Here is a 72,089-nt window from a genome sequence, read left to right on the forward strand (position 1 = left end):
GCTAGAATTGTAATTCTGCTAGGGGCCTCAAATATGTGTGTGTGTGTGTGCGGGAGGGGGGGGGGGTCACACTAAGGGTCAGGGTTCAGCCATCATCACATCGGTCCAATCAGGGCAGAGGTGAAGAGGGGCACAGTTCTACTGATCTGGAGGTCGTGCCCCTGCAGCTGGTCTCTGTCTCTCTGCCAGAGTCTTTCTCATCACTTGCTCTAGGACTTCATTAGTTTCAATACTAGTTTTTTCAGACTAAAAGTAAACTTAGAAAGTTGCTTTACAGACATCGATGTGGAGTTGCATATTTTCTCTTTCCCTTAATGACCCATCACACAAATAGCTTTTCTACCGCCACCCAACCCACCCCTCCACTCTTCCTCCCCCTTCACTTTCTGACAGAAGCTAAACACTCTCGGGTTAGACCGGGTTAGACTCAGCCTTTTCCACCCATTGTGGCTCCATCCACAATCATTATTCAGAAACTCAAAATGAGTTTTAGAGTGAGATTTATGAGTTGGAGTGGGACCACAGGCTAGGAAGGTTCTGTCAGGCAGTGGCACCACCTCTGGATCTCATAAATCATGTTCTGAGCAGACCAAGAGGTTCTGATGAACCCTGCTGACTTCATATTCACATCCACAGAAAACTGTCCTAACAGAAAATGTATGATGGAGTTTGAGACAAAAGTGTTGCATGAAAGATTTATAGGATATCAGAATTAATTTACAATGGAAACAACTACCTGTCAAAGTGTTACATTTTTAAGTGTACAATAAACTAGAAAAAGTGTACAATAAACTAGAAAAAGAAAAACATTAAAAGTTAGAGGAACATTGACAGTGAACTGCCGACTGGACAAAACGGCTTAAAGAGGTCTGTCAGTAATGGCTTCCATCATTGGAGAAATGGAGATTGTCAAAGCTACTGACAGATTAATGTCCATCTCAACATCTGCCAAATACGTTCTAAAGACATCCGTTTGACTGACTGACAGGTAGACAGACAGAATTCCCTGTGAAGCATATTTACCTAAATATTCATTCATCCTGGAGAGGAACAAAGGGACAAATGAGGCTTAAACTGCCTCTTCCTGTCCTAAAGGGAACGACGTGAAAGTGGAGGGAAAGTTAGGAGGGTCATGGTTAACCCTATTCAGCCAATCAGGGAGGGAGAGGGAGGGGCGAGCGAAAAAAAGAACAAAATAAATAAAGAGAAAAAAAGAAAAAGAGAAATCAAATGAGTTACAAAACCCACCCCCCCAAAAAACTAGGCTCTGTGTGGTAATCAGTTTTCTAACTGTCTACATACAAGCTGAGATACCCACAATCCACAGCTTCTACAATGATTTGCAGATGATATTCATACGGTTTGGCTGAATGTGTTTATATGGCTGTCAGGCAGACAAAACAGAGCCAGCATCGGTCAAACAGGGAGGCCAGTCCAGCTCCCACCATCCTTGCACCATCAGCCTTTGATTATTAATAATGTTTACATTAACCTGTTTTCTATCTGACAAAAAAGCAAATAGATTTAATGGCTCAATTAAGGCAATTTAGTCTTTCGAGCCGACAAATTAATTTCCCGTTTCCCTGATGAGAAAATAAACAGAGACGCCGAGGCTTCAGAAGAGAGAGACAGTTGAGGTTCGGCCACCACTCTAGGTCCTAGCCCTTCAGATCACAGCGGACATACATCACGGTGATTAGCTGTGCTTTCAGACAGGGCGGATTTAAACACAGGCGGAGAGAGAAGTCCAGTCCCCAGGGCTGAAACAAGGCAGGCTTTTGTATGTCCAGATGACGGTGAAGGAGGACAGGCGCAGTAAAGCAGACATATTACACCAAGTGTCCATTTCCTCCACAAGATAAACTAGTTCTAATGATGATGAGAGTGGATGGTGGAGAGTAAGATCATAATGATTATCGCTTTTTAAAAACTTCGATAGGCCATCTGTGAAATGTGACTGATGAGACACCACTAAAAATGTGTAATTATTTAAAAGTTAATTATAAGTTTTTACATCATTCGGTTACGTTACTGTAGTTTCCCTGTAGCATGAACACTGCAGTCAGGCTGACTGAGAACTTGGCAGGAATCAGTGTAATACTAAGCTAAGACACAGCTAAAGATCCAACACTAATAACTAGCTAAGGTCTCCTAGGCCAAGCAGCAGCATTAGATAATGTACATTCTCTCCTTGTTCTTGAAGGGAGTTTATAATCTTATATTCCCCAGATTAGAGCTCAATTAGAGATTAGTGACAGCTAGTCCTGTAGGAAGATTAGACCCTTGGACTGCCCTGTGGTCTCACAACACCATGTTTACGTTTGAGCTAAGACCTGTTGAGGATCAGACAGTACACAGGGGGGGGGGGGCTGGGAGCTGATGACAATGGAAACTGTATTGATAAATTCTGTTTTTCAGTCAAAAGAGGCTGACAGCATGTCCATTCTCTACTACTACAGTGTATATCAATTCACAATGTCAATGTGTTGTACAGTGTGTATTAGATAGCAGTGTCATTAGTAGCTAAGCTTTATACCCGTTTACCTCCGCTCTAATGTTGTTCTTATTTGTCTTTCCTTTTTCAAAAGATGTATTGGAAGGTGGTGCTGTCAGTCATGCTGGCTGGTGTTCTATTCGCTGTGGGGGAATCCAGGAAGACCCGCCCCCAGGGCTCCATCCCTTCTCCTTTTAAGGGAAACGGCAACACCTCTGACCGCCGCACGCGCAAACAGGAAGTGTTGGCCTCCAGCCAGGAAGCACTGGTCATCACGGAGAGGAAATACTTGAAGAGTGACTGGTGCAAGACGCAGCCCCTCCGGCAGACGGTGAGCGAGGAGAGCTGCGTGAGCCGGACCATCATCAACCGCTTCTGCTACGGACAGTGCAACTCCTTCTACATCCCCCGGCACGTCAAGAAGGAGGCCGAGTCCTTCCAGTCCTGCGCCTTCTGCCGGCCACACAAGTTCACCACGCTCACCGTGGAGCTGGACTGCCCCGACCTCCAGCCGCCCTTCCGCCACCGCAAGATCCAGCGGGTGAAGCAGTGCCGCTGCATATCCGTCAGCGTGGGCGACGTCGGCAAGCAGTGACCAGGTCTGAGGCCGAGGGCCACCTGGAGTGTGGACTGCAACGGTGGGAGTGTGGACTGCAACGGTGGGAGTGTGGACTGCAGACGTGGGGAACCTGCTGTGTATTAGGCAACCTTTATATACCCTCGACCAGCCTACACTGCCACCCTCGGGTTTCTGGGTCTCCGAACACTCTTCCTCCCCAAGAGATCGCCCGAGTCCTCTCACAAAGACACTTGTCCGTACACCCTGAGTGTATGAGGGTGAAAACACCAAGTTTGATGTTTATGACTTTCTTTGCAATTACACATACACAGTGCCAAAAAAACTATATCAGAACAGGACCGTTTTAAGGACAAGGAACATCAGACCTCTCCCAACAAAAAGAGACATTGAAGAGGCCAAGATTCGCATCAACTTCTGAGACAGACTCTATGAAAGACATTCCACAGCAGATTGAAGGCTGTATGATTGACCCCTGAATATGAACTCCTGTAGTTCACCTGGTTTTGGGTATCTGAGTATTTCGTGTGAGCATCACAGACTAACAAAGTATGATCCGCTATCCACCCTCTCCATGCCCCTCTGAACTGTGACTGGAGTGTGTGTGGGGGGGGGGTCTTGAGAGTTAGAGATCCAGATAGGAGAGACTGGGTCAGTACGCCACTCAGAGCTCCGTCTGAAGAAGGAGGAGTTGCTGACTGAGTGAAGTCTTGCCACACCAGAGTTGACCTTTCATAACTGTGTTGAATACCTTATTGCGGATCCAAATAGCACTATATTGCTCTGTATAAATAAATAAACATTATTACTAGACAGCACATTATAGAGATTATATCAAATGGTACAATAAAAGAATTTATATATCTAGAAATATGAATAAATTATACACTAAATCTATTAACTGTGTTCATTTTTTGCCTTTGAGTAACTGGTAGTACTCAAAGGTGAGTAAAGTTTGTCAGATGTTTTGCCACTACACTGTTCAGAAACTGCAAACTATTAAAATTAGATCAGAAAACATGAAACCAAATAAAATGCTGAATTTATTCATCCTTTTATTTTACATAAATTACACTGCTCCCGAACCAAAACAAAAGATCTGGTTGATACAAACACTTATTGCACATGGAGGATTCAAACCTCAAACAAATCCAGGATTGTTAAGTGATTGACATGCTGGGCACAGAACACAACATTAACAAAAGAATGTTACACAATTGAATACTACTTTACATTGATAAAATCATTGAATAGCATTTTTAAATATATATTTTTGCAACCAAGTCAAGTGTTGTAATTTAAATGCAAAATTAAACATTCCTCTGAATACTTTCTTACAATGTTAGTGTCCAAAGAAATGTAATAACCTTCCCCACCCCACTCTCACAAACAAACTTAAGATTCAAAATTAGCATTTCATCTTAAATAAGTGAGTCAGTTATACATTTACAGAGGTTAGGCATTTTCTTTCTCATACTTTGGATGACACAGATGTACATTGCCAAAGATTTTGTACTTTAGAGCAGATGTGCCCGTACAGTTACGGAAAGCTCCAGAAAGCAGTTGACTGCCGTAATTTAGCTGAGCTCAGAGATCGTATGTCCACATTCAGAGGTTTTGTTGACTCAAAACCAACTCAGACGAGCTGGATCCTTATTTACCTGGACACAGACTTTTTTATTTTAATTCATTTTTTAAAACACCTTTGTTTTAAAAATTGTAATCAAGTAGGATTTCAACAACATTGAGATTGAACTGATGTAACTTAAATTGTGTTTTGAATGCAAGATTATTAAAAAAATAATACTGTTGAAGGACCTGACACCGTTGTCATACACTCCACTGTTTGCTGGTCACTATCCTGTGTCTTATACATCCATATATCCGATAACAGGTTCCTGTTGTCTTGACATTATTTGGACAAATCACAGGACTCCTTGTTGGGTGTGGGTATGGAGAATGAGCACGTTAAGATAATGGAGCAGTACCTCAGAAGTCAAGCAGGCAGACAGTCAGACAGGTATTACTGTTCTTGTACAGTTCACCTGCTGGTCCATGCAGTCCGATTGGGCTTAATCTCTTCCTCATCCTCCTGTCTCCACTGTGCTCCACCAGCCAATCCATCAGATCTTCATACCCAGCTTGGCTTTCTGGAGAAACACAACATAAGTTTAGGCTACAAACTGTTTCCCTGCCGCTAGAGGAATATGAGACAAGGAGAGACAGAGAGACACATCACCTCGCACGTCTCATTGAGAGACGTGTGAGGTGATGTGTATGAGGGAAGAGAAGAAAGAAATGCTAAGGTGAACGTACGATTCCTGAGGCGTGCTTGGGTTTGACACTGTAGGTGGCCTTCTCCTTGGCCTGTCTGAAACACTCCTCTGCTGCCTTCAACCTGAAACACAGAGGACAGATACACTCACCAAATTAGATGCTACAGTTTGAGTTTCTCTCACATCTTTACTACAGTCAATGTCATCACAGTGACCCAGAGGCCAGGTTCAGAACATACTGTGGACACACACACAATCTACTCCATCACAACAGATGGGGCCTATACAGAACCATATCCTTCTTCGCAGGCCCAAACACAGGGTTGTCTAAATCACATTTGTGTCCCAACACCCCGTGAAGCCCCTCCCCCTGACACACAGACACCAACATACCCCACACTCTAGTGGCGATGTGATCGGTGCTGCCCTGGGTCCTGGTCAACCTTGTGGTGGGTCGACTGACCCCTGCCAGGTACGGCACCAACCCTGGTACCGAGGCTTACCGGCCAGCTGCTTACTGGGCTGTTCCCACAAGAGCCACGCCGCACACTCCGAAAAACAACTCTAATCCTCCCCTGGTGTAATACACTGGCCCTCGTACCAGCTCTCTCAGGGCCAGCATCCACAACAACACACGCACAAACATAGACATGACCTGACGTCACCTCTCCGCCCTCGCGTGCATCCACCTCCCTCAGTCTAACCCGGCGAGGGGCAAAGGAACGGAGCATCAAAACACGTGCAGGTCACAAGTGAGTATAATCGCCCTTAAATCCCAATGCATCATGCACACATGCGTACACACACAGGGTGGAAAAGTGTAATCCTCGTCCAGCCATAATTATGTACCATACACAGTACATACAGTCACAGAGAGAGAGAGAGAGAGAGAGAGAGAGAGAGAGAGAGAGAGCGAGAGACAGTCACAGAGAGAGAGAGAGGGAGGGAGAGAGAGAACAGAGGAAAGAAAGACTGAGAATGAGGCATCCTCTCGGCACCGTCTAATAGCTAGTGACAGTTCCTTGTGTAGAGACAGTCGTTTAATCTCCGTGGTCGGAAGCGCTCCAATCTGACATGCTCCTCGACCCCAGACACATTTACACAGACAAACAGAATGGACCGGCCTGTCCGTCTAGGGTGCCTTAGGAGCATCAGAAGAATATAAAGAGATGGAGGACGTGAGAAAGGGACGTTGTGAGGACGACGGGAGACCAGAAATGAGAAAGTGTGAGTAGGTAGGAGGGTGGCCTGAAAGGGAGGCTGTCTCTCATTTCCCTCAACTCCTAACCATCAAAAGCAGCAACAGGTTTTCTGCAGACCCATAATTGGCAATGTGTTAGTGTGTGAGTCAGCGACTAGCAGCACATTATTGACACATTGGTGTACACGCACATGCACGCACACACACACAACGCTAGAAGAACTGGGAGCATGTTCCTGACACATTGGCTGCTTTACAAGGAGTGGGCTTTGACGCCAGAGGAAAGTGCTGTGGTCGAGCTTAATCAAAAAAATGATAAGGGATTGTGTGTGTGTGTGTCTGATGTGTACGTGGTTGGTTTTGTGGGTGTTTGTCTGCGGATTTAAAGCCGTGTGCTGCACATGTGCGCATACGGTTTGTGTTTCAGTCTTCCTCATACGCCATTAGAGATAATCTAGTCAACATGATCTCTTCCAGAACTGTCAAGACAACCACAGACATGGCTCTCTCTTCATTCTACTGCATCTTCATGAACCCAGGGTGTCAATAGGATCTGGTTTGCAAGTGAGTCCTGCTTACAAACAGTCTGACTGTACATTAGTATCAATGGCAGACCAGTCAGACTAGTCCACTCTGACCCAGAAGTCTGGGGTTGGTTCTGGGTCTCTCTGCCTGACTTATGAGGTGGTATGACGGGCTGAGAGGATGATAGAAGTACACCCTTATGATCTGTGAAAGCCTGGCCTCACAAATTCTCCAGTTCCCCTTTCTTATGTTACAAGTAGAAGGCACCTTAAGAGACATTTGGATGCAGATCTTGCAGAGAAGTCAAGAGAAAAAAAATGCTTCATTCTGAAGAATGAGGGGAGAAGGGAGATGAATCTGGCCACCAAGTGCACTCTCTCCCCCCTCCGTCCTCCTCCCCTATTAAAGACCCCCCTCTCGTTCTCTCATTTTCGTCTACCTCTCACATCTCTCCCCTTTCCTTCTCACTACCACCCCCCCCCCCCCACCACCACCACAAACACCCCCCTCCCCTCTGCTCACCTCTTTATTCTCCATCTTCTCTTCTTTCACCCTCTCTCCCCACCACCAAACACACACGCACACACACGGCCACCCCCTCTCTCCTTTTCTACCTCTCCCTGTCTCTCTGGACGAGGCCAGAACTGGTGGTTGTGTGTTTATACAGAGCAGAGTTATGAGGCCTTGGTAAAGCCCAGGACAGAGGCACATACACATGGTTTGTCAAGTCAGTCAGTCAGACAGGTCAGTAGCTACCACTTCATGACTACTTTAAACCCCACACTGGAGCAACACACCACCACTCCAGATGAGAAGAGAGGAGCGAGAGAGGGAAAGTGACAGGACAATGAGAGTCCCCGCTTCCTGTCACTGGCAGAGCTGGAGGAGTGTGTGTGTGTCTAAGTGTGTCTGTAAGAGGAAATCAGAGAGAGGGAGGGACAGAGAGAGAGAGGTTAAGGCTATCCAGCGAGCGTGCGTGTGCATCTGTCTTTCTCTGGAACCAAGGATCTGCCAGGTCCAAATAAGGGCCGGCTCAGGCAGGGTCACGCTCTGTTCCAGAACCTTCTCTGTGTCTGTCTAATGACGGAGGCAGCAGGAGACACACATCCTGACAATTAGCAGTGCAGCAGACGGGGGTCCCTGGGCTGTGAAGGGTTAGCATGAGCAGTCACACATCGACCGTTTCAGGGCGTTTAAGGGTGTGTGTGTGTGTGTGTGTGTGTGAGAAAGAGAAAGCAAGAAGGACAAAGAGAGGGTTTGAGGGGTTGTGTGTGTGTGTGTGTGTGTGTGTGCCCTGGTGAGTCAGGTCAGAGGCAGACTCTGACAGCCTGTCTCCTCCCTCTAATACAGATGTCTGGATAGTTGCTATGATTTCTTTAATCCGCTACACTTCTCAGAAAGCAAACTGACATCCGTTCAGCTTGACAGAGAGAGACGAGACATTGCCTCGACTTCAAAGCAAAGAGGCAGACGATGGTTCATCTCAATAATTCAACATTAGTCTGAAACACTGATGAATTACAATGATCAATGACAAGAAAAATAATGTTTTTTTTGGGACCAGCCAGTGGGTTGTAACAAGGGCTTGTGGTTTCCCACTCCTGTAGTAGGCTGTTGGCTGGCCCTCAGAGAGATGAATCTGCTTTGTCACTCAGGATAGACACGGGAGGAACACAGGCTCCTCTCCATACTGGCTACACGCACATGTAAACATACACGCAAACACGCATACATACACAGGCTGGTGTCCAATCAAACACGATCCATGTGGGATTCCTGGCCATTCTTTAAACACAGTATCTGGTCAACGTCAATAGCATGACTCGTCCAACTCATCCATCGGTTATCAGGTCTTCCATCAATATCGATAGCACACCACATGAAGTGCAGAGCGGTAGAACATGGCTACGCCACAGTTTCAACTGGGCAGAAGGGAAGGCTCCGAATAGAACCCATCTGAAACGCGGGATCAGAATAGAACCCATCTGAAACGCAGGATCAGAATAGAACCCATCTGAAACGCAGGATCAGAATAGAACCCATCTGAAATGCGGGATCAGAATAGAACCCATCTGAAATGCGGGATCCGAATAGAACCCATCTGAAATGCGGGCCCGAATAGAACCCATCTGAAACGCGGGATCCGAATAGGACCCATCTGAAACGCGGGATCCGAATAGAACCCATCTGAAACGCGGGATCCGAATAGAACCCAGCCGTGTGCTCCGTGTCTCCAGCCTGGCCTCCTGGCTCCTCAGTGCAGAACTAATTGGCCGTGGTCAGAGCTGACTGTGGAGAGTACAGGTCAGAGCTCTGCCAGGAAGCAGAGACTCTGGAGCCCCCCTCGCTGACGAGGCAGCACACACTGGAGACCCATCTGAGGGGGACGCCATGTCCCACCTCTGTTTTCTTTACAAACCACTTCCATCCTCGCCAAGGTAATGCCCTCCAACAATGTAGTCAGACAGTGTCCGTCGGGTCTCTCGCTCTCAATAAGGCCCCCCACACACACCCCAGCACGCACACACACACACACACACACACACACTGAGGAAGGCCTATAGCAGAGGAGCCAAGGCATGTCCCATACATTCCATGGAGGATCAGAGGAACTTGATCTAAACTGGATGCTGATCTCTGTACAGATGCAGGCTGATAGACATGCCTCTCTGGTTGTGGTTTGAAATGAATAATGTAGAAAGCTCTCCTGTCTTATCGGCGGCTAGCTAGCCATGCAGGCTAATTTGTATTTGTTGACTCTAAGGGCGTTATCGCAAAACCTCATCGGACCACTGGCAGCTACTCGTTCAAGCCAGGTCCTCTTCTCATTACAGAGACTGGAGAGCGAGCTGTGGTTCAGAGACCAGCCTAACCCCCCCTGCCCTCCCCCCTCTCTCGGTGAATGGGAATGAGGCAGATAGAATCTAATAGTAAACATATGGGCCATGTTATGGGAAGGTGGTGTTCAAAGATGTGTTGGAGTACAGTGGTAGAATACTAATGGGACACCCAGACCTCCCAATGCTAGCCCATGCTAGGCCAGGCCGGGCCAGGCCTCCAGAAAGCATGGCAAGTCTAACTCAAAGCTCCTCTATTAAAAAGCCAAGCCAACCTGTATCTTAGTTGAACACTTAAGCTGAGTTGACTTACATTTACATAAAATAAAATAAAAAACTTGCTTTTTTGACTTGCTTCAGATGGTCAAGACATTGTGGCCACCAACTTTGATCTCTCAAAAGAGCTGTGGGTAACAGAGACCAGCGGCCAGGATAATGGCTGAGCATCTCGCCTGCAAGACTAGAGTTTACGGTATTCTGGTTCATAATGATCTAAAACACACTGCCATGATGTGTTGGAGACGACACACCTCAGTGAGACTAGATCAAACCTGCTGCTAAGGGGTGTGTGTGTGTTTTAGAGAGTGTGGGTGTGTGTGTGTGTGTGTGTGTGCGAAAGAGACAGAGAGAGTGTGTGGCTGAGTGTCTCTCCACTGCAAACGAGAAGATTCATTTCTGCCATCAGGAGTACCTAATGTGAGGAATTCTGCTGCATCCACCATCACCTGTCACAACAAAGGCCCTCTCCATCACTCACTCCAAGGTGTAACAAATTTGACCTTAGTCAAGCTGCAGTATTTTTCTGCCTCCTCTGACAGATAGCTTGCCAGGGAGGGGGAGAGAGATTCCAGAGAGGGGGGAGAGTGGGGAGGGAAAGAGAATGGAGGAAGGATAGAAGACGAGGAGGAGAAGGGAGGGAGGGAGGCGAGAGAATAGTGGAGAGGATAGAGGAGGCCGAGGCAGGAGGAGGGGGGATGGTGAGGGAGAAGGACAGAGGTGAGGAGAGGAGAGGAGAGAAGGTGAGGTATTTCTCAGAGCTGCCAGTTTTATAGCCAACAACTGTATGTAGGTAGAAAGAGGATGGCGTGCCTAGATATGAGAGATTCAGTATCAGGTCACATTAAATTAAACTTTGAGCAGTGATCTACAAGGACAGACAGACAGACAGACAGACAGACAAAGCTCTCCTAATCACTCTTCATCTGACGGAAAATAAATGTTGAGACAACTTGGCCCAACTAAAGATAGAGTGGAGAGTGGAGGATCACAACCCCGTGCACCGAGCTAGGAAAGCACTTTGGGGGCACCACATTCCTTTTATTAGATCCTGGAAGTGGAATATGCATGGCGGCTGAAATCCAATGTGCCGTGTGAGTATTCCTGATCGAAGACTGTGCTTGAAACATGTTGTGCTCATTCTTCAGCATTCACTGTGAAGCAATGGTGCTTTCACAACACCGATGGATAGTGAGAACCTAAGTCAAAATTCCTTGTTGAAAATCAAGCTGCAATATATTTTTTCTCATGAGTAACCATCACTGGCATGACTTGTGGGTAGAAACCCATGCTTAGCAAGACTTGTAAAGCAACTAAAGTGAGCTATGGTCGATCTCAAGGGAGCCGTACCTTTCCTGTAGGATCAGCTTGTTCTCCTTCTTCCACAGCTCTTTGAAGTCTGAGGAGAACTCATGCCACACAGAGAAGAAGGTGTGGGGAGAAACCTCCTTCTCTCCCATCTTGGCCTTTACTGAGAAGAACACGGTCAGCTCCAGGAAGCTGCAAGAAAAAAAAACGAGGCTCACAAGGAGGAATTTTAGTGCCCATTTTACAAGCAACATAATAAAAAATTGATTGTATTGTTACATATCAAAGACACGATAAACCACGTTCTTGGAGAAAAGAAAACTCCCCAAAGACTAAAAGACTATCGTTGAATGTCAAGATGCCTGTCTTAGGGCTGACATGATGCCACAATGCTGTTTAGTTCAACCCGAGTTGACCAAAATTAAAGCCATATTCTCTGAAAAACACTTATCCTGAAAAATCCTTATTTAACTTAATTAAAAGGCTTTCGAAAGTGTTTTGACTACACGTCACACCCCATTTTGTAATAGTCTGATCTGCAGAGCCAACCTGTCTGTGTCTGACACAGAACATTCTGGTTTACAAACTCCACATTAAGGGGAACAGGCTAGATTCCATACATAAACATGAGTCTATTCATACTGCATACACCATGTGGATAACTGGAGTGGTGTTGCTACAGTATCCCTCCAGAGTGGACTGAGGGACAGTCAGAAGGTAGAGGGGGTTCTCACATCTTGTGCGTCCCGTTGAGCTGGGTCTCCTGAGCCTCCAATTCACATTTGGCTGAAAGAAAAAAACAAAACAAAAACCAGAATAACGTGAATTCTAGATGTACTTTGTTAGGCTGTGCGTATCGAATCAGGGTTACCAGCGTTAGGGAGATGACTTCTGACAGCATGGCTCAGGAACAGGGGAGAGAAACAGTGTGTGTGTGTGTGATGTGGGGAGAGGCAGTCCAATTATATAATCTAAGAAATTGAACCAAAGCCCTTCAACCCCGATGCCCCCTCACCCCCCAAAACACACACAACCTCATCACATCCATAGACCCCTCTCTGCTCCCCAGCTCCAGCTTTCATCCAGGACTAGGCCCAGCCATAACAACCCTCCCCTGCTCCCCTCCGCCTCCTGCCCAGGGAGGCAGGGGATCTGTGGGGCCTGGACAGACATGAGGTCTCCCCTCCAGCCCTGATCTACGGTCCTCCCTACCTGGGGAATATCAAATCAGGCTTGGGTAATTGAAGCCAGAGCCACATCTGAGCTCTAAAGACATGGCCAAAGAGGAGATATGTGTCTTCCAACACTAAATCTCCCTATTGATCTTGTAGCATGAGGTATCTATTGTTACCGGACAGTTAATCAGAGAGTGAAAGTTAGCAGTGAAGGATCCTGGAGTATTGGGGCTAATTGTTGGTTGTTTGTGTTTTCACTGTGAATTAGCTACGTTTATGGTCGATTTTGTAAGTCACAATCTATTTAATAAAGCATGCTGGCTTGCTTGACCACTTTTTTTTCCCACAGTTCGTCTCTGAATTATTGAACCCTGTGATTTGCTGGAGTAAGATAGGCCTAGCCTGCCGCTTTTCACTGGAGCAGAAACAGCAGCTTGGTGCCGTGTGGGGAAACCTACACGAACACACTGGAGCCAAAGCAATCGGCACCAACAACACTGGAAGTATTACATTATTGTCCGTCTCTCAATGAAAAACAGACGTTGTGTGTCCCGGCAGCACAACACAAAGTGTTCTTTCTTCGGTGTTCTGAGGGATTCTGACCCGTGAGCGTGCTCTCTCCCTGGCAGGAATGTTCTGGAAACAGTAGAGGAAAAGAAGAGGCGGGGAACAACGTCCCTAGACAAAACATGGCCGCTTCGTCGGGGTCTGCTTTCACTTGGGGCCTACAGCTAGGTGGCACACCCCAGCGCCCGCCCGCTCAGTCAGCGGGCTTCACGCTCAGGTAGTAACCACTGTTGACACTGTGGAGCAGAGACAACCACCACAAACACCACTTAGATATGACAGGGTCTGTCAAACAGGGCAGGCTGGGAGGAAGGGGGCCGGCCGGGATGGGCCTGGAGTCAGCTGCTCCTGGTGGTGTCAGCTCAGCGGTCAGCTCAGACTGCTGGAGACCCTGGCGCTCCAACATCAAATAGCCTCCTCTGACCTCCTCTAGCCGGCTGTCTGTACGCGGGAAAGGACACTCCCACAAAGACAGAACTCCTGTGTCTGTGAATACATTGTGATGTAGAAGCCAGGGCTACGGTACATGTGCAACAGTTTAAAATCCATTTCATATCAAGTGCGTTTCTGGATAACAACGTCTTTAAGGCTAGTAAACTCCCACTGGGGATTACCCAGAGTGCACTTCTTCAATCAGCCGGACACACTCAGACAAACGGCCGCACACAAATGGGAGGGAAATGACACGCGAGCCAAAGAGATAACTGTGGCTGTTTGTTTGGCTGTTAGGCTTGGATCGTCAGGCGCTGAGCAGGGGGGGGTTCTGGAGAGGGCGCGGGAGCAGACGTCTCCTCGCCTCGTCCAGCAGAACCATCCACACCGTGTGTTCATTTCACTTCTCTGACACGCTTACAGTGAGTGAGAGAAAGAGAGAGAGACACAAAGAGACAGACAAGAGGAAGCTGGAGAAAGTGAGTATTAAAGACAGAGAATGAGTTATAAAGAGAGCATTTGATGCAGACCTGAAAAATAAGGAGTTAAGAGAAAGAGAGCGAGATAAGCTGACAGCAGGAGAGAGACAGTCTCTCTCTCTCTCTCTCTAGAGAGAGATAAAATGTACAGTACATGAGAAAGTATGCATCGTGAGGACCAGCAACCAATCAGCATTCTGGGAGCCGGGGACACTGGGGGGGAAACAGGGTTTCCTCAGGGGCTGAGCAGGGGCGTCAGGGGTCAGCTGCTGGGGTGCTCATTGACAAATTGAGCCCAGTTGTGGGGAAGAGACTCCACAGAGCAGGCCCTGCAGGCTCTCTGCCTCTTCTCTCTCCCTCTCTCTCTGGGCTTCTGGTGTCTAGGGGAACTCGTGGTACCGGAGTGTGTGTGTGTTGAATGTTGAGTGTGTGTGCAATGTGTGTTTGTGGAGTCAGAGATTGGGAGGGGTAACGTGTCAGAGTTTGCTATTGTGGGAGGGAAAGGGATTGAAGAATTAAGCCGAGGAGAGGTAGTGCTTATGGGGGAGGGTGGGTCGAGTAGACAGCCCAGGGGTTAAAGCCTGTCACCTTTCTCTCCTTCTCCCACCCTCACCCCAGGTCCTCATGGGTCACCCTCCCGGATTAGCATCCACACAGGGCGATCGAAATCCCCTGCTGGGCTGGCACCAGGTCACCGGGTCACGACACATTATCCAAACGCGTTAAGTGGCGTGGCAGCAGCAGCATCCTCAACAGACTAATCACAGCCAGACCCCTCACACACAGTCCCCCCTTCACAAACTCTCAGATCCTCCCTCTCTCACACACACACACAGAGACCCAACCGCTCACACAAATGTATGCACATATTATTCCCACACACACACACACACACACACACACACACACACACACACACACACACACACACACACACACACACACACACACACACACACACACACACACACACACACACACACACACACACACACACACACACACACACACACACACACACACACACACACACACACACACACACACACACACACACACACACACACACACACACACACACACACACACACACACACACACACACACACACACACACACACACACGCCAGAATGCTGGTGTCACTTTGATTTATACATGCTCTGGATTCATGTCAGTGATTCCCCGTTCCGGGGGTCACCGACAAAAAACTCCTGAGAGGAAACGAGAGGTGAGGAACGCCAGGAATGCTCTGCCATTCAAACAATCAAGAGATAATGATGGGAGATAATGATTAAAAGGTTAACTGTGTGACATTCGGGTGAGTGAACCCAACGTGACAGGATCTAGGTTGAAACATCTACGCCAGACGTCTTCAAACAGAAGGGTGTGAACGCAGATCTGCTCTTTGCCAGCGAGTGTTGGTGTTAATGGGCGACGGCAGTGTGTGCAGGCGACTGTATATGCATAACATATCTGGGCTATGCCTTTCATGTCCTACCACATGTACTGCAACATCAATGGATTGCAACATCAAAAAAGTCTGAGAGTCTGGCTAACCGAGACCAGCTCCAAACAGCCTCCCTTTCTTCCTCCTCCTCTGCCACAAATCCTAATACTCCACTGGTGGTGTCATGGAGACGGGCAGTCAGACCGACCAGAAGTGTGTGTGTCTGTCTGTAGTAGTCGACAAAAGCCACTATGTCATGTGCCGTTTCAGTTCAGTGAAGTGTCCCCCCTACAGAGACACACACACACACACACACACACACACACACACACACACACACACACACACACACACACACACACACACACACACACACACACACACACACACACACACACACACACACACACACACACACACACACACACACACACACACACACACACACACACACACACACACACACAGTCTATCGTTGTCCCTTAGTCGGACAGTCTAGTACACCTGCTCAGACCATTAAACAAAGTGGAGACTCATCTGTGGTCTCTAAACACTGGACATCACCTCACCAGCCACAGACCAAGACTTGGTGGCCAAGGAAAGAGCCTTCCAACTTCTGCTCCCTACTGCCATCCCTCCAAAGGAACAGACACACAGCTGTAGGCCACAGGACTAATGCTTCACATCCTTTCATAGGCAATGAGGCCCAAATGCGTGTGTGTGTGTTTCATGTTTGGGTGTACGTGTGTTCTCCTCTGCTCACCTTGACTGATGAATTCATCCATCTTGTCCTTGAAGGGCTGCAGATGTTCTTCCGACGACACCTTGCACACCTTCTCCACCTCTGAAGTGCATGCTGGAACGACAAGGGAACCGAGACCAACATCAAGAACACACTTCGAGTAACAAAGAAAACAGACTACAGAATACAGAACAAGACACAGCATCCTTAAGTAAATACAGAGCAGTACTTCCAGAATATGTGTTACAGTTCTGGGGTACAGTACTACTGGGCAAGTCACATTTCTACCACCTGTATCCCTTTTTCATTTAACAGTTATCTTCTTCTCCTCTTTTGTAATGTCAGTCTTCTTTTTGTTTGATTGACAGAATTGAGTTGAACAGAAAAGATGGAAAAGTGTGTGAATGTTTCTGCAAAGTCAATAAGTCAATTACATTCCACTCCATTCACCTGTAACCCCTTCAACACACCCAGGCAAGCACACACCGTCCACAGAGAGAAGACTGATGTCCTCTTCCTGCAGAAGCTTGGAATTCTGGAACTTCCATGACGTTCAGAGAGTCACGTAACAATCAGTGGCCATGATGGATTAGATCTCTCCCTGCTTGGCCTGGTCTGGCCACATGCCAATCTAAATGCCATCTGGACTATTACAGACCACTTAGTTGACCTGTGGTCAGGCAGTGCCGCATAGCTGGGGTTACCTAGTTAACATGGCCCCCAGCCTCTACTTTAGCTTTCACTCCAGCCTCCAGCCTCCAGCCTCCAGCCTCCAGCCTCCAGCCTCCAGCCTCTACTTTAGCTTTCACTCCAGCCTCCAGCCTCCAGCCTCTACTTTAGCTTTCACTCCAGCTTCCAGCCCCCAGCCTCTACTTTAGCTTTCACTCCAGCCTCAGCCCAAGTCTAAACTCCAGACCCAGCTACAGCTTCAAACTCTAGTCTAGCCCCAGCCTCTCTCCACATGTGCTGCTGTCTACTTTCACCACTGCCCCAGACCTCAGCGCTAACAGATGGAACCACTGATATGGAGGAGACTGTCAGAATGACAGCAGGCTAGATGCCATTCATCTAGATAATATTACACTGTGTTGAAATAAAAAAACTCAAATGGATATATTCACAGAAAGATGAGCTGTGAGAGAGAGAGAGAAAGAGAGAAAGAGAGAGACCGTGGGAGAACATGACAGAAACAGACAGACAAAGAAAAAGGCTAAAAAGTGATACAGACTCTTTGCAGGCATAAGGCATCAAAACCAATCGCTTTCTTTCAGAGATGTTGATTGACTAAGTGTAGTAGTCAATCAACCAAAAAAAACATTCAATAAAAACACGACGCACTTTCTCAGACACCCAAATGAGAATGACAGAGCCACACCAGGACGATCGTCGTATTTGAACTATATATGATAGAGAAGCAAAGAAACAGCTTGACCCCCCCACAGACTTTCCTCACCCCCTCTCTGCGTATATAGCCTCATATACAGGCTCACATTCTTACAAGAGTATTCATTTACTCTCACTAGGCTTAAGCATGACGTTTTCTGGTGCCAGCATTTACAGTAATCTCCCCGTTTTGCTCCCTCTCTCTCTCTCTCTCTCTCTCTCTCTCTCTCTGTCCGGACCACCAGAGCAACCCGGGCAGGAGGGAGCAAGGGCCCCCGTTTGTTTGTTTTGACAGCCTAACAAGTGAACATCCTCCAGGGCCTACAGGCTAACCCTGCAGTTTAACCCCCCAGAGAGGGAGCTCATCCTGGGGCTGGGAGCAGCGCCGACTGGGCGCTGGCTGTTGGGTCATACACTCTGGAGATGCCCTGTCTATCCTGTCTAAACAAACTCAAGTCCTTCTCTTTAATATCAGCACTTCTTTTAAAGTGAGCAAGTCTTGCAGTGTAGTACTGTAAGCAGTCTTTCAGTGAGTGAGTGAGTGAGAGTGTGTGTGTGTGTGTGTGTGTGTGCGTGCGTGCATGTGTAAGGTTGGGAGGTGTTTACCCAACTTCCTTCTACTTCCTCATGTCATCATTTAATGAGTCCTAGGAACAGAGGTATGAGAGCCTAATTGGTCGAGCCGATTACTGCCAAGGAGGGTATGCAGGAAATGACCTGCCCTCTCAGGGAAGCATGTGACCAGCTCCAGGAGATACTGTACCTCTGACTCACTTCGCTGGCTAGAGACGAGACATGAGGGCTCTTTGTGTTTGAGTGTGTGTGCACACACACACACACACACACACACACACACACACACGAAGCTGAGAATGAGTAACGAGAGGAAAGGTGGATTCAAAGAATGCTAAACAGACATGGAGAGATCGCCATTTTCAACACATCAACAACTTCCAGCATTGTAATGACTGACCTTGGGTAATCAACTGCTGATTGAACTGTGTTCAAAGCCCTGTTCCCAGCCAACTCTCCAGACTCTAATCACATCAATATTTATGGAAGTAGATTTATTGTCATTTGGCCCAAGGTCCTAGGTCAGACAACTGGATAATTTGAGAAATAGTCCAACCATGCATTCTTTATATCATGAATATGAGGGAAGCAGGCCAATGATTTCATTCTCAACTCGGATTCACACAACCACTGGATGCAGAGAGATACCATCACATAGTGTGTACATAATTATAAGCATTACATTTACATTTAGTCATTTAGCAGACGCTCTTATCCAGAGCGACTTACAGTAAGTACAGGGACATTCCCCCGAGGCAAGTAGGGTGAAGTGTCTTGCCCAAGGACACAGCGTCAGTTGGCTTGACCGGGAATCGAACTGGCAACCTTCGGATTACTAGCCCGATTCTCTCACCGCTCAGCCAGCTGACTCCCTACGCCCTTCGCATTACATTAAATGTATAATTTTCTAAACTAGGAGAGAAGATGGTAAAGCCATTAGAGAGGTGACCATAATGTAGTTAGGGCGGGGGACCAGGGGAGAGACTGGGAGAGAGATGGAGAGCAGGTGATCCAACAGGAACTCGGTTGCTGGCTCAGGAAGAAGTTCTGCTGAGCTTGTCACAGCAGGGTCTCCATCAGAACACTGATAACTCAGTATTGATTGGGTGGGAGGCCAGGAGAGCCAATCAAAAGTCCTCAACCACAAACACAGAGCCCCTACCCCACTCCATATACACTCGTCAGACCTAAATGTACTGTAGTGGAATAAGGCATGCACATAACTTAAAGCTTCCTCTAAACATGACTATATTAGCATATCATCTCAGAAATCTACCCCAGTAGAACATTACACATGTAAAAAGCTTTGCGGTGCAGGCTATGTTACTGTACAACACCTTGGGCTAACGTGTGCCTTGTCTGGAAAACAGTCAAAGACTTCTGACTTTTCCTTTGAAAAAGTAACACAAAAAAAAAGAAAGCAAAACCTCTAACATGCAGATGTTTTGGATCAAGCTTTACAGAGGACCTAAACACAACCAGGAGCGGGGGGCCTTAGGGGGGAGGAGCGGCGTGCAAAGCCCGTCCGATGTTACTGATACAGTGACAGTACCCTGGATCTGTCTGGCCTCTGACTTTTATGCTAACACAGACTGAACTTTGTCACTTCAGATGATCAAAGGCTCTCCACCCCCCCCCCCCCCCCCCCCCAGGTCCTCTCCTAACCCAACAGAGTCCTTAAGTCTACCCTCAGAGACACCAGAACCTCCATACCAAACACCTGGATTACTCAGGAGTACTGGATTGTTGCACAGTAGCCAGGGATGAGGCAGTGTCTCACTACCTCTCTGCCTCCCTTAGCCCTTAGTCTGTCTTAATAAATCACTGAGTTAGGCTACGGAGGCTATCTGTGCATCTGTAGTAGACAGCATGAGTGCCAGCTCAGACAGGTCCCAAAAAAAGACCAGTGTCCAGGGCTTAGACAGGTCCCAAAGAGAGATCCCTGTCCAGGGCTTAGACATGTCCCAAAGAGAGACCAGTGTCCAGAGGTCAGAGAGATATTACAACGTACCACGCAGGTCCTTCCTCAGACGGGATAGATCCTTCTGGAAGTCTTCAAACTTCATCTGGGAGGCCTGGAACAGGTCCTGAGGCTCAGGGAGAGGGTAGACACACGTCTCTCTGCCAGCGTCCTGCCAACACACACACACACACACACATTATTTTGTTCACCAATCACCTTTATACGCCCCCCCAAAAAAACTGGATCCAAAATCAAATTTCTTTCAGACACTGAAACATCTCTTGTACATGGTGTGTGTGTGTATGCATGTGTGTGCACATGTAGGTTGAGGTTGTGTTTGGCTCCGTTCGAATTGCTACAGTTTTGTATAGCTAAACACCTTATTTACAACAGGCAGTTTTTGGATGTGCTGCCAGCGGTAACTGCCTACAGGCCAGCAGAACAGAGCAGAGCAGAGCGGAGCAGAGAGCATTAGTTAGAGCAGAAAATAAGGAGGGAAAATAAATAACATTTAACAACATTCTTTCACTCTCTCACTCTCTCTCCTCACTTCCCAAGACATTAGAGAGCAGCATGTCTGAAACATGTATCCATAGTAGAAGGCTGGGAGTCTGGGACGTGAAAATGAACAGGTTGAGGACTTACCTCGTCAAAGTGCCTGAGATAGTAAGCCACAATGTAGGACAGAAGACTTCGCATGTTGTCCTGTGATTTGAAAAGAAACACAGCACAAAAGTAACTACTTACAGTAATATGCAAACAGGTGTAAATCGCTAGCTTTGCTAGCCTGGATTCTGTGGCACTGGGTTTCACCAACACTCAGTGACGAGGATGCAGGCTCAGTCCCACTCACACTGCTCTTCACGTCCTTGAGCTTGGGCAGGATGTCCAGGTTGAAGCCATCCGCCTGGCCTCTGGTCCGGTTCCCTCCATTCATGAAGTTCCCAAAGGCCAGAACCAGACCCAGCACCTTCATCACCCCGTTCCCACTCTGCAGGATCTGGTGGGGGGGGGGGGGGGGGGGGGGGGGGGGGGATGAGGGCACAGAGGGAAAATGTATGAATGTGGAAAAGAGAGGGAGGATGACAGAGATGAGAGAGGAAGTGCAGAATAAGGGCAAAAAGTACACACAATAATTAGCACACACAAACACACACTTACAGTGCAGGCTCTTTGCAGGATTTCTAGCTTGCGGTGGATGGAGGAGCTGCACTCAGAGAAGGTGGACTGGAAGAGGACACAGAAGACCCTGCCTGAAAAGTTAGGGATCTCTGAGAGCTGGAACAGAAACCTGGGATGGAGGAGAGAAGGAAAGAAGCGGGATCTTCCACTAAACTTCAGATTCTAGTCACTGGAACGTTTGTACAAGGAAGTATGGTGGTCTTACTGTTCAGGCTTATCCAGGGGCTTGGCGTTCTCTTTGTCTTTGGAGGATTTGATGTGCTTTTCAATCTTATCCATCTCATCTTGTTGTGCTCTCTGTGGAGAAGCAAAAACAAAACAATAACTTCTGTTTTAGCAGGAATGTTTTAAAGGACACATGATTGGTAATCCTGATGTCATTGTAAGATCTTTATTAGGGTTTTGGGGTCAACGATTATGCAATCTACATACGAGAAATAGTAAACACCACAAGATATCATAATTCACTCTCCTGGAGTGGCTAACTAGGACCACAACATAAGACTATGCTACACACACAACAACATTATTGAGGTTTAACATTTAAACACTTTTACCAGAAAGGCTTTTTGATCCTGCCGCCCAAACTATTGTGTACAAGCCAACAACTCCAGAACAAACATTTCCTTGCTGAGTGGGCTTAAGGGGAAAACCAAAGCAATAAAAGAGGAGAGAAGCCACAATGTCTCTAGCGTTTGCTTCTCTCAGCATTCTATAGCACAACTGACAATGTGGTTAACCCTTAATTATACAAAACGTTGAATCGTTCTTAGACGTCAGGAGGGCCGGTGTAGCACTGCCCCTAGAGAAAACTATGCTTGTAATACACAATATATGTGCATTTACACACTTGACAAATAAACTAATGAATGGTTCAAAACAGACTCAAAACAAGAGACCAAACCAAAACAGCTCGACAGCCTCCGAGTAATGATTTAATTCAGCAAGATTAGGCCAATATGCTCCATGGTCGAGAACACGTCTTCATGTACTGGACATGTCTTATATCAACCACACTATACTGCATACTGCACCGTTTCTTAACCCAACTCCCTCTTGGTCAAGTTGAAGCATCTAGCATGAAACCAAAAGGCAATCATTGTAATCCAAAGCACCTCAGCTCCAAACTCAATGGTGTGCCTTTGTGAAACTCTGACAGAGGGCCGCTAGGTGTGAGTGGCTGTCTGAATGGATTGGCTAGCCCTTGTAAACATACCAGCTGTAGAGTAAAGTAAACACCACGGTAAACACTTCACGTCTAGATCAAACACCCTGACGACCCAACACCGTTTTAACCACTTAGCAGCGGTGGGGGAAGGATGGAGCGTGTTCAAAAAGCACCAGAGAGAGAGAGAGAGAGAGAGAGAGAGAGAGAGAGAGAGAGAGAGAGAGAGAGAGAGAGAGAGAGAGGAAACAAGAAAGGAGACAAAAAACCACTAAGGAGGAATGAGCTCCATCATGTAGTATTATAGTTCCCTCTTTTATAGTGACATGGGTCAGGGGAAGAGAGGGGGGAGAGAGAGGGTGAGTAAGGGGAGGGGGCGGGGGAAGGAGAGCAGCCTTGGTGTGAATGTAAACTTTGGAAAAACCTTCAGATCCATTAAGCTCCATCACCAAAATCAATCAGGGGGGGGGGGGGGGCAGGGAGGGGGGGGGGGGGGCAGGGAGGGGGGGGGGGGGGGGGGCAAAGCTTCAAGGTCCCCGCTCGGCTTGCAGCATGCTTCCACAGCACTTCAAACGTGGGCATCAAACACAGTGATTAGGATTCTGTTCACTCTGCCATCTGTCCACAAGGGCAACGGCTTCTGCTTCTAATTCACCAGGTTTTTAAAGTGTAAATAGTTTTAATAAAAAGCAGCCTTTTTCCATTCAGTGGGATTGTGATTTCGGGATGGGAGGCATAGATGGGAAATCAAGAGAGTGCTCTATTGTCAAAAGACACGAGGGATAAATGTGTATCTTGGCTCTGGGTAATCAGTAATAGTATCTTGACGTGTGGGTAAGATCCCAACACATACGACCTAAACATCCGAACCAGAAACATGAACCAGAGAGTTGCAGCAATAATGGAAGAAAAAAAAACCCTGTATTGAACATTTGTAAAGCACTGTGTTTTTACAGTGTTTCTCTTTTTTCAATTCTTCTGAATACCATTTCTGCAGGCCTGGTTTCCATAATTACTGAATAAGCTGTCCAGACACAAACATCTTCATGTTTCCTTCTCCCATTCCTCTCTCTTTTCATACAGTACTGTAACTCCCTACATTTTTTCTCTTTTGTAGCTACAAGAGGAGGCTGACATTGGACGTCTCTGAAGAGTGAGGATGGAGGTGAAAAAGGGGGGAGGGGAGGAGAAAAGAGAGGGGTGGTGGTGGTGGATTGAGAGGAGTGGAGGATGGATGAGAGGAATGAACAAGGGATGAAAGAGTACAGAAGTGAAGGATGAAGAGGAGAGGAGAGGGGGAGAAGTGGAGTGGGGGATGAAGTATAGTCCTCCAAGACATTCCAGTCACAGGCCTTCTCAGGGGTGCCCTGGTGCCATAACGGGCAGACAAACTGCTGAACCATGGAACGCCTGAGGGCCCGGGGGCTGAGCGGGGCCTTACAAGAAACAGGGTCTCCCGGGAGGAGCAGGGGGCCAGAGGAGAGCTGTGCCAGTTAGAGCCTGGCGGGGCCTGCCATAAAGCTTTCTATGGTGGTGAATTAGGAAAGGGCGACAGGATGGAGTCTTGCATGTAAAGAGTCAAAACAAAAATATAGAAACACAAACTGGGGGTTTTGAAACTGCGCCTCAGGCAAGTAGAAAAGAGAGGGGGGGAGAGAGAAAGAGAGAGAATCTTGTGTCAAACACAAAAGGCATTTACCAAAGCTCGAACCAGACACGTATTTGGAACATTAAAAACACTGCAATCTGCTATCTGGCTCTGGACAGCAAATACCATCTTTTCTGATAGATACAAAGCAGAGACAGATCCTGATAAAGGAAATATTCAGGAGCTTCCAGTTGGCAATAGAAAAATAAAGAAGTTGTAACCAAAAAGAGAAGTGTGTACATAGTCATTGCATGTCTGGCGACAATGAGACAAATACGTCCTCCTCAATGAAAAAGCATCCCTCAATAAGAGACTAGCTTTACTAAAGATTAACTCATTTCTCAAAGTGAAAGAGAGAGAGAACGGGAAAGGCCAGTCTTTTGACCTTGATTTTAAGGATTTATTGTAACACGTCGGAGTCTATTGGACATTGTGGCCATCAGTCGGACCGGGGGTCTGTAGTGGGGGGGGGGGGGTGGGAGCTGTGAGTGGTCTCCAGCCAGACACAACCTTTTAAGGGTCCTCGCTGCCTCTACACAGAGCCAGCGACTGGCCTGCTAATACACCACGACATTCCAGTAATTGATATCAGGTATGTGAGAGCACAAAGAGCCAAGAGCGCTCCTTTCTTTCTTTTGCTCTTACGTGATTTATTTTAATGAAAGCAACATTAATAATGTCACTGGATACAGTATGCAACCAAAGTCAATTGCATGACATTATGAAGAAAAAAAAGAGGACCAAACTCTGGTGCCAGTTTTAATACATGAAACAAACGTGCGTTCTTCCGAGATGGCAAACGAGGGTAATTTGGGTTTTTACGAGGCTGATTCTGCAGTAAACACAGAGCGTTTCTATGCAGCCCTTGCAGTCCACAGATTCATTGTAATATTAATGCAGTTCGTTTCGATTTGGGCCTTTTGATGTTAACCAGACTACATTTGAAGTCCAGATATTGGAGAGGATTCCAAGCGTATACATCCTGTACAAAAACTCCTCTCTCTCTCTTTCTCTCTCTCTGTGTCCCTCCCTCTTTGCACATGTATCAAAGGCTCTAGATCAATCTGATTACTCAGGAGATTAAATAACAAGATGGACTCAATTATTCAGTATGTTCTGTACAGTAGGTTTCAAAGTTATAGAACAGAGCACTACCCATTTAGGAGTTTGATGAGAAACACTTGGTATTGTCCCTGCTGTGTGTTTGAACGGGCCATGTTCAGTGTCTGTTTCTTCAAGTCTCCTTCCTGGTAGATATTCTACACTGGTGCATTGTGGTACTCTGTCACAGAAAGCTCGCAATACCTTCTGTTCTGATGGGTTAAGGGATTGACGGATGATTGACCTTCAGTGACCTTTGACTACATTTGATGCAGGGGTCAGCTGGGGGTGAGATACTTACGTTTTCGTAGAGGGCCTGCAGCGTCTCCAGGTCCACCACAGTGTTGTCCAGGTTCATAATGGCTGGAGAGAGGGGGGAGAAAGATGGAGAAAAAAATGTTTAGAAAAAGAGAAATAGGGCGAGAAAAAGAGGGATGTTAATCAGAGGTTTCCAACAAGGAGTGACACGTCAGAGGTTAATAGAGTGTAACCACTGGTCATGAGGTGAAAGGCCAGCCCTCCTGAGCTCCTGGCCCCCCCGCACACCGCCATAAGGACACAACACGCCGTGGCGCCACTTGTCTTAAACCCCGCTCGCCGGCCAAGACGCCAGCGCCAACAAGGCGCCGACAAGACGCCAGCGAGCGTGATCAGGAGCCCTGAGAGCCGAGAGAAGGGGAGGAGGGAACCGTACCACCAACAGAAGGAGGGAGGGGGAGAGAGAGAGAGAAAGAAAGAAAGAGAGATGGTGGCCGGTACCAGCGACACCAAATAAGCTCATTGGTGTCCCACAGGCAGGTCTGCAGGGCTGGCTGGGCCTGCTTTAATCCCTCCCAGTATTAACCTCTCTGCTTGGCCCCTACTCCAGGTCAAACCCTCACCGTGTCAAGCCCACAGCTTTACAGCAGATTTGGACATATTTCTTTCCTATTCCCACAGGGTTCAGTGCCACCCACAGGATCCCCCCAATCCCATGTCACCCTCTCCCAAACTGCTTGTAGCAACCATCCCTTCCAGCCGACCAAGCTTGACACCACTAAGCAGCTTAATGGGGGTGTGATGAGTCTGGGGGCAATTAACTAGATTTGTCTCAGGTGGGGGTCCCTCCAGTCAAGACTGTCAGACTGGGACTACTCTTCTCCAGCACTTGAAAACTACAGATACCAAGCTACACACTCCCAGACCATTCATGTCATCATCATAGCCTATGCATGTCTATCTCTCTCAAAGCTTCATGTACAGGAACATGACAGTTGTCCAAACTGAGCAGCCCTGCAGAAACCTCTAGTCTGCCATGCTATTGTGTTGGAGCTTTCTCTTTGCTGTGGGCTGACACAGTCTCTGGAAACACTACACCTGGTTAGAGAGAAACACAAAACGCACACATGCGCACTCCAATACACACAGCTATGTCTGCATTCCAAAACAAAAACCTACATACACACACACGGCAACAAACTCACTTTTATACACACACACACAGGCGCTCACCTCCACGGAGGGTGGAAATATTTGCCTACCAACATTTAATCAGTCAGCAGCACATGGCCGCGCTGACGAGGGCGCTGATGAAAGCGCCCGCTACCTCGGGCCTGTCAGAGAACAAAGAGGCGGCGCCTGAATTCCCGCTGTCGCCTCTTTGTCTCGGCGGCCAGGGATCTGGCGCCTCCAACTGTAATCCTTTAAAAGTAAATGTTTGAACACAAACAGAGCTGAAGATGTGGATTGTTTAATCTAAGATATAGTGTTACATCGCAGGGCTTTCGGGTGCTGAGGACCACGGAGGGAGGAGGTAAGAGAGGTGGAGCTCGGCCGCCCATCGGTCTATCTGCATGTGTGTGCGGTGTGTGTGTGTGTGTGCGGTGTGTGGTGTGTGTGAGAGAGAGAGAGTCAACACTCCTCCAGTGAGGGTCAGGAGTGTTGATATGGGACAGGTTTGTCTGAGCGAGTGAGAAACTGCACCCAACGGACAAGAGCGTGTTACTGTGCTGCTACCGCCACGACACTGGTGAGGAAGGGAGAGCTGAGAGGTGTGCATGGCTCTGGGTGTGTAGACCTTCAGTATGGAGGTTTCCTTTACCCTAGGAACCAGCCAAGCAGGGCTAAAGGAGTGGTATTGTTTTCATTTGTGATCTGAGGCAGAGTAGCACGCACAAAACAATAAACAATTCTGGGTGAAATCCAGCCTTTTGTTTGAGCTCAGTGCTGATGAGCTACAGTTTTTTTTTTTGCATTGATGGTAGCAACGAAAAACATCTCAGCGCGAGGTGTGAAGTTGACAAGAGCCAGACACACACAGGCACATCAAACCAGCCTCGTTAACACTGCATCCAGCCGTGGTCCCAGCTCAAAGGATATCCATGTTTATCATTCCTCACTGTTTGAAACGAGACCTGTAGGAAACGGCATTAAGATATTACAGTATGTATACAGTCCATTCTACATAAGGAGTGTGTTGGTAAAATGACACTATCAACAATCACACAGAAATTAGTTATTTGGCTTTCTTTGGATTTATTCCCTGCATAACATGGAGGTATAGGAACAGCTCTACCACAGCGCCCTGCACACACACACACACACACACACACACACACTGAGACAGGCATACACCCCAGTAGTAACAGCCTCATTGGATTCCACAGAAAACTTCATTGGTCCAAGATGCTGAGACCAGCTGGAGTCCAAGTATTTGACAATCCAAGGTAAAATTGATACATTAAATAGTATATTATTTTGGGACTGAAATCTTAAATCAGTTGAAAAGTAGACGTGGACATTATTCCCATGTCAAATCAAGCAGGATTTCTGTATCTGGCAAGGTATTCCTGGTCTGATCACCAAAGACCAGAACATTGAGACAAAGCTGTGCTCAACACATATAACTAACCCTGTCTTTTGTACGCTCCTGCTTTACTTACTTTTTTTTTACAATACAGTGTGTGTGTGTGAGAGTGAGTAAGTGAGAGAGAGATAGACAGCAAGAAGGTGTGTGTTCAGCGCTTATGCGCTCGCACTTCAGCATGCGTGTGTCCTCATCCAACTCCTCTATGGAGTTGACCTCCTGGCAGGGCCAACAGATACCGCCAACGTTTTGAATGTACACACCGGCTGTAAATCAGCCCAGACGGGGGAGGATAGCTCTCCATCTCACTACATGTCCAGTCACAGATGCTGTATGGGACATGGGATATATGAGACACATGTAATCCTTTTACAGGTCAAACTCAATACATGACTAAAGGCAGGGAGCAGAACTCCCTTAGAACAGGGAGTAGTACAGAAGTACAGAACCACCACAGGGAGGGAAGCAGCCTGGGTTCTCATGTATGGGTTCTCACACCTGCATACAATCCTTTCTACAGGATGAATTTGACCTATTGTGGAGGCAATCTGGACAGCAAGGGTTCATCAGAGGCTGACTCTGACATGTAACCAAACCCTCTACCTAACGCTCAGGAAGGCAGCTGTAAGAGTTGATTCCCAACATCTAAAACCTCCTACAACTCAACATAACCTTTATTATTTTGAGGGGGGGGGGGGGGGGGTGGAGCAGGGAAACTTCAGAAAATCATATTTTATGATCTAGCCGCAGCTATGTGATAATGACTAAAAGTAGCTTATTTTCAAAAGGAAATTAATAGTGATATTTGCGAAGAGAACTCTTGCCTGTGTTCACAACTATGCTATTAGACGCCAGGCTAGCAATTCATATCCATGCAAATGTGCCAAGTCAGATTAACTGTTTAGAAAAGGAGATCTATGGAAGATGTGAACACTTACAGATTCCTGTAAATAACCACAGGCAATCTATCTGATCCCCTCTGTAGATGCGATAATCACAGAGTGCATCCATACCTCAGCCTAGGCCTCTGATTTAGGAGCCATACACAGACACACATCTAGAGGGCAAGAGTGCAGGGTTGATTTAGGGTATGCACCTTTCCTGACACCATTACAAATTCCCAAGATCATTTTACAGACTCACAAGGATGGGAGGTGGAGAGGGTCGGGGAGCTCAAACCTGGCAACCGCAGGCTAACACCAATCCAATGAGAACCAGGGAAAGCTGGATGTAGAATCTCCCTCCAATCCTGAGACTAGATGAGTCAGGTGGCTGAGCGGTTAGGGAAGCGGGCTAGTAATCTGAAGGTTGCCAGTTCGATTCCCGGCCGTGCCAAATGACGTTGTGTCCACTTCACCCTACTTGCCTCGGGGGGAATGTCCCTGTACTTACTGTAAGTCGCTCTGGATAAGAGCGTCTGCTAAATGACTAAATGTAAATGTAATGTAATGTAGATGTTTAACAAAGGAAAGGCCTGATCTTCGTGACAGAGCCCTTGCATATGCCTGGCCCGCTGGCATATAAACACATTGATTAGACGGAAATTAACGACAAATTCTTCTGGCACCGGTATAAAATATACAGCAACATTCCACCCCCATAGAGGCCTGATGGATTTGCAGAGCTAAAATAAACGGACGGAATATCTCTCTCTCCTTCACTTTCCCCCAGCAGTGTGAGAGGTCTCTCTCTCCTTCCCTTTCCCCCAGCAGTGTTTGAGGTGAACTAATGTCATCTACAGGGACGTCTCACAGCTAGTTCATCTGCAGAATCCAGTTTAGCAACTAGCTTAAACTGGCTTACAATAGCAGATCTCCGTTCTTAAATTATCATGTTGCGCCACACTGAACTAGATCTTCATATATGGGGATTATTTTATCCCCCCCACCGATCCAACCCACACCCCCCCTCTCATTCTATTCCCTGTCGTTGATAAGCGGGCATTTCTCTCTACCACACGATATATGGTTACCCCCGGTTACCACCACCACAAACAGATGGGAGACGATACATCCGTGTTGCAGTTGGTTCCCATTATGCTCCGAGCGGCCCGAGCTGAGGCTCTGAGCTGAGGCTCTGAGCTGAGGCTCTGAGCTGAGGCTCTGAGCTGAGGCTCTGAGCTGAGGCTCTGAGCTGAGGCTCTGAGCTGAGGCTCTGAGCTGAGGCAGGGCCGCATCATTGTTCACGTTTCCCTCTCTGACTGAGATCCATTTGCAGTTCTCCACAATACCACAAACGCCTGGCGCCAGCCTCGGCTCCTCACTACGCCGCTACCGCTCTGTGTGTGTGTGGGGGGGGGGGTGTAAGTCTGACAGGATGGAGTCCTGAACACTGACACCTTAATATGCTGACTGCCTTGCTAAAGATTTAGCAGGAACAAATGTGTCTCTCGCTTGATGAAAACATGTTGTGCCTGTGCATGTGTGTGTGTTTGTGTGGAGAATGGGGATAGTGGATAAGGAATTCCTGAGATTCTTGCTGGTTGAATTACATCAACCATCCAGACATATGTCCTGTATTGGGAGTTGTAGAAACCCAAAGAACACAAACCAAACAGTAATGTCTGTGACTCCGACACACAGCCAAACCTCAACACGTTGCTGTTGAGTGCTGTGGCGTTTTAGAGAAAAGCAGAAACCAACATTACTCATGCAAATGGCTGTCACTTTTGTCTTCACTGTTTATAATTCAAATGTGGCGACAAATAAATCCACGATTTGCCTTTCATGGCAGAGGAGATTTAACACTGAATGTAATGGATGCAAATCAGCAACTGTACTGCATCTTACAGTAAACTGCACTGGAGAGTAAGGGTGGAAAAGGTGGGGAGAGGGGGGGGGGGTTGAAAGTGAGACGGAGGAGGGCGAGATACGAAAGGGGGGGGGAGAGAGAGAGATACCAGCCAGGGACCTTTCCCAACCACAGAATGTCTGAAACCAAACAATCGTATCAACGACACAAACAACAACAACAACGACAATGGAACAGCGAGACTGGGTCAGTCAACGAGGACAAGGAAATACAAGGGAGGCTCTGACGCACACACAGACTATCTGAAGGAAACCCATTCAATACCGGCTCCTACTGGAAGCTGAGGAGAGCTCGGAGCTGGACTGAACGCATCAAGTCAGGACATCTATTTGAGGCACGCCAGCCTCGCCCTCACAGCCTCCCAGACTTCATAAACGGGGTCCCATGGTCCTCCTATGGAGGGTCTCTGGAGCGGTTTGAGGCCTGGCCCCTGGACTCACCGTGCTGGATGTCCTTCATATCCAGGTGCAGACTGGACATCAGGATGCCTACTGCCTGGGAACGCTTGTTGTTCAGCAGCTTCACCACCTGAAACACACAGGGAGAGATGGCTGATGAAGGCGCACACAACACACTGCATCTGTGATCAAACATGTTAGTATCATGCACTTCTGATCCTTGAATTTCTGCTGTTCTGTCTTTGTGCACTACTTGTACGCCACTTTGGGTAGAAGCGTCTGCTAGAAATCATTTATGCAAATATTAATAAAGCTGGTTACAAGAGCACATGCATCATTACATACTACATATCCTTACAGGGACAGTTCACCAAACATTCTAAAATTCATATTTTTCCTCTTACCTATAGTACTATGAATCCATCTAGATTGTTTAGGTGCCGAGTTTTAGAGATATTGGCCTTCTAAGATATGCTGGAGATAGATGGAACTCGGCTTGTGGTAATTAAAGCGTCCAAAAACGCATTGGATAAACTCACCAGCAATGTCTCCTTCCAAAAATCATGACCTGGTTACTCAAGATAAACCACAGAACTTCTTGAGAGCAGTTTCATGTAGGACGTTTGGTAGAAAGAAAATAGCTCCTACATGAAACTACTCACAACATATCTGTGGACTTTCTTGAGTAACCTGGTCATGATTTCTGGATAGAGACAGAGACACTTTTTTGGGCGCTTGGAGCACCACAAATATGTATTTTGGATTGTTGGCTGAAGCATCCCTTTAAACTATCACTTTATTTACATTATTGAGGCAATTTGGTCATAAGGGAGTAAAGGACTCACGTCAAGGTGAAGGAAGAGATGAAGGAGGGAGATAGTGGAATAGAGAGAAGGAAAGCAAAGACCAAAAAGAAAGAAAGAGAAAGAAACAAACTGACTGTCTAGTTCACATCCTCTGACTCCTGTCCCAGAAGTCAAGGGCAGTGATGGTCAATTGACTTTAAAAGCCTGCCATCCCAGTTAAGCAGTTACTCGCTCCTCTGACGTTTATAATCTCCTTGCGTTAAGTGTTCATTGGAAGCAGATGTGCTCATTGTGTACCTGGAGATGTAGTCTGTTAGCGAGCTCACTGCAGCAGCACTGGATAGACAAGAATTCCTTAAACTGACAATAAATGTGAAAGGCCGAGGAAAACGGCTCCAAGAATACTGCCTGGACTTGACTTGCAGCACACACACACACACATAAATCTGTCTGTGAACGTTTCCAATAGCTTGTCCCCTACAGCACCCTGGCACACAATTTCTTAATGAGGAAAACAAAAACAAAAGCAAAGTTGAAGAAAACAAGACGCGGCATTGGAAACATTGGAAAGACGCCTGTGCGTGATCATCCGAAAGGAGCAGGGTCCCATTCCTGACCAGCCTCAGCTGGTCCACACTCCTCTCCTGCACTGATTAGATAATTACTGAGGGGGAGGGGGGGGTTATGGTCCAAGCCCAGACCAGAGTCTGCTCTAGAGGGGAATATCAGGTCACTCAACCACAATACTGGAGAACCAAGGGTCTCCAGCCAGTCATGACTTTCTCTGTGCCTGCAGACACACACATGCACACGCAAACACACATGCTCACGCAGAGCTGCAGCAAAAACAAAACCCCATTCTCCGAACTTCGTGTCAAGATCTGTATCAACATGCTAGACAATGGTGCGTCATCAAGAGTGAGCCTTGACAAAGCTGGGTGGGCACCCATGTCTAGACAAACAGCGTGGAAGCACAAATGTGTTACTGACATTCTTAGAACTCTGGCATTCCCTTTAGCAGCCTCTAAGAGCTGCTAGGAATGAATTATATATCCTTACTTAAACACTTCCTATTGCCAACATGCCTTCTGCAATTTCAGTAAAGAAAACATGTTACTTCCTATGAAGAAAAATGTTTCTGGACAACTTCTGGTCGTTTGGAAGATTGGGGGAAAAAGAAGAAAAAATAAAAAAGATACCAATTATTTCAATCAGTTTGTGTCTGAGGTCATGTTTAAAGCAGGAACCACAGACTGACTGAGCTCTCAGTTCCTCTGAAACACATCAAAGGTGAGAGTTTTTTTCAACCTAACTATTTAGGAGGTCAATTGCTGAAACAAATAAAATTCCTAAAACACTTTTATTTGGCGACTCAAAATTGCCTCCAGATTTACAGCAAAAACACAACTTGGCAGAAAGTAATGTGATTTTGGGACAGCTATAATTCAAACAAGATAGATATGGTGGTTAGAAATTCTACAACTTAATAACATGAATAAAATATCTTTGTTGTTGATCAAATCATGGGTAAGAAATGTAAATAATTATAAAATGAAGCAGAAAGCGCTATACAGGAGCAATACACATTCTGCAGGAATGTAAGCCTGGAAAGAAACCATCCAATTCAGTAGATGTTCAATGAGATCTAATTGAACTAGAAAAAGACTAAGATAGAGAATGCGGGATAGAGAAAGAGACGACAGCTGCTTCGATTTGAGCCTTTAGCACCAGTGGTCGGGGAGCTAAGATCGGAGACAGAACGCTTCCGTATTGTGGTAAACAATGAAGCCACAGACGCCAAAACACCTTCCAACATCAAGCTGCCCTAACCTCAACTTGCTGCTTTCCTTCCTCGGCCTCAGTCAGCTCTGCCGACTCCTTCCCTGCGTCTGCCGACTCCTTCCCTGCCCAAAGTCTAGAACTTTGACACCTTGACAAGCACGCAGAGTCAACCTCATACAGGAGCTTCTGATGATGAGGAGGATGAGCGGAGGAGGAGGAGATGTACCTGTTTGGCTTTAGACTTGGTGATGGTGTCAGACAGGGGCTTTTTCTTCTCCTTGACAGCTGTTTTGGAGAACAGCTCCACAAACTCCTGGAAGTCCACGTCAGGCTCCTCGACCTTGTCCCACACCAGAGAGGAGCTCACCTCCCTGGGGAAAGACGGGGACATGGCAAGGTTTTACCTTTAGAAAATGCGGACATTCAGTAGCAAGCCAGATACATGTTTGATGTCTTTGAATTAAATACTGGTAATATTCAACTCTGGTGTCCTGAAACCAGCCCAGTCACAGTGACATTGTATAATGTAATAACATGCAACAACTATGTATGCTAGAATGGCATACATAGTATGTCAAAATATTTGTACTTCTTCATATTCAGCTGTATTCTGGTCCAGTACAAGGGCTTCATGGGCCTGGGAGGCTCAACCATGCCTTTCCGGGGGGGTTTCTCATGGGCCATTCCCAGGGCGTAAAGTCCCAGGGGCAGTGGAGGGGGCAGGGAGCCCAGCCCTCCAGACGTAGGGGGGAAACAGACTCCTGGAGGAGGTGGAGGTGGTGGGGGGGCTCCACAACCAGGAGGAGGAGGAGGAGGAGGGGGTCCCATCCCAGGTAGCGGTGGAGGGGGTGGGGGTCCTCCGCCTGGCAGAGGGGGCGGTGGTGGTGGTGCTGACATGCCTGGTAAGGGTGGAGGGGGTGGGGGCATGGACATACCAGGGAGTGGGGGTGGAGGTGGAGGAAGAGGCATAGCACCTCCTGGTAGGGGTGGGGGTGGTGGAGGGGCTATGGCCTGCCCTGGAAGTGGGGGAGGTGGCGGGGGAGGCGGGGGAGGAATGGGTAGGCCAGGGAGGGGTGGGGGAGGGGGAGGAGGGGGAGGTTGGGTACCACTCTGCTGCTGCTGTTGGCACGTACACACGAATCCCTGCCCCTGTTTGGGTGAGCCGGGCAGTTCAGAGGGGAAGCCGGCGGGGCCAGAGGGGGGAACAGCCACCCCATTCTGGGAGGGGAGGGGCGGAGGTGGAGGGGGGGGTGGGGCCATGGATGCTTGTGTCTGGTCCACTAAAGGCACTTTGAACCTAAAGCCCTCGTCCATGGGCGACGTCTGGACGGACTTGGCCTCCAGGCGACCCAGGAGAAGGCACAGTCCCTCGTCCGTCTGCAGGTCCACATCGCACACAGCCCTCAGCAGCCCCGCCTCCCCCCCGCACTCCTGGTCCCTGGTGGCAGTGCCGTCCTTGTCCAGCAGGGGGTACTGTTTCTCCAGCTCTGCAATCTTGGTCCTCAGGTCCTCAATGGTCTGCTCAAGCTGCTCGATGACGTTTACATGCTCCTCTTTCAGCTTCACCGTCTTGAACACCGACTCCTCCTGGCCATGTGAGAGAAAAGGAGAGAGAGAGGAGGAGAGAGAGAGCTACTAGGTGAATCTACACCGACAGTTGCAGTATGTAACGCTTGTACTGGATCCCACTTTTCAGGCAAATATATGAGAATGCTGCCCCCTGCTGACATAAGTTGTGATTAGCAGTCTGGATAATACATTATATTTTACATAACCTTTAGCATACGCTTTTATCCAAAGCGATGTACAAATGATGCATATAGAAAGTACTGAAGAAGATTAAAGATCAGAATCTCATAGTTCTACAGTATTCATGGTGGTCAGCGTCAAGGAACAGTCTGATCCCTGTGTGTTGGATCGGCAGGACGTGGTACTAACCTGCAGCTCTTTCTCCTGCTCCTTCTGTTGTCTCTTCAGACCCAAGATGGCTGTCTGGTGCTCTGTGGAAACAGGGAGGGGGAAACAAGATCAGGACAGGCAGACATGACCACAGAACTGAGGACGGGGGTGAACACTGCTGCACAGTCGCCTGATCTGGTAAAACAAGATCAATGTGGGACCAATACACAGTGATGACAGTTAATTTGGAAAATTGCACAAAAACAATAACCAAGCATGTTTTGGTCAGCTAGTGGTAGTCTGTGCGGCATCCGTAGCAGAGGGTAAGGGAAGTTAGGCAGTGGTGAGATTTGGGGATACATGATGGTGGGAATAATACCCCATCTCTGCTTGCCCAAGCCCTGACTCTTTCATTGTTGCCAGGCAACCTCTCCCCCTTTCAAACCATGCGGTAGAAGCAACAAAACAGCTACACACACGTAATTCGTAAGACATAAAAATACAGTGGTAACTACATAAACACATAGCACAAGTTCAAGTTAGTCATGCAAATCAAGTTATTACTCACCCTCTTCATCCTCTATAGGAAGCAAATGCATGAAGAAAGAAAGATTACATTTAGAAACAACATTCAGTACCTTTCTGACATTTGTCCAGGCCATGCTCGGTAGATTTCAAACAAGCTAGGGACCTTCCTCTAAACAAGCTCCTCTCAGACAGAACCCATCCTACTGTTCAAGCCAGAGTGTAAAAAAGGTGAGGTGTAGAGCAGGGCTGCATATATTAGCTTAATTCATTTCCCTTTCTCTTTCAACATCGGTGCATAAATCTTGCACAAAACAAAGCTGGGTCTCAAGTGCCTGGGTGGCTATACAGAAAGGTTAACCGAGAAGGAATAGAGCACATCAAATAAGACTGGAGAGGGGACGGAGAGATGGAGAAGTGAACTCACTGCAGAAAGGGGAAGGCTTTTCCAACACAGGGACCTTCTCAGTATGTCGTAGTCAATTCCTAAACTATAGTGGGTGCTACTTGTTTGATATACAGTGTGTGTGTGTGTGTGTGTGTGTGTGTGTGTGTGTGTGTGTGTGTGTGTGTGATGGGGGCGGTCACAATGCTGGCACTGCCTACCAGCCTCGGTGTACTTCAGGCCAGGCCGGTCCTCCCCTCCAGGTCTGGGCGGAGGCCACAGGGTCCTAATCTGCCCAGGGACGCGCCCTTCAATGTGCTCCATGGACTGGGGTGGCTGGCTCACTGCCGCCCAGGTGTACAGCTGGTCTTGCTGGGAGCGGGAGGAAACAGGGGTGGGTGAGTTAGGACCAGTAGAGGACATGAATATACACCAGACCAGTGAAGGGCACCTTTCAACTGTCAACTACATGGCTTGACTACTACAGTAAGAACCACATCAGCATCAGCATGAACCGGCACCAAGGTCTCGTGGTTGACTGTACTGCTGCTGTACATGGACGACGATCACACTTCATCACTCATACAGAGACGTCCCCATATACTAAACTGAGCCTCTAGAAATCCAATGCAACATAACCGATATTAGAATCCAGATAGCTGGATGAGGATGACTGCTAGCGGGATACACCGGCTTCAGCTGGCTAACCTGCAAGTGTTCAAACAGGCTACATTTCCGCCGCACGGTCTGTTTGAGTTTGAGCCAAGCCAGGTCCAGCCTCCTCTCCCTCTCCTCACCCCGGCTCTGCCCGCTGACTGTCAGCAGCTCGCGGACCAGCTCCGGCACCTGGGCCAGGACCAGGGACCTGCTGGCATCCCCACACACCACTGCAGAGAGGGGGCAGCTGACGGGCTCCGGGTTGCTCTCCGAGGCCGTGTCCCTGGCTCTCTCTGCATCGGTGCCCACATGCCTTTCGGGATCTGCCTCTCTGTCTGGGTCCGCGTGTCTCCTTCTGTCCGCATCGGTCTCCTTGTCCGACGCACTCTCCATGTTGCGGTCAGTTTCAGGGTCGTAAATCACATGCGCTGTATTTCATGGTGTAGCTGTGTCTCTGGTAGCGGCCGGATCGGCGTTCGATGGTGCTCCCTGAAGAATGTGACGATCCTTAACGAACCAGGATGAATACAGAACGAGGTAGTGAGTCAGCATTTTTCCCGGGAAATGATATCCAGACCGTGTTGTGGCGGTACAGTAGGTTGTGTTCCTTTCTCGCAGGTGTCGCCCGCCCTTGCATTGCTCCCTCTCCTCTCAGCTCCAGAGAGCGTCCGCCTCTTCTCCTCTCTCCACCTGTCCTCGATCCTGATGATCCAGACTCTTCCTCTGCTGTAGATCTGCCGTGGCTGACATCCTCCCCGTCCTCGGCCGCTCATCTGGCCGCCGTAGCCACGACAACCCTGTCCCGTCCCGCCGGTCTCCCTCTCCCCCCTCTCTCCCTCCCGCATGGTTTCCTGCTTGCCTTGCAGCTTTTTCTAGGCTGCAGACCAGCCTGGCTGCGGCTTGCAGTCAGATCAGGTTCTCAGTGACGATGCTCCACGTGCAGGGTGGAGGAGAAAGGGAAGGTGGGAGGGAAAGATGGGAGGATGCAGTGAATGGGGGGGAGGGGGGGGGGGGCGAGAGGGTGAGGAGGGGTAACGGGAAAGGAGGGGATGGAGGGCATGGAGGAAAAGTGGCAAAGGATGACTTAATGAATTCAGGTCAATGCCTGGCGAAGCTATCCAGTCACGTTCTCAGTGAGTCTGTGGTCCAAAACACGTTCACAAAGTCACACTTCATGCAGGAGCGCTGGCAGCAGAGCTCTGGTCCCCAGACACTGCTACTGCACAGTGACACTGCGTCCTCATGTATTAATATGATCCAGCCTGAGCCGAGCCAGACACACTGCTGAGCAGGCTCAGATCCAGAAGGAATCGCATGAGGGGGCATTTGGTTTCCACAAGGGGGCATTTTGTATTTAGCTCTCTTATAGAAACGTATCGCTAACGTATTGCTTTCAAAAGGTTGAAAAATTATTTGTGAAAACAAGTTTAGATAAAAAAGTATGTTATGGATGAGACTGAAGGAGCAAACTGAGCATCCCACCTGAGTCATGTCAGTCCTGGCTGTACCAGGCGGCAGGCCTGTATTAAACCCTCAACTCAACAAGATAAAACACATGTTATCCTAAAGGAGACCGATTGTTCCTACACTGTACAGCTGGTATTTGTGGGGTCCAAGCCGAGATTCAATTTAACGGCCTCATGCATATCAAGGGCTGTGAAACTGAGAACATTTGTCTTCAATTTGGAGTTGGGTCGACTGTGGTCGGGTCGTGGTAACCATCAACGCTTCTCTATGATCTGGTTTCTAGCAGCATGAAATCCAGAGATGGAATCAAGCACATGGCGTAGCAGTAGTCTCATGGTTCTGACCCTGAACATGAAGAAACCCCCATCTGGGTTTAACAACCCTGCAGGCTAGCAAAGACTAGCTGTTTAAGTAAAGGTAGCACTGTAACTGTCAGGATTCTACAGCAAATAAATGTGCTTTGTTGACTGTATGTTGTGTACAAGTCTCAATGGACTGTGCAATGAAATATAAAAAGTTCCACAGCTGAAAGCATGAAGCTCTACTCACGTCAAACTTGGAGACGATGTGGGGGGTGCTGCCCCCTAGCTGCTCCCGGAAGCAGTCGGAGAAGGGCAGGAGGAGGCCCATGGCCAGGATGCGGGAGCACAGACGCTCTGCCTCCTCCGGAGGGCCGGACTCGTGCTGCATGAACAGCTTCTCCAGCAGGGTGCGCCCTGGAGTCACAGAGAGGGGAGACGGGAGGGGAACAGGGAAGAGCATCATCACCCTTGCTGTTGTTCAGCCTGTCCTAAGCAGCTCTGGAGGACACTCTGGAAACAGAGGGAGGGGAAAGGGGGACAGACATCCCAGTAACACTGGCTCTCTTTCTTCAGCACCACTGGAGACCCAGTGGCATCACAGTACGTTACTGTGATGTCCCCACTCACTGCTGGGTGCACTCTGGAGGCACCTGACATAGATCCAGCGCATACAGTAAACTGGATTTGGCTTTCAATAGATAAAAGGATATCAACTTGGTTAAGTGTCCAGAAGTGTAGGGCAACAATACAGGCACAGTAGAATGGAACAGGTAGATAATGAGGATTCTGCCTTCTTGCTCTCTTGAGACACAGTGAGGCTAAGATGTTATTGATCCACTACTGTTCATAAAGTACACTGACCAGTACAGTACTGTATGTCTCTTTTAGTCAGGTTCACAGGATTTCTGGAACCAATACTGTGACAACACCTCTTAAAATATGCTTACAACAAGTCGAAACTGTGTCTATTTATGGATCTGTCAACGTCATGCATTCTCTGTGTGTGTGTGTGTGTGTGGATTCTTGAAACCCAGTGATAGACCCAGCCCTAAAGACTCAGTATTGAGTGCACAGCAGTTGGTGCATTTTCTCCCCTCTTAAACCACAGTGGTGACTGATGAGTCACAGGCGCTTCTGTCCCTGCCTTTCCTTTCCCCCCTCATCCTCCCATCCAGCCACCCTCTCCTCTCTCCCTCCCAGCCTCTCATCCTCCCATCCAGCCACCCTCTCCTCTCTCCCTCCCAGCCTCTCATCCTCCCATCCAGCCACCCTCTCCTCTCTCCCTCCCAGCCTCTCATCCTCCCATCCAGCCACCCTCTCCTCCACCCCCCCCCCCCCCCCCCCGCCTCCAGATCCTCTCTCGTCCTCCATCCTCTCCTCCATGGCCCGTCACAGTGACAGATGGTGTAATGTAACTTGAAGGTGATGCAGCAAACACCTTAATATAAACCTGTATGAACAGTTAAGTATTACTTCTGAGCACCCCTGCCAGCTCAGAAACAGCCACTTCAGATTGCCACCAGCAGACACACTGTAGTGGAAAGGACAGCTAAAGAAATAATATTCATGCTTGTATGATGAATGGCTGTGTCAAGTGCTTAGTACAAGTAGAATACTGACTATGGCAGTATTTCGTTTTATGAAGCAATGCTGAAGAACATCAACAGTCTACCACCCTCATATTAACACATTCGATTTTGGAGGGATACATTTAGACAACTGAACAACACAAATCATGAGGGACAATGTTGTGCATCGCTAAGAAAACAAATCACTTTACCAAATTGAATGGTCACACGTAACCGTTCAATTCACTTATCGCTGAGATAGAGAGAACCAATCAATGGCCAGTATCTGCTCTAGTTAAGCCCTCGCCTGTGTCATGTCACAGTGCTGTCTGGCCCTTGGTACAGTTGAGCTGAAGAGCAAACCCGCTAATTCAATTAGCATCGCTCCATTGGATTCATTAGTCAATATTAGCATGGCAGGGCTGACTGAGGCCTGGCCTAGAAACTTCACTACAAGTTGTCCACACCCCTGATGACAAGGGGGTTCAGGTTGACAGGAGAGGAGTGAAGGGGAGAGGAGGGGATGAAAGCATTGGTTTCCACGGTGATGCCAGACTCGAGGTGAGTGAGTCATTATGGGATTCAAGGAAAATATTTTAGAGCAACTCTACTTGTGTGGACTCGAGTGAATGTATTTTCATCTGGCCAATAAGAACTCTGCCTATTTACATATCTACATATATACAAAAAAATTGTCCTACTAAATAACACTCTGGAACACAATAATCTCAATGGGAAAACTCATGCGAGCAGGGACACAGAGTAACCAGTAGTCCTAACTGGAGGGAATTTGGATGGAAGACTTGTACCCGTGGCACTTAATTTCATGTAAAAAAATGATTGGATGTGATGTACTGTATGACTGCATTTGATAAAAGGAAATAAAGAGAAGAGAATAAAGAGAAAAAAAGAAAAAAAAAAGCACAACACTGTGAAGCAGGGCCCATGTGAGTGTGTTTCTGTCATTGTGTCTAAGAGCCTCATTACTACAGTATTGATGTGTTTCTGGGTCTGTCACCCCTCCCCCACACACACACTGCTAATAACATTTAGTCATTTAGCAGACGCTCTTATCCAGAGCGACTTACAGTAAGTACAGGGACATTCCCCCGAGGCAAGTAAGGTGAAGTGCCTTGCCCAAGGACACAACGTCAGTTGGCATGACTGGGAATCGAACTGGCAACCTTCGGATTACTAGCCCGACTCCCTCACCGCTCAGCCAACTGACTCCCTAATAAGCAGGTTTCCATGACACCAGCTGTGTCTGAGTGCATGTGCATGTGTATAGAATATACACATGAACGCACAGACTCTATATTTTTTGTCTGAAATCAAGAATAAAGCAACCACTGGTCAACGACCAGAAAAGTAATCACTACCCAAAGATGTTCTTCATCATCCCCCATACCTGTATGGTGGTTTAGAGCATCTAAAATATTAACATCCCTCCACCTCCCTGGCCGTTGCCATGGAGGGGAGGGGTGAAGAGAGGGGGGGGGGGGCTATGTCAGGAAGCATTGAGGGAGCTAGCGGTCTACTGGGCATGCTCACAAATACAGCCATCTGGTAGAGGAGATTGGATAGAGACCAGACCTGATTACAGGCCTTCACTCTGTTCTGTCTGTCAGTGTGTGTCTATGTGGGCTTGTACGACTGCATCTAAATCTTCACAAGTCCTACAGGACAAACACAGCTGCTTATAAACACAGGTGACTCCTTTTTGCTACACTACTCCTGCCTTCTGGGAATAGCAGGTAGTGTCCACGAGGTGTCCGTACAGCAGGCAGGGCTTGTGTACAGTACAGTACTCTATTAATAACCCAGCCTCCCGCTCAAGGATGAGTCTCCAGGCAGACCACAGAGGACGGACACAGCTCTGAGCTCTAATGTAGACACACAAATACGCGCACAGGCGTGCAAGCACATGCACATTCGAGTGCTGAGCAAAACAAAAGCGGTTGAGACCCTGCATCTCCAGAACAACAACAGTGACAGCATCTGAGCTAACTGTCCGTGGAACAAACGTGAAAAGAAGTGACCAAATCCCTCTCTCTCCGTTTCCCTCCTCCTCTCTGCTTCTTTTCCCTCTCTCTACTGCTTTCACAGTCGGGCCTGTAGGAGGAACTGCTATGTCATTTCAAGGAAGAGAGAGAGACAGAGGGAGAAAAAAAAATTGGGAGAGACAAAGGTTTCTGTCTTTCTCAGCCAGCTAGCTGTCCCTAGGCTTCAATGGGCACTGCTGTGTGTTTATGCAAAACATGTCAGGAAATGAACACTGACTGTCAAGAACTACACAAACACTAGCTATATATCCAACCCTCCTAGTAATCCTCCAGTTCAACTAGGAAGGCTGATGCAGGTGGTGTGTGTTGTTGTGGACTTGTTGGCTACGTAGAGGAAATGTTGAGATTTCTGATTTATAGGACTGGGAGCACTGTCTCAAAGCAGACCATCCAGTTCTGTTTCTGTAGCTGGTTAAGAAAACCACCGCTGTTTTATTAATATGGATGAGCTGACTGGCAAACCTAGACGTGAGAGCGAGACAGTAAAAGAGAAACAGACTGAGAGAGTGTGAAAGGGAGAGATTAAGTCTGTTTTCACTCTCTATGCGATAGCACGCAAGAAAGCACGGTGAGGGCACAGAGATGTCTAATGTCTGCCAGGCTTGCTGTGGTGGCGGTGAGGGGGCGGGGGGGGGGGGGGGGGGTGAGGGGGGGGGGGTGTATGTGCATAGCTTATTGAAATGTTTCAGTACACTGCTAGCTTTGAGGTGATTCTGTCACTGAGATAACACAGTGACGACTGCCACTGTTATCTGTACACGGTACAGTGTGGAGTCTTATGATCCTTTTTGCAGCCTGCCTCTGTGTTCAGGGTTTACTTGGTTGTCTAAATCAGTAAGAAATACAAGGCCCTTACAAAACGGAGGAGTTTTATAACCTAGACATTTAGTCATTTTAGACCCAATGTCCCTGACCCATTGTTTAGCATCGGATGCCCTGTTCATGCAGTACCCTCTACAGCCCAAGGTGAGGATCTGTTATGATCCAGAGCTCGTCCACTCACCAGTGAAGACGTCCTGGAAGCTGCCGGTGGATAACTGTCCACAGGAGGACCTCCGCGTGGCACAGAGGGGCTGGCTGCCCCCTCTCAGCCTGTCCTCCGAGCCCCCGTACCCCAGGTAGGCCCCCTCGCCCTCCTCCTCCCCCGGACGCAGCCTCTCCAGGTCCTCGGTCCAGTCGGCGGAGCGGCTGAGCGGCCCGGTGATGCTGTGGGAGCGCTGCCTCCGCAGGCGCCGCTGCTCGGCCCGGTGGTGACCCAGCTCATAGTAGCGCCGGTGGAAGAGCGGGCTCTGGGTCGGCGAGGCGCCCGGGGAGAAGCTGGTGGAGCTGAGCTGGCGCGTGGTGGTCTTGATGTAGGAGGGGAAGATGGGAGGGTAGGGCTTGACCGTGGGGCTTCCCCCGCCGCCGCCCCCACCCCCACCCCCGCCCGCCAGGCTGGACTTGAGCAGGCGCGTGGCCAGAGGGCTCTCCTGGAGCGTCCACTGGGAGAAGGACACGCTGCTCTTCCTCCGCTCCACGGTCGGGGCGTCCTCGGGGAGGGGCTCCGAGGAGCTGATGCACTCCAGGGACTCGACGCTTGTGCCGCCCCCCAGACAGACCCCCTCCTCGGAGGCTTGGTGGGAACTCAGCCCCCCCTCGCTGAGATCCCCCTGGAACTCGTGGCTCCTGCTGTGGTCGCTATGGCTGTCTGCAGACAGAGAGGGCTTGTCTGGGTACAGGCCGTTCTCCTCCTCATCACCTTCCTCCACCTCATCACCTTCCTCCACCTCTTCCTCCACCTCAACCTCTTCCTCCACCTCTTCCTCCACCACTTCCTCTACTTCCTCTACTTCCTCTACTTCCTCTACTTCCTCTACTTCCTCTACTTCCTCCAATTCCTCAGGGGGCTCCACAGCACTCTCAAACGAGGCGGTGAGATCCATGAAGCTGTTAGCGCTGGTTGTCTTGGCAACCAGGCCTCCCACCCCCCTATCCGTCTCTGGGGCAGTAGTGAAGGGGAGAAGAGGGAGGGGAGTGAGATGAGCAGCATGCTGGTCCTTTGTCCCCGCGGCAACAGCACAAAGGGCTGCTTGAGCCTCGGGCTCCTCTAGCTCCCTCCGCTCCCCGTTTAGCTGTGCTACAGCGGCAGCATGCTCCCTCTCCTCCTCCTCCTCCTTCTTCTCCTCCTTCTCCTCCTCCTCTCTCTCCCTCTCCCTCTCCTCAGCTTCATTCACGGAACTAAGCAGGCCTGAAAGCAGGCCATTCTGTGTCTTGGGGGCAGAGGCAGACAGAGAGTCAGCCGGGGGTCCAGACACACACACGGACCCCTTCTGGAGCTGGGTCTCTCTCTCTGGCTCAGGGGGGGTGGGAGTGGTGGTGTCACAGCTCTGCTTCCTCCTCACTCCTCCTCCATTGCCCCCCCAGCCTCCCAGTCCCTCAGCCCCTGAGATGAGCCCCCCCTGCTGCAGCCTGATAGCCTGCTGGATGTCTGCTAGCAGGTCCTCCTGCTCCGCCGCCGAGTGGAAGCTGTAGATGTCCGTGTCCGACCCTGAGCTGGCCCGCGGCCCTTCCTCTCCGGGGCTTTTCGCCGTGGTGGCGCCTGCCTTCCCGCTCTCTCCCCGGGCCGCGGTGACCCGGCCGCTGCCGTGCTCCACCGCCTCCGTGTCCGAATGGCCCAGCTCGTCCGCTGAGAGGTCTGGGGTCTTGCACAGGGAGTGAGCGCTGTCCAGCTCGTCCTGCTGGGACACCAGAACGTCCTCCCTGGACCCCCCCATGGAGCCCCCTCCCTTCCCCTTGGACTGGTTCTTCCGCTTACGAATGGAGAACACGGACGACTTGGACTCGGATTTGTTTTTCTTCTTGGTCCCTCCGTCCCCTCCTCCTCTGCCGTGCCTGCCGTGGGATTTCTTCCCCGCTCCTCCTCCTCCCTTCTTTGTGCTCTCCGCCTCGCGGAGCCCCGGAGCGTCGTCCGCGGCAACGGTGTTTCCATCCCCCGCTGCCGCGGCCTTCCTCTGCTTCGCCTCTTGGTTCCCCATGATGCTTCTCCACCTCCGGCAGCACCCCCGCTTGCCTCTCAGGCCATGCCTGGGACAGATGCTCCAGTGTGGGCCTCGTCTGCTTCCTGCTCCCTGCTGCTGCTGGTGGTGGTTGTTGTTGTGCTGAACAGAGAGTCCTCCGTTATGCTGGCTTTCCGGTGACGATGGCAGCAGCGCTGATGTTGACAATGATGCAGCGGAGACGTTCAACGACGATAGCAACCGCGCCTGCACGCTCTCTCTCCTCCTCCTCCTCCTGCTGCTTTTGCTCTCTCTCCGTGACTGCCCCTCTGCGTCAGTGTCTCTCTCTCTCTGCTCTGCTGGCTCGGCCCCCCGTCTGCATAATAGGCTGACGCAGACGCGTCCCTCCGGGGCATGCTCAGCAGAGCTCTCTGCCTGGCTGCTCAGTGCGCCTGCGCAGGGCTGGGAGAGGGGATGGGGCTGGGGCAGGCAGGGCTGGGAGAGGGGATGGGGCAGGCAGGGCTGGGAGAGGGGATGGGGCAGGCAGGGCTGGGAGAGGGGATGGGGCTGAAGCAGGCTGGGCTGGGAGAGGGGATGGGGCTGGAGCAGGCAGGGCTGGGAGAGGGGATGGGGCTGGGGCAGGCAGGGCTGGGAGAGGGGATGGGGCTGGAGCAGGCTGGGCTGGGAGAGGGGATGGGGCTGGGGCAGGCAGGGCTGGGAGAGGGGATGGGGCTGGAGCAGGCAGGGCTGGGAGAGGGGATGGGGCTGGAGCAGGCAGGACTGGGAGAGAGGATGGTGATGGAGCTGGAGCAGGGAATGGTGCTGGATATGATGATTTGGCCACAGCTCATGTAGCAGTGTCTGGGTCTGAAACTGGGTTTGATATCTCTCATCTCTATGGTTGTCATGTAGCTGTTGGCAGAGGAAGTAAGGCTGAAGGGAGGAGAGGCTGATGAAAGTCCTCTTCCTGTTTAGGTCCCTGTTCAGACAGCCCCAACTGGCCAGAGCCCCAGGCTCAACCCTGAAAGGCGCTCTGACAATGCTCTCCAGGACAGCATGCACCTGGCTATCCAATGTGTGGATGGTCTGCATCCTCTACTCCAGAACCAGGACCCAGTCAAGGGAAACTCTGAACTGAAAACAAAATGTCTTCAGCGGAAGGGAAATATGCAATTTACTTGAAGAGAAATGATAGTAAAATAACTATTTTGTTGCTCTGTATTGCTTAGTTCAGACAGAAGGCAATATCCTAACACCCTGACTGGATTATGGACAAGCACATCCAATTCTTTATAACAAACATCATTTGGTCATTTCAATATATTTTGTGATTCATCCATGCACAAAATGGGTACAAGGTATTTTCCATTTCTCTTTTTTTCTATTACTCCTACCAAATCTTAAACCGTCCAATTTAGGATGTGATTCACAGATGCACGACATATGGAAATAGGGTCTCCAAAGATTTCACTAAGAGGCTTTATGTGTTAATCCAACACATTTCCTCACGAAATCATGGAGTAGTCATCCTAGGTTTCTGTTAGGAACAGGTCTCATCGTGATAGCCTATGCCTCACAACTGTGCCTTTTTTTACCGTTTTAAGGAGTGTCGGTTTATTGCTGGATTTTTTTCAAGACGTAATGAATGAATCAGGAACCGTTCATTTGTTGGCGATTTCTCAGAAATGTGTAAAGATGTGTTTATTCACAATAAATGAGTACATTGTTTCAATACTCACTTTCCGCTCTTTGAAGTTTGCATCCAACAATTCTACACCATAGTCCAGCCGTCACGAATATTGATTTAGGTGGATTCGTCTCACCTGCGTAAATTTGACAGCTTGATTGAGTCAAGGACAACAACCTGGCCATCACTGGCAGCATTAATTTAGACTCGAATAATGACTCAAATAATGTAAATCTTTATGGTTAGTTATACATACGTTACTGTGTCAATCTCAAAATAAAGTTGAGAGCAAAATGAAAGGCTGGGTGATTATCCTAAACATATACAATACTGCTCTCTAGTGGCTGCTTGGTAGAATGCATATTGAGCGTTCCCGTCTTTTTCTTCTTCTTCTTTGGATTCTGGTTGGCGGACCGCATCCAACAGTGAGGTGCATACACTGCCACCATACGCGCCGATGCCGTGGGTGCTCCGGAGCTCGAGCACCCATGGAAAGTACTGAGCACCCACGTGTGCAAGACTGCCAGTAGGCTACATTAATTTAAAATTAAACATTTAAAGGGCATGCGTCCGTGAGCACCCACGGAGGAAATCATAAATCGGCACCTATGACTGCCACCAACTGTGCTGCTGGAGTGGGAGGCCAGTCACGGCCGACCAGCATCATTACTCCTCCACAACCCAGTGTCCTTGAGAAACCCAACTGATACCCTCAACACCCAGTCCCTCCACACCACTAAATTCCCATCCCTGTCCAACATTTCTGACCTTCTCACAGAACCTTTCCCTGCTTACCCATGTCTATCATTCACTCACAAGTGTGTGTGTGTGTGTGTGTGTGTGTGTGTGTGTGTGTGTGTGTGTGTGTGTGTGTGTGTGTGTGTGTGTGTGTGTGTGTGTGTGTGTGTGTGTGTGTGTGTGTGTGTGTGTGTGTGTGTGTGTGTGTGTGTAGACCCACAGAATAGGAATAATCTTAAACTTCACAGTATGAAACTTTATTATCCGTGATACATGGTACATCGAAAATAAATCAATTGGTTTGTCACCACTATGTGCCTTCAAAAGTGAATGGAAAATGAAGATAGAAAAAGCGACATACTGTATACTGAACATGCACTTAGTGTTTAATGTGATGAAATCAAGAAAAAAAGAAATATGTATATATATACTAAATCTACACATAATTAGGTCTAGCTGAGTAACACATGTCAGTAACATCAATCCAAAAAATTCTGTAACTGACATTAACTTTGTCTGAAAGGATCTGACGAATTCTGGTGTAAAATGTAAGTGTTGAAGTGAACTTTGAACATCCAATACAATATAACGTGTCAAAGTAAACAAAACTTCTGGGTGATCTCAAACCCCATGTTGGGTGACACCAGTTACTATATTTAACAGTCATGTCACCTTGAGTTAAACACCACACATTTACCTGTACATAGTAATACTATACAGTTGTGTATTTCATCTACTCAACTCAATATTTCTACACACCTGCCTAGTCTTCCTATACTTCTTTCTACAAGAGGAACCCCACGTGTTCCTAGATCTAGAGAAATGAGCAGAGAAACACAAAATACATCAATTAAACATAAACATTAACTTCCCTCACATCAATGGAAAACCGTCTAGTTTGGTTCTGGCACTGATATAATAAAACTGTCATTGAGCAACTGTGTGGTAGGAAAGCACTGTCCTTTGGTCTGTGACTGGTGGTGGTGTGGCTTCTTTACCACTCGGTGGAGCTGTTCCCTCACATCAAATCTCTCCAAACCATTCCTGACATTAAGGGGACACCCGTTTTGTAAGCAGTTACTGTCATAGACAAATTACTTGAAATATTAGTTGTATGAAATCCCCAAAAGATACTTATGAATAATTAAATACGATTGAACCATAGTCAATATCTTAATGGTAAAAATATATTCAATGATCTACATTTTTACTTTATTGCAATTTAACTGATCCATTAAAACACATGAGAAAATCTCAAGGACGCATTTTGGATTTACAAAGTAATATGACAATCATTGTATATAAACATAAAACTTCATACATAAACATCTATTTATGATTATCCACACTTGTTTTCCCACATAAATATCACCTGATACAGTCAATGTACTAAGCAGCTGAACTGTTCTGTGCTCACAACACTCACAGACTCACTGTAGGCAACATGAACAGACCACAACAATGCTCAGCACGTTTGTAAATTAACCACCACACACCACACAACAGGAAGAACATTTTTGGCTCACCTCTTCAATCATGGTGGTGGACTAACAAGTAGTGTTTACACTCACGTCCTCTGTTGAGGCCAGTAAAAGAGTAGCACTGAAGACATTTCAAACATACTGAACCTTTACAATACTCCTAATCAACAATGTCTCCCATCTGTCATTGTTCCTTGATCAGGCTGTCTCAGCCTGACAGGCAGATGTGAGTTGTTGTGAGCAATGTGAAGGTGCGTGGGCTTCTATGTGCATGTGTGCACTAACAAACCAGGCTCAGAACAATAGACTGCTCTGTTTGACAACTATTTCCTGTTAAAAAGCACACATCAGTCTTTCTCAATCTCTCCACATCTTAAACACCTCCTCTGTCCACATGAGTCTCCACTGGAGGAGTTAACCCGTCTGCACTTGTGTCGAGGACATGACTGCCTCAATGTTCCACTGAAGAGGAGGCAGAATGTACAACCCATCTGCTCCTGCCTACGACTGTCACAGTACAGAGAAGCATTCATCATCAGTCTTTGGTCATCAATCTTTTTCGGTCGTTTAATCTGTGACAACACTGAAATATGTTCTAAAGACAATGACCAGACTAGCCCCTCTCCAAAAACTACAATACCCATCAACCCGCCTCCTTTTTCTTCTTCTACAGAGGGTCTTTCTTGCGGTAGGCGGCGACTGGCTGCCTCTGCTGGAACTGAGGTTTGTTCCTTTTGCTCTTGTCATCCCACTGGCACATGAGGATCTGCTTGAAGGTGTCCCGGAAGGTCTTGTTGCAGAGGGCATAGCACATGGGGTTGACGGTGCTGTTGACATAGCACAACCAGTAGCCCAGCGCCCACAGGGCCTCGGGAATACAATCAGTGCAGAAGGTATTGACCAGCACCATGATGTTGTACGGAGTCCAGGTGATGATGAACGCAAACAAGATGGCACTGAGAGTCTGAGCAGCCTTCTTCTCCTTCACCACCGAGGTCTTCTTCTTGTTGATCTGGCTCTTGGTCTTGGAGGCACAGCGCTTGGCCACTGCCGCATCCTTGATGGAGACGGCGACGGACGAGGCAAACTTTAAGGTGCCGCCCCCATCACCGGACGAGGCCTTGGCGGTGTCCGTGGATGTATTTGATTGGATAGAGGTCTGGTGTTCTCTCCGCCCCTTGGACAACGCCCTTTTCCCATCCCCCTGTGGTCGGAGAGGGTCGGACTCCAACGCTTCTCTCTCCTCTGGTGGGGTCTTCTGGGAGTCCTCCCCTGATCCTGCCTTACCTGGCAGGTTCACCACAATAGAGTAGATAGCCTTGGGCTCCGCCCCATCTTCGTCCTCAGACTCCGATTGGTCCATGGACGCGCCTGCATCATTGTTGTTATAGCTGTCGCTGCTACTGTGTTCCGGTTCGCCGGTTGCCGTGGTGACTGCGGCCTTCTTGGACCGACCCCGTAACGGCAGCCAGAAACAGAAGCGCCTCGTCCCCGGCCTGGCCTTGTTCCCTCCCGGGCCTCCTTTCTGAGCCGGCTGGTTGAGTTCATAGCTGCTGCAGCTCCTGGAGCTTCCTGTCTTGGGGACCATGGGTGCGGTCTCTCCCTGGCCTCCGCCCTGGCCTCCCTCCTGGCTCCCTCTCTGGCTCCCTCCCTGGCTCCCATGATCTTTGCCCTGGTTGCCAGACCCCCGCAGCCCCGCCAGGTCCTTGGCCCGGTTCTCTGTCTCCTGGTAGATCCTCCAGTACAGGACGGTTATGATGGTGACAGGCAGGTAGAAGGCTGCGATGGCAGTGCAGAAGGTGATGATGGGCTCTGTCAGGAACTGGATGTAGCATTCCCCAGGCCCCACCGTCCGGTCCCCAACAAAGTACTGCCAGAACAGGATGGCCGGGGCCCAGAGGACGAAGGAGATGGACCAGGCCAGGGCGATCATGGTCATGGCACGCTTGGTGGTCCTCTTGGCACGGTAGGTCAGCGGTCGAGTCACGGAGAAATACCTGCGGGTGGAGGAGTAGGAGAACCCTTTAACAGATATTTTTACTTTTCATTTTAAAGTCATTAGTTTGACCTAAATTAGACAACTATGAAACAGGAACAGTTTACCCTTTACTCCTGTCTGCTTTACACTTGGTACCAGTACACTGACACAATGCACTAATTGAACATTATTCCAAACCCATCAGATGAGATGGGTGTCTATCTACCTGTCAAAGCTGATGACCAGCAGGTTCATGACGGAGGCATTGCTGGCTACATAGTCGATGGCCAGCCACAGGTCACACACCACAGGCCCCAGAGGCCAGTAACCCATGATGATGTAGGTGGTGTACAGGTTCATGGACAGAGTACCGATGGTCAGGTCGGCGAAAGCCAAACTCAATAAGTAGTAGTTGTTGACAGTCTTCAGCTGCTTGTTGATTTTGAACGACACCATCACCAGAATGTTGCCAACCACTGTTACCAGGGAGAGTGAACCAGTGAGGAAGACAATAATGATAACCTGCAATACTGTGTGACCCCCCAGGGGGTCGTAGGTCACCGTGGGGACGAGGACAGTTCCGTTGGAGGTGCCGCCAAGTGTTAGGTTGGTAAAGTGGGAGGAGTCATTGGACAGACTTTGGTCCACGGGATGAGTCCATTGGCTACCGCCGACAGACAAGACTGCAGAGTCAGCATAAGCCCCGCCCAATAAAGTACTGTCCCCGTAAGCTCCGCCCATAATGGCAGTGTCGGGGTGGGCTCTCATTCCCGGGGAACTGTTTGACAAGTAGAGGCTGGGATCGGAGGCAGAGCTTGAGTTGAGGGTCATGATGGCAGCAGGGCATATTCTAGGAACAGATCTGAAAGAGCAGAAGAAAACCAGTTCAGTAAAAAAAAAATCATGCATCACTTTCTCTTAAAACATGATATGAAACCCTGTGGAGGGTTTGGGATATTCTATTTATTACCAAAGTTGAGAATAGCCTGTCACAAGTAAAGTACAGTTCACTTCATTTCACTTCATAGATATAAGATAAAAGTAAAGATTTTTAAAAGGTTATTGCACATATTTCTCCAGTTGTTTGACATAATGTCAGGTTGTATTAATGGCATTGTTCCAATGAGAGTAGAAAGAACTGTTTGGATTGGAATCAATCAGAGGACATGGTGTTATACAGTTACAACACTGTATGTACATGTCGGCCTTATTTATGAGCTTTCTACATAGAAACAATAGACTTAGAGAAGTGTACACATCTCTCCCACTCCTCTACTACTTCATTAGCACATAAAGAACAGAGATCAAGAAAGAGTTGAGTTGAAAGTGTGTGTTTTCTGTGTGTATGTGTGTGTGTCTGTGTGTTGAGTTCGACCTCTGGGTAGATTTCAGAGCCAAAAGATGAAGTCTCTTGGGTAAATGTCATGGCTTGGCCTCTCAGTTCTGCTGACTCAATGAAATTGTGCAGGTTGAGTAAAAAAACTATTACTTCAGTGACACACTCAAGGCCCGCCTGCCAAGAGCTCATCCCCGATATAAAATCATGGTCCAACTGTCCCATTCCAGAGAGAGGGAGAGGGAGAGAGCGAGGTATAGGGAGAGAAAGGAGAGGGTGAAGCAGAGAGGTAGAAAACAAGAAACAACAGAAAACTGTGTGGCAACTACCCTCTGGAATCTTCAAAAATGTACAGGAAGTAGTCCAGAGGGTCTGTGGAGAAATCTACTAGAACAATGCGAGTCACACTACAGTGGCTACAAGCTTGCTAAATAGTCGCTGACCTACCTCCTCATTTCAACATCGATGTAGACATAAAGTACACAGTGGAGTATGTGAGCGATGCCCCACGCGAAGCTTGCGCACAAGTATACACGTACAAAACTGGGGAACACCAAGGCCTTTATGGCTCCGCATGGATACATTCTGTATATATCACTACAGAGATGATAATCTACTTAGCCTTTGCCAAGGCTAACTGAGAGTGAAGTCATAGCGCCGCATCCTCACTGCCAACTGCTTCCTGCCCTCCGTGTGACCCTGGGAGAGGATGGGAGCAGGGTTGGCACAGCCAGGAGCGGAGAGGCGGAGCTAATAGATTTGTGGCCGTTCCAAAGGGAATCTGTCGGGTTAAGTAGAGAGAAACTGAATAGGAGTAGGCAACAATATTGGCATATGCAGCATGCAGGTATTCATACTTTCAGCTGCCATGACTATTGTGTTATTGTACCTGCTCATCTCCTAATAAATGTTGTCGCAGATAAAACCATGTCACGACTGATGACATTGGGTCAGGTTTCAGGCTGGTAGAAGAAAGACCCACCTGAGGAGAGCTGCCCTCGTGCACCGTGGGTGAGCCAGGCAGTGAGGTTCTCACCTGTCATCGGGCTTGGCCACCGCATCACCATGGAAACCAGCCAAGAAAAAGGCACGAGGCAACCACGGGGTCCCTGAGTCCCTGCTTGTTCCTCTGACCTTGTCCTCGCTCCAGCTCTTCATCGCTCACTCCAGCCCTCCATCGCTCACTCCAGCCCTCCATCGCTCACTCCAGCCCTCCTATTGAGGGTCGCCATCTGGACAGCACCAGCTGAGCCGCAACAATCCTAGATACCTCTCTTTCTCCCTCTCCCCCTCTGTCAATCTCTCCATCTCTCCCCTTCTATTCCTCCTTCCCTCCTTCCCTGACAACACTGTCACTCCTATAAGACACGTAGAAATGATCTGAGCATTTCACAAGTTTTAATGCGGACCTCTGCTTCGCTACAGTTTTCAACCCCAATTCCCTATCTGATGGACAGAAACAAAAGCCCCCCCCCACTTTCCATTCACTCATCTTTCCATCCTCCTCTTCTCGCTCCTTCCTCTCATCTTTCTCTCCTCTCTCTGGTGTGTAATTGATCTCAATCAGAGTTGACGTGGCTGCTGAGAGCACGGGGAGACGGGTAATTACCTTGTAGTCGGCCCGGCGGGACGCCATCCCTTCCACTTCCCCAGCACACACACACACACTCTGCTAACTGAAAAGGAGCAAAATGACACCAATGTCACCAGGCAGATTCCATCTAGATCGGCATAACACGTGCTACTCATCTCACGCTCCTGTCAATCTTCTGTCCATCTCTCCTGACCTCTTATTCTCTGTTTCTCCTTTCATGTCAGTGATATCTAAATACCTCCATCCTTACCCCCTGTCACTCGTCTGAACTTTGGTTGTCTCTCTATCACTCAATTTTTTGACTTCCCACCATGAAGATTAGTGTCAGAGAGAGTGACAGCTTCAAGTTCCATCTCACTTCAAAGGATCAAAGCGCTACTTTCAAAATACACATAGACACACTCAGAGAGACACACACACACATTGCAAGCATGCTTCTACACACCCACACACCTTCTGAAGACCACTAACATAGTTAGACAGGCCTGTCTGTTATAACTGTGTCGTTGTTGTTTTGACACAGAAAGCTGGTAGTAGTACTTCTATAGCCCAACATCTTAAAAAAGGCAAAGACAAATTTATGGGGAGAGAGTTAGAGAGACAGAGAGAAAAGGAGAGAGAGAGAGAGAGAGAGAGAGAGAAAGATTGAGAGAGAGAGAGAGAGAGAGAGAGAGAGAGAGAGAGAGAGAGAGAGAGAGAGAGAGAGAGAGAGAGATTGAGAGAAAGGTCTTTTTCTGGTTCTGTTCCTGTTCTGTTCTGTTCTGCTCTTTAGCTTCCTCTGAGACACACCAGACTGCACCGGCAATTCAATTCCCCCTTCCAAACAAACTGGTCTACAGCCCCATTCTACTGTTTATCTACCAGGGGCAGCATGCCTTGGGTTGGAATATAAGGCACTCGCAATCGCATTCGTGTGATTTTACTCTCTCTTTTGCTCATTCTCTCTCTCTCACGCTCTCTCTCTATGTCTCTCTCTCTCTTGCTCTCTCCCTTAGCCTCTCTCTTTCTCTGTCTCTTTCTCTTTCTCTATTAGCCAGTTCAGACAGTGTGAGAGAGAAAGAGCAGAAAAAAAGACTAATGTCAACAGGCAGCAGTTTGAAATCCTCTCCATGTATTTCTAAAAGCTGAAAGTGTTTGTGAAAACAGCCAGCTGGTGTGTTGAATCTCAAGCTGCAAAGACAGAGGACATCGCTGAGGGACTAAGTATGGCGAACATGAATAAAAAAAAACTATTATGTTTTGGAAGGGCATTGTGCTTCACTATGAGTTCTCCTCATATAATTAAATTAGCGGAAGCAGTGGGGTGTCCACATTTGAAATCTGTTTTGTTCCATTGATGTTTTTGACACTTACATTAAGGCAAAGCCATTTCAGTTTCAGAAGCTCAGCCTACCTCAACAGTTGCAGTCAGAGAACATCTAATGCCACAAGTGTCACCATTCATGAATCACCAGTCATGAATAATACAGGCAATCTGTATCAATACAGTCCAAGGCATTTAGAAATATAATTTTAAGAAGTCCATTCATTACCTCAATTGGAGGTCAGAGCAGTTCATCTTTAATGCTCCACTTTGTCAGTATGATCCTGTTAAAGTATACTTTGGAATAAAGTGTGTTGTTGCTGGCTCAAAACGTAAAACTCTCCCACTTAGAGAAATTGCAGATCTATTATGATGGAATCTAAATGGCCACACCATCAACTCTCTTAGTGAAGCAGGTGAGACCCTTTCTGTGAGTGCTGTAGAATAAGAAATGATACGGAATAATAAACTCTTCAAAGTGTACAATAGACAGACATTTATCTACCTGCTATAAAATGGCACATTGATATTTTGTTTTCACCTTAAACTCTCTACAATAGTTTACCCAAAGACTCACAATGCAAGTGAAGTCACTACTGCCAACTTGTATTTATTGTCCAAACTGGGATAATGTATTCAGATCTATATTCAGAGTTCTGACAGGCTGTGGCAGCCATATTTGACCAAGGCTAAAGTGACAGCAGCTCTAAGCCCAGTGAGAGACAAAGACAGGTTGAGAGCATGACTGCAGATCGGTGACTAAGGCTGGCTACAGATGCTGAAACAGAAGTGACAGTTAACATTCTCCTCATATCTTCAGGAACATTGTTATTCCCATCTCCCACCTCTCTGTCCTGATGTGACCTGCACACAAACACGTGCACTTACACACAGACTCATACGCTCTCAGTCCCCATCAGCTCAGGTTAAGCTGAATCTCCTCCAGCCAGCTGGTCCCAGACGCATAACTTTTAATTGTGACAGGAACAGGCCGAATATAATTCTTAAATGAATTACAATCCATCCAGGAGAGGGACAGGGCCGTGAGACTATCCTCCCTGCAGAACGTCAGTAACAACCAGCCCAGGGCTCCAGCCATCAATATGACAAATCTGCCGTCTTCTCTCCTCCAATCAGTTGCATGCATTCATGAAGGCTTGCGGGCGAATGGGCCTTCTGCCCTGGTCTGAAATTGGCTTTGCGGGTCAATTGTCTGAGGAAGGGAGGATGTGCACATCTGCACGTAGGTAGGTGGGCTGTGTAGCCAAACAGATGAGGAAAAAAAGGGACTAGCAACCACGGCTCCCTCGAACGAACACTGTTTTATTTCTGACGCTGATCCAGGGAGGAAGAGGGAAGAGCAGCAGCTCATAGTCCAACTGCAGGTATAGCCGCTAGAGGACCTAACTGAATGACGAGGTAAGGTTGATAGTTCAGATCCTGCTGTAAAGGTCAGACTGAGCCACTTCAATGGTTGTTTCCAATTAACAGGCAGTCTGGTGGGTCTCTGGATAATGATGGCAATTTCCTCTTCGGTGGACTGGCTTCTGTAGCATGTATATAGAGAGCACTCAGTATGTCATGTCTGCACTGAAGACAGCAGTCAGCAGGACGTCAGTACAAACTGACAGTTTATACAAACTGTCCTTGGTATTGATTCTGCCTTTTTGAAGTAATTGTGGGATATTTCCCTCCCAAAGCAAACCTTGACCCTGAGCATCATGACACATGAAAAAGAGCTCTGAATGAGAAATCATGGTTTAGTGTTTCAACTGTCATTCATAAAATTCCTTGACAGTGTCCTAGACAGGGTCTCATCTGAAGTTCGGAGGCTTTCAGCCAAAAACCATTACAACCCCATCATGGAGGGTCAAATGTGCTTTCACCCATAGCAATAATGTTCACCAATATCAATGTCTATCGATCTGAAATAATATGTTCCAGCCAGACCAGTATCATAGAGAATCGAAATGACAGACAGGCATGGAAAGCCCATTGCTCTAAATATTAATTATTTGTAGCTTATTAATATTGTGTGTCATAAAAAGCTTTAATAATGCTATTGGGCCTTGAGTGTACTACTTTAGCCTGCGTTACTCTCACTCTGAACATAATATCAAGACTCTTCACACTTAACTGCATTACAGAACATTCAGTCACCTTGCTCAACCTGTGTATAATCATAGTGACGCTCTCAAACAGCTACCTACTTTGCATATGGTCTAGATAATAAAGCCTTTGTCCCATAAAATATGCACGCGTGGACAACAAAACGACCAGCTTCAAAGAAAAGGAGGTGTTTTATCACAGGAGTGGGTGATTTATATTTTCAATTATGCATGAAAATGATGCACCATAACACAACTTAAATGTAGTTCTAATGCCTCTGTATAATACAGCCATGTTACATAGCCCTGTAAAACACTCAGATCAAAGAAGGGAGCATGCACACAAGTGGATGTGTCTGATACTGTATCCGTTTGATTTGAATCCCACATCAGAGTAGTAGGGTACAACAGGATCTCAATCTAACTAAATAATGGGAATAACAACAAACAAACAAACCGAAGATTCGCAGGTGTAACAAAGATGCAGAAATGTATAATTAATGTGTAACCAGGCTGGTTTATACTAAAGCTCCATTATATGACAACCCCTCTCTAAAAAGCATCTTAAATGCTATCTACAAAGTCTGGAAGAATTATGAGAAGCACTTTAACATTGGAGGAGTGCTGTTTGTAACTTTATGGCTATAATTTAATTTTTATAGACAACCCTTGCACATCAGATTGGAACAGATGAACAGAAAAATAAGATTTCCTCTGCAATTTGTCTTCACTTTCACTTCAGCTCATTATTTAATTGTCCAGACATGCGAAGCACCAGGAACCCTGAGGCACCTTCTAACATAACATCAATTTGAGGATTTAACACGGCTCCAAAACTGACAGGTAGACTTTCATTCTATGGTATATACGTAACATAGCATTTGACATGGAATGGTGCAACATAAACTGGAATCAAAGACGAAGTCATGAAATCAGAATGTGTCAAAGTTTGGCCACGCCATGCCAAAAAGTGTTTGTTTTAAAACTCTGAACCACACACTAAAGTAGGAGCCAGATGGAGAGAAGGAATCACACACAATCACACACATTCGACTCTTTTGTTCCTCCTTTTTTCCCTTGCTCCGTTCCTTTGATTGAGAATCATTATCTCAGCCTTTCCAGGAAGTCATTCTCCCCGTAGGTTGGCAGACAAACAGAGGAAGTGGATAACCTCAAACAGTCTGCAGCACACTCTCATCTCATTCAAAGACCTGCGAGACAGCCAGGGCCCACTGAGGAGGCGAAGCGAGGAGACCCACATGTTACAAGATGAGATGCTTGAGCAATTCTATGGAATTGAAATTGATTGCAAAATTAAGAGAGAAATTGTGGTGTACGTGTGTTTGTGTCTGTTATCGAGAAATGTAGACAGATGAGGAAAGTAAGAGACAGTGAGAAAGAGTGCAAGAAAGAGATACAAAGAGAGAATTTCCAGACAGAATTTTATTTCATGTCTTCTTAAAAATGTTACATCAAAAAGGCGGAAATGTTGAACAATTCACCAATAAAAACCAATATATCAAGTCTTGAGCACTGAACATAAACAGTGCTAAAACCACACACTGGCTGAGTTCCCTTTAGCACTTTATCTGCAAAATATTGAGAACTTTTCAGTGTCACATCTGGCCACAAAGCCAGACAGACATGTTCTGGTGAGGACTGATGAACTGGCAGCAGTCTGATGAATGCTTTGGGCAGGTGCATCACGCTGCAGTTTTTTATCCCCATGTAGCCGAACAAAGACTTTTTTCAACGTTTAGCTTCAGACAGAGTGCCATAGACTTTGGGGAACGTTTCTGTGCTTTTCATTCTATGTCCTTTGACATTTTACTCCACCTGTGGGATATGCAAAAATTGTCTGTCAAACCCCCCCAGTCCTCCACCCTCCCACCCCCCAACCTCCCCCTGACTCAGGCAGCTGTCTCTCTCCACTGCTTAGGGACCGACAGCACTGTAGGGGGTGCACTAGGTGAGAGAGCTGGCGAGGGAGGACCGTGTCAGGCTCACTCTAATGAAATATGGCAGCCAGACCCATTTACTGATGTATAAAGACACATCAACAACTCTCCTGAAGTGGAACATCCATTCAGGATGTCACGGCACACACTGTGACATCTCACAGAGCCCTTTTAACATCCTTCAACACTTCCTGTGGAAATTCAACCAATCATCTGCACGTCGGAGAGGGGGAAAAGGGCCTGTAAATGCGACAAAGTGGACAAATTCAAGTCAAAGACATAATTTTACAAATCGTGAGTGTCAAAGAGGGGAGAAGAGTAGAAATATAACAAAGAGTAAATTGTCTTGTAACTGTATTTCAAGGTTTAACCAATTGTGAGTGTCATAACTGACAATTTAACAAAAAATACATTTATTGTCTGGACGGTTATTTTTACTTGGTTGTAGGTTTATAGGTTTGGCCTCTTCTTGAAGAATGCATTTACAGTCTTTTAAAACCGTCTCACCAGGCTCCTTTAAGCTCCTTGTAAACCTACAGTACATGTCTGTTCAGTTTCACCCAGCTGGGCTAACTATACAGTACACTCACACATGCAGCAAGCTCAAAACATCTCTAAATACACACACACACACACACACACACCATGTGTATGGGTGTTTAAAGCCATGCCTTGACACAGTAACTAACAGTGGAAGACAGGCTTGATTAATGGGACTGTAACTGTCCACTGCCTCACTCAGAAGTCCCACACTGGAGGATGGAGAACGACAGAACACTTAGGAAAACCTGTCCACCAATCAAAACGCAATGTCCCCTCATAAGAGCAGAAATCAACAGGATCATTTTGATTGGCAGCTGCCAGCTGCGAGTGCAACACCTGCAGGTGGGGGGAAACAGTGAGGGGTGATAGGCATGGGGTGCGTGGGTGGGGATAGTCCTCCTGTTTTCTGTGAAGATTGTAAATCAGTAGCAGTTCTGTAAGCCTCTATGCAGTAGCCAACAGTGTGAGAGAAATAATTACAGTAAATAGATGTTATAGAGGCCCACTGAACAAAACAATACTTTTACCGCAGACTGAGAGACAATTAATGTTATCCAGTCTGAATAGAGAGATGTTTTGCGAACTTGACCTCCATCCAGAGAGGGCTGAAACTCCCGCAGCACAATGCGTGAGACTGCCTGAGACTCCCGCAGCACAATGCGTGAGACTTGTCATTAAATAGAAGCAACCAGGAGAAGGGCTCAGCTCTGAGAGAACCCAGAAAGACCCTTCAGGATCAGGGGCTACACATTTATCTGTTCCCCCAACATTTGAGAGATAAACACCACACACCAACACACTCCGACACACGCACTCACACACACTTACACACACACACACACGCACACTCAGACCCAGGAGCCCCCAGCGATGCAGGGCTCTGAGGCTTTCCCTTAATGGAGGAGAGACTAGGGGCTGCATACAGATTATGAGCCAACATACGCACTTCCACGTCCTCAGGGAGACGCCCATTTAATTCTCTCATCTTCCCCAACAGGGAGGTGTCTGCCATCTTGTTACTGCTAAACAGAGGAGAACAGGACGGAGGAGAGTCAGATAAGAAGAGAAAAACAAGGAACTATCTCTGAAGACCTCAACACCAGGGCAGCAAGAGAAGGATAAGACAGGATGTTTGGCACTGTGTCTGTACGTGTGTATCCAGACAGAAAGACTGAGTGTGTCTGTAAGTGTGGAACCAGACAGAAAGACTGAGTGTGTCTGTAAGTGTGGAACCAGACAGAAAGACTGAGTGTGTCTGTAAGTGTGGAACCAGACAGAAGGCGATTCCACTTTGAGAGGTAGTAGGAGCTCAACCAAAACCTGTCAACCAACGGCTGATATTAGATAAAAAGCTGAACTTTAGTGAGAAAGAGTAAATGTTCATTTTGGTGCAATACAAGTTACTTATGGTAGTGTAGTGCTTAACCCTGAGTCGTAAGGTAACATGGACCACCCTTAGGCATCCCAATAAATAGGTGTCATAGTGTTGGATGGAGGGGTTACACAGTGCTCCAGGATCCATCTTGTAACCAAACCTGCTATATGAGGTCAGTTTGGGTATTTTTTCTATAGAAAAAACATTTGACTGCTTTGTTGACTCTTGGTAAAGACGTCACACCCTTGTTCCTTCACAAACGACTTTGGTCAATATTTGGAATGGATCAGGCGTCCTGAGTGGGTTTAACTCTGTCCGCCACAGCTAATCACCCACCTCCTGGTCTATATATCAAAACCTAGCGACCCAAACCACATGCCACGGTGACGTACTACAAGAAAGGTCATTACCGGCACTTAACAGATGAAGGAAAAAAAAGTCTATTTGGTAATGAAAGCCTTGGACTCTGTTTTGACTCAGTCGGTGTGAATGCAGAGCCAGGCGGTCTTGGTGGTTTGGCTTGGTGTTTGGGGTAGTATTTTATCCCTCTCTGAGATGACAGTGGTGGGCTGGAGTTTCCAGAAGCAGGCCCCCAGGACCCAGGGGCTCATGAATGGTTTCGATCTGTCTGCTGAGCTGTTCGTGGCAGCCATGCGACAGGAGATGTGTTACGGTAACCCTCCTGTAAACAGGACATCCTAGTCTAGATAACTTTCACTGGCGCTTGCTCTAGTGAGAGTGAGTCATAGCCACTAGCCTGCTGTATCCTGTCTGTCATTCCATATACTTCGTAAATTAACTGAACAGTAATCTATCTTAAGCAAGCAATACCGGAACCATTATCTACTATTGCCGTTATAAAGAAGTCTTGTCCATAGACAAGGACTGTGTCTACACTGCCGTTTACCATGCTATTGACCCAGTTACGAGGACTGTCAGTGGGCCATTATAAAAAGTCACATTGTGGCTTTGGAGACAAAGTTCTTTTAGTGATTCAGTCATAAGCAGATGAGGGACCCCCACTGAACCGAAACAAAGCTCTGGATTGTGGCTTTAAACGTTGTCATGATTCTATCAAGCACAGCAGTTTGTGTTGGCGAGGAGTATCCTCCTCAGGGAGGAGGGTGTTGACCCCGTCCCCAGTCTGTGTCTGAGGCGGACAGGCCGAGCTGACGGCCACACAATGCCCACCATCAGTCGCTTCAGCATTTGCATAGCAGAGCTCTGAGGCTGAAAGCCGTTCCAGATGGGACCTTTCCTTTGTGTACTTAAAGTGGAAGGGAAATTAGAAAGATAGAAGGCTTTAGGGTTGTTTGAGATTTTCCAGCTCGTTGGTCAAAAAAGGACTGTTATCAGTGACACTGCTGATCAGGGAAGATGACCTTGTGGCTGCTGTTGTCTGAATGCTTGGTGGCTCGTCGTCAAAAGGACAACATGGCACAGGAGACTTCCTTTCAAATTGGAGAAGAACAGTGCGTGTGCGAATGTGTGTACGTGGGAGTGTGTGCACGTGCGACAGTGTATGTTTACTACATCAGTGTGTGCATGAGCGTGTGCGGGTGGCTGTGTGTGTATGAATGCATGTGTGTGAGTGAGTGTGAGCGTGTATGCGCGTGTGTGTACCAAGTGTCTGTGTATGAGTGTGTGAGTATCCATGTGTGAGTGTGTGATGCAGGAAGCAAGTGTGTGCCGCTCTCTCTCTCTCTGTCTCTCTCTCTCTCTCTCTCTCTCTCTCTCTGTCTCTCTCTCTCTCTCTCTGTCTCTCTCTCTCTCTCTCTCTCTCGCTCGTGCTCCTCTACCATGATGGAAGCACTGAGCAAATGTAAAAGAGGGGGAACAGGGACTACATCTATAATAGAGTATAATACCTAACACCGACAAGAGAAGGATCCAATCTGAATGTGATTATCTGTGGAGGACCCAGTCTTCTTGCAGTACAGGGCAGACACAGAGCAGACACCATGGTGTTCCCTAGGGCATTGAAACTAAGGTCACATTCCATCATGTCTCTAGAACTTGTGACTGATGGGATTTGAATCCCAACTCGCCTGTACACCTGTATTTTGGGGTTTTCAGGTTGTATTTGATGAAATATAGAAACTATTTTCACATGGTTGTTTCCACTCACGTTTTGCGAAAAGCAAGGCGTTAACATCTCATCTAGATCCTAGATTCCACAGCTGTGAGTAAAGAAATGCTGTTTAGCCCTATTTATGATTCCCCTAAGATGAAGCTTAGCCTTCAATTCAGGGAGCTAACACAACTTCAAGTCAGAACCCTCCTGCTTACACCCACACCTGCCTGTTCATATAATAGCATATGGACCTGACAGTCCTTTTGTAGTGGTCTGACACGTAACTCCATGATGGATATGGAAATCATGGTAAAAGGACAGAACAGACAGGCTTTCCATCCTGGCAGTGGTCAATTATGAGATGGACCGTGTGTGTGTCTGTGTTTGTGTGTGTGTGTGTGTGTGTGTGTCTGATACTAGAGTGATGGAAAACATCTCAATGAGGGGAAATTATTATGGCACCAGCAAGAGACCCCCTCATTGTATCCTTAAGTTTAATGGCACATTTTTATGGATAAACACCCTCACACTGTGCCTGTCTGATAGCTGGATTTGGTACTTCTCAGTATCAGAACAATCAACATTAAGACTATTACAACTGTATAACTGTTAATGAATATTTCTATGTTGGTATTTCAACCCCATTATGACTATGAAATCATCTCATTTATAATAACAGAAACACATTAGAATCAGTTATCAATCATTGAATAAAACTGAATTACAAATTTGAAAAATGTGACTGTTGGAGAGGGGTAATAACTATAAAGCATTGCTCAGACAGATATCCTCTTTCCAAAACCTGAGGGAGAACTTTAGACCTGTGATGCATGAACATCCAGACAGGAGCTGCAGGATGGGTTCCAGTTCTAACCAGCAAAGCATCGACGGTACAAATCATGAAGCCTAGTCGTCAATAGAACTCATCCTCCTATAAATATCCAGCTCTTCAGATGTAATGGCTTCTGCTCTCTCCTCCCTGCAGTGATGTTCCAATCAGAGTCGAGGCTTGTCAAATGGAAGCCTCACAGACCCCCCAATCAGCCAATCAAACATCCCCATGGTCCAGCATCAGAGAGCCAGATCAGACGGCACAGGGACGCCATTACCATGACAATACAACACAGCCACACAGCTGGAGATGGCTGGAGAAGGAACAGTCTGCGAGCCTGTGACTCCATGTAACACCTCAGGTTGACGGGACCATGAAGAACAGCGAGAAGGAGAAATGTGGTTTGGGTCCATTAGTATGCCTGGATGAAATCGGAGTCATTCATGCAGTGTTTGAGTTTATTTGTTCTACCTCTGGCTACGACGCAAAACAATGAAACCGAGATGAGTGTGATAAGAGAGCCTGGACGGGTCAGGCCTGGACTCCAGAACCAGGCACCTTATTTGGACTGGACCAGGGTGTCTCATTCGAGAGGTGTTCTGGAAGCACACATTTCACTGAGCGACAACGTCACCATAAGGCATGCAGTATATGGATCATTGAGGAGTTTTAATAACCTCGTGTAATTTAAAACGCTTACTGTGTGTCAAAACCACAAAGGAAAAAAGCTAGCCCAGCGCAGACCAAGTCGCCTTCATCATGGTCCACTGCTAGCATTCGGGGCTTATGAGTCTCAGCTAGAGAGCATCCTGGCTTCTCCAATTGTTTATTAAAAGCGGTTGTTTTGGTCTGATGCTCCACCTGAGAGCAGACTGAGGTGTGTCTCCTGGCTGTCTGGGCTCCCTGTGAGATAGCTTCCCTCCCTGGGGGGGGGATGGGGGCCGTGGAATTAAATCTGACATTCAGATCTTCAGAGTGGGCTGGGACACCCAGAGAGAACACAGTCTTGGATGACCCAGTGTACACACTTTGAAAGGTTAGACTTGTAAACGGAAAACTCCATACCTACCTACCTGCTTGCATGTCTGCCTGTCTCACCATCTCATGTGTATAGTCATTGATGCGTAAAACATTGATCAAATGAATGCCCCACTAAAACAGAGCTGGTTGTTGAGTCCTGTGGTCCCATTGCATTGCTGATTCTGGCATAGATTAGCATAGCCTGTAAAGAATAGATGACATCACTAATACAGGCTATACTAATTAAAGCCAGAATCATCAAATCTGTCTTCAGAATGTCCTCTCTTAGTTGCTGCTCCTTCTCGGCATGGATTCACATGCGAACAAGGACGTGGAGAAGAGATCCAGGGGCTCCCAGAAGGCTAGTTGACACTTAAGAACCAGAAAGCGTTGCTATAGGCAACCATTTCTCCTTCTACCCTTTCTTAATTTGCGAAATAGAAGCCCTTGAAACGAATAGCTTGACATCAGAACGTCAAGTCCTCCCCGGTGGACACTGTGTATCCCAGTTGATAGACTCCGAGACGGAGGGACAGATCTTGATGTCATCACTGGGACAACAAAGGAAACACCAGGACACTTCAACAAAAAGTATGGCATAAAACATTTAAGCTGTGAGCAAGACACATTTCTCAGTTCAAGTAAATCCCAACCCTACAAAATAGGACTTTAACTCCATCTTTGTAACTGGCGCAGAGTTATCGTTTACATCTGCAGCTGTGATCAGTATCTGTGCAGTGATACCTATCATGTGACAAGGTTGTGAATCAGAGTCCAGGCGTCTGTTATCTTGACATCATGCCTGGTTTCCCTCGTAAGGAATGCATAATGAGAAATAGGTGTCATGAAAATTTGATCAAAGACAAACTCCCCATTCTCGGGAGAGACAGGAGCACACTGACTTGGACAGGAATCAATACTGACTATTCACAAGGGGTGGAGTTTGCATTCCTGTGTGTGTGTGTGCGCGTGTGTGCAGGTATGTGTGTGGATAGAGGATAATATTAATTCCTATTAACACTGCTTCCCCACCACAGTGTTTCGATCTGTGTGTGTGTGTGTGTGTGTGTGTGTGTGTGTGTGTGTGTGTGTGTGTGTGTGTGTGCGTATGCTGTGCATGTGTGACGTGCGTGTGTGTAAAGATGAAGGCAGAAAGGCAAACTAATAGAAAGTAAATTAATGGACGAAGTTCAAACTAGTTTCTGCTGACGTGCCGAAGCTTCAACATCTAACAGCTCCTGTAATTTATGTTGGACATCTACCAGTGACTCCTTTCTCATTTGGCTGGGAGCCGTGCCAGGGCAGGGACCGTACACCTCTGACACTTTCCCCCTGTGCAGTGGGAACAGAGGCACAATGTTACCATCCTGCCCTGGCCGTTAGAATCCTGTCTGTCTGTCTATCTGGATGGATGGCTGGATGTCATTCCGCCTGGGGTCAAACAAAATGGTTTGATCTTTGAAGCTCAAAGGCGTGCTGTAACGATATTCGTCGATCACTTGTTAGCTGTAACAGGATGTGTGTTGACTGCAGGGCTGTGTGTACGTGAGCAGTATTAAATGCGTGGGTACAGAGTCTGTTTCGTCTGAATTCTTTTCTACATGCAAGCCGACGGCAACATGATTAAATAGACAAAGATTCTGGACAAAGAGCAAACACAGATGTCACTGTGTGTGTGTGTGCGTGTGTGCACGTCTGTGCATGTGTGTGGGGGTCGGCATGATGCATGTGACAGAAGGCATGAAGGTAAGTGTGTGAAAGAGGTCATTGAGGGAAAGAGAGCGGGAGAGGGAGGTGGGATAGAGAGAGGGAGAGAGACACGTGCGGACAGAGAGGAATGTGAGTTAAGGTAGGAATGGAAGACAAACGGGATGAAGTACATTGTATGTAGAATGGTCTTCCACTCCACCATAGACTGTTGTGTATATGGAAAATAATGATTAAAAGTCCTTTTACCAGCAATGTGAATGTTTATGAGCAAGTGGGACTCTTAGATGCAGCCCTATTTCCATTCAAATGTGTCAATTCCATTCTTTCTAGTACAGAGAAGATCTCCTCCCTCTGACTGAAGGATGCTTGACTTTATGATGTCACATCTCTTGGCCGTGACAGGCCAGTCTTCTGTCTGAAGGCCACCACACATCAGGTTGAACGGAGACTGCGGGGACAGCCAAGACAAACAGGTCCTAAAAATATCTGCCTCCGAAAACCTGCCACTCAGGACCCATATTACATTAAATGCTGTAGGTGACATTTGAATACTGCTTTGTTTTATGTTATGTCAATTAAAATGAATGTCACATTCTGATCCTTTTGTTTGTTGTTTAAGTTGTAGCCTGCTGGCACACAGCACATCAAATTGTGTCTTTCTTTTTTTGCTTTGTTAAATGAATGATGATATGCAGGTGGGAGGGAGAAAAAATAAAAATTATAACTTTTTCTGAAAATTAGAATTCTATAATCACAAAAGAGGGATGGGATAGTTAATTTGTATGTTAATTTCTTCCACTCCAGGGAGATTCTTTATGCTTCCTATCTGTGTCTGTGCCCAGAAGATATGTGGGAAGGGGCTATTTCCTTCTCACTAGGGAGGCAAAAGGGCTGAGGGGAGTCTGGAACATTCTGATTCTGATGAAGAAATGAAAATTCATTCCACAGTTGTATTCTCACTGAGGATACCTGGTTATATTCATGGTTAATATGTTGAATATGTTTACTTGTAGCCAGTGTGTGTGTTTGTCTGTCTGCCCGTCTATGTTGTACAGTCATGGGATTTGAACCCATCACATGGACAAATGGTGTGCTTATAAATTCATGGATTCACTAGAAAGATTTCTCAGAAGGAGCAAAGGTGAATTGGCTGGTTGACTGTTCTGTTGAGTCCTCTCCCCTACGGAAGCACATTCAAGTGTAATGAATATAATGTGGAAAGGAGAGAGCAGAACTTATGGAGAGTAGTTTATGAATAAAGAGAGTGAGCCAAAACGTTCACAGTCTCTATAGTATATAGTAAGAGTATGTGGTCCAATCTAGTTTATAAAGTTGAAGTTTTTTTCGTCTAAATACGCATTTTGTCAAGTTCAGTTCCACCTGACTATCCATGTGGGCACTATGCAAATGTTCCACTAATCAGAAACTACAGTTGTAGGTACACACACATTCACACACACTGCCATGCTTGGGGATGAGTATCACAGTGCAGTGGGGGGGGTTGTCATCCTATTACAAAGCCAGAGTGAAATCCATTAGAAGAATCAACACAGAAAAATCAACAGAGAGCAGTGGAATCACCATGACAATAAGCCATTAATTGTGCATCAATTAGTGTCATTGTACTCTAACAAAAGCGCTCAGGTGTGTTCATCTGTGATATAATCATCCATTAAAATCCGTTCATCCAGAGTGCTGAAGGACAGGAAAGGCTTCTATGAGACAGGTACTGGAGGCTATTTCAAAACTGCGTTTAACAGGCAAACAGATTTCTCGGACAATACAGAGCGACCATATCAGCGACTGCCCTAAACAATTTAATCATGGGTGATCTTCACCAGGACACACAGTACAGTCTGTCCCATTCAGGAAAGGGTAGCTAGTCAAAGATCTCCCACCTCGTATGGCCCTCTCAGCTCAGGTATGTGTAGGAGATGCTACGATGAACAGACTTCCCACCTTGCTGTGCTCAGCAGCTGAATGAAGCCTGGACTGCAGATCAGAGCCCAGCAGTGAGCCCCTCACTACCCTGCAACCCCAGCTACATAATGATCTAGCAAACATCACAACCTGACCACAGCCATGGAGGCATCGTACTGTGGCAATCTGAGGAAACAAACAGGAGAGTACATAGACGTCTTTGAACAGAACTTTTGTTTTGGTTGGTTGTTGTTCTATTTGTTTGGCCTTCTAGCTGAGGACCAGACACAATAGCCATTGATCCCACAATATCTCTGATTGCTATTTTAGAGACATAGCGAAATTGCATTCCATTAGCAATATTCTGCTCTTTCTTTTACCAGGTGGCCTCACTCCCTATCAGATGTAAACAAACCAACAAACACACACATATACCCACACACACCAAAAGAACACCCTACAGGAGTCATGGACTGTGAGAATAAAACCCCTTTATGTTTTCACTGTCTTTCACTGTCACATTCCAGCATCAGTCACTTTCACTGGATGCAGTCCAACTGAGCAGGATTTCTTTTTTTTTTTAAAGGCATCAAAGCTTATTTCTGTACAATGTGCCTTTTGATGGTTTGATAGGGAACAAAATCAACGCTGATTCCAATTCCGAGGTAGTGAAGCGTGGTCTGTAAACTAAAGGCTGGGTAGCTCTGGCTGTCCAGACAGAGCTTCTCTTATCAGTGGTATCTGTCATCCTAATACTGCTCTCTACCAGACAACAAAGGTTGTTTACTTTCAAAATGACTTTTAATAATAAATTATAAAATAAATCATGTGAGGTTCTAAGGCGTGAACTACATGTGAGGCCATTTCAAGTACTGCTGGTAGGATGTCTCAAGCATCTCATGAATGTTGGGTTCTCACCAGTGGTTTGAGGGTGAATAGGGTGACTCACCAGTGGTGTGAGGGTGAATAGGGTGACTCACCAGTGGTGTAAGGGTTCTCCCAGGTGTCAAGTCATCTCTCATTGGAGTACAGTCCAGCACTCAGGCATCCCAAAGTCACAAGTTCATCTGATTGGTTCATTGTAACCAGAAACTAGAGGAATGAACAGGAGTACACACACACAAACACACACATCCATATCAGACTGTGTAGTGGTTGCCATTGGTGACAAAGCCTGTTGCAGAGCTATGCAGGGTTATTGTCGTTGTAAAACAAAGACATCTGGTTTGAATTCAAATGATATTTTGAAATGCATCACGTGTTGGAAGGTATTTACATTTCCAGATTTACAGCCATGAAATCACCAAAAAAGGTGATTTATGATTCATGAAAGCATCCCCTGGAAATCTGAAATGCAAATAACCTTTTTGAATCTACAGTTAACTCGTATGGGATGCTAAAGACCAACATTATCGGAACAAAGAATCTGATAAAATGTTTATTGGATCTTTGCAATATTCTGAAGTCATAAAATTGCCAGACAGTCATATTCCCCAGACCCCTTGCTGTGGATAGCGTGTCATTCAGGGTCAACCATAGAGATGGACAGATCAGATAAAGAGATGGCCAGTTAAATGAACTTGGTTTGCGGGGCTATGCTTTAATAAAAAACGAACTTCTCTCATGAGTTTCAACTGCATGCACGGCTCTGGATAATATGGACTTTGAGGGACACATTTTGAACCTGTTGTTTGAAATAGAAAGCACATTCATATGAGTTTAGTTTGTTTCTGTTATCTTCTCTCTGTTCCCCTATTAATTTTTTGCTTTTCTTTGTCTTTCTCTGTCGTTCACTGTCTCCCTATCTCCTCTCTACCTCTATTTCATTTCTCTCTCTCCCTCACTCTCTCATGCACTTGCAGCCTACTCAAGCAAGTGCAAACACATTTTATATGCATATTTGAAAATGTTAGATATGAAGATGTTTGTATAAAAATGCACTCCACCAGCTCTGGTAACAAAACAGACACATTGCCCGCTGTCAGTGGAATGCAGACAGTATGTACAAAAACAATAGTCCTTGATTCAGAATATCAAAGCTAATATCGGTAACAGCGCTCTATTGAATGTACTGTCGTTTCAGACACAAGCTGGCCTTCCAATCAGAGAATTTATGAGCCACGCTTAATTATTTTTCTTTCCCTACCATTTTCAGTGCCAAACACATTGGCAGGTTCATGCTGATCAGATGCCGAATTAACAATAGAAAATGAAATGAAGCCGGCCCCTTTCCCCCTCAATCACTCTGATTATATGAAGGAGAAGCAGTTGCTTTTAAGATGGAAACACATTAAGACAAATGAAATGGCACATTTTTTCTGTTAAATGTGCACAACTTTTTGAAATAAAAAAACATATTAAGTTGCCTGAGCATGTTCCGTAAATTGTGATTACAGGTGCGAAATTAGTTTAAGGCAATCAATTCCACAATAATGCCCTCATTTCCAACAACGTGCGTTCAGTAATATGAACTGAAGAAAAAAAAAGAGTGGGATTTTTGTGAGGTAGCGCCTTACTGCGCTGGTGTGGGCATGTGTGTGTGTGTGTGTGTGTGTGTGCTATACAGCAGAAGAAGCTCAGTGGATGATTGTGCAGAG

At 47.3% G+C, this 72,089-nt stretch overlaps 3 protein-coding genes across 3 annotated transcripts; 1 reads left to right on the forward strand and 2 right to left on the reverse strand.

The window, feature by feature from the left end:
* The first annotated feature begins 2,588 nt into the window (after positions 1-2,588).
* Positions 2,589-3,922, forward strand: grem2b (gremlin 2, DAN family BMP antagonist b). Its single transcript, XM_067245241.1, has one exon. The coding sequence runs from the start codon at positions 2,589-2,591 to the stop codon at positions 3,087-3,089; it is 501 nt and encodes a 166-aa protein (XP_067101342.1). The 3' UTR covers positions 3,090-3,922.
* A 203-nt stretch (positions 3,923-4,125) lies between these two features.
* fmn2b (formin 2b) lies at positions 4,126-45,899 on the reverse strand. Its single transcript, XM_067245219.1, has 20 exons — positions 43,864-45,899; positions 39,477-39,643; positions 37,025-37,175; positions 36,462-36,473; positions 35,933-35,994; positions 35,276-35,581; positions 34,584-35,212; positions 34,221-34,365; positions 31,449-31,536; positions 25,654-25,715; positions 21,644-21,735; positions 21,418-21,547; positions 21,110-21,256; positions 20,902-20,961; positions 20,305-20,425; positions 16,359-16,451; positions 12,229-12,280; positions 11,537-11,686; positions 5,388-5,469; positions 4,126-5,221 (listed from the first exon to the last, which is right to left on the reverse strand). Exons 1-20 carry the CDS (start codon positions 45,872-45,874, stop codon positions 5,195-5,197), a joined length of 4,587 nt encoding a protein of 1,528 aa, XP_067101320.1. The 5' UTR covers positions 45,875-45,899; the 3' UTR covers positions 4,126-5,194.
* A 4,509-nt stretch (positions 45,900-50,408) lies between these two features.
* Positions 50,409-52,550, reverse strand: chrm3b (cholinergic receptor, muscarinic 3b). Its single transcript, XM_067244785.1, has 2 exons — positions 51,946-52,550; positions 50,409-51,738 (listed from the first exon to the last, which is right to left on the reverse strand). Exons 1-2 carry the CDS (start codon positions 52,548-52,550, stop codon positions 50,409-50,411), a joined length of 1,935 nt encoding a protein of 644 aa, XP_067100886.1.
* Between the last annotated feature and the right edge of the window lie 19,539 nt (positions 52,551-72,089).

This window comes from Osmerus mordax, chromosome 10 (assembly GCF_038355195.1).
Source record: "Osmerus mordax isolate fOsmMor3 chromosome 10, fOsmMor3.pri, whole genome shotgun sequence".
Taxonomy (NCBI): Eukaryota; Metazoa; Chordata; class Actinopteri; order Osmeriformes; family Osmeridae; genus Osmerus; species Osmerus mordax.

Coding starts and splice junctions, on each gene's coding strand:
- chrm3b (XM_067244785.1), bottom strand. CDS start 52,550: ATGACCCTCAACTCAAGCTCTGCCTCCGATCCCAGCCTCTACTTGTCA. Junction 51,739..51,945: donor CTGGTCATCAGCTTTGACAG/GTAGATAGACAC, acceptor CTCCACCCGCAG/GTATTTCTCCGTGACTCGAC.
- grem2b (XM_067245241.1), top strand. CDS start 2,589: ATGTATTGGAAGGTGGTGCTGTCAGTCATGCTGGCTGGTGTTCTATTC.
- fmn2b (XM_067245219.1), bottom strand. CDS start 45,874: ATGGGGAACCAAGAGGCGAAGCAGAGGAAGGCCGCGGCAGCGGGGGAT. Junction 21,257..21,417: donor TCCTGCAAAGAGCCTGCACT/GTAAGTGTGTGT, acceptor CCCCCCCACCAG/ATCCTGCAGAGTGGGAACGG. Junction 12,281..16,358: donor GGATGAATTCATCAGTCAAG/GTGAGCAGAGGA, acceptor TTTTTCTTTCAG/CCAAATGTGAATTGGAGGCT.